The sequence below is a fragment of the Taudactylus pleione genome, unplaced genomic scaffold (assembly GCF_031769625.1).
Source record: "Taudactylus pleione unplaced genomic scaffold, aTauple2 ptg001078l, whole genome shotgun sequence".
Taxonomy (NCBI): Eukaryota; Metazoa; Chordata; class Amphibia; order Anura; family Myobatrachidae; genus Taudactylus; species Taudactylus pleione.
In genome coordinates this window covers 568,284-640,372 of record NW_028285479.1, presented here as the reverse complement: position 1 = coordinate 640,372, position 72,089 = coordinate 568,284, and the positions used below count along the sequence as shown (strand labels likewise).

Below are 72,089 nucleotides of genomic sequence, written 5' to 3'. Positions count from 1 at the left end.
TCACATATTACAGCACCGTGCCTACGCCCCTTACATGTTACATATTACAGCACCATGCCTGCGCCCCTTAAATGTTACATATTACAGCACCGTGCCTGCGCCCCTTACATGTTACAACACTGTGTCTGTGCCCCTTACATGTTACATATTACAGCACTGTTCCTGTGCCCCTTACATGTTACATATTACAGCACTGTGTCTGTGCCCCTTACATGTTAAATATTACAGCACTGTGTCTGTGCCCCTTACATGTTACATATTACAGCACTGTGCCTGTGCCCCGTACATGTTACAGCACTGTGCCTGTGCCCCTTACATGTTACAGCACTGTGCCCCTTACATGTTACATGTTACAGCACTGTCTCTGTGCCCCTTACATGTTACAGCACTGTGTCTGTGCCCCTTACATGTTACATATTACAGCACTGTGTCTGTACACCTTACATGTTACATATTACAGCACTGTATCTGTGCCCCTTACATGTAACATATTACAGCACTGTGCCTGTGCCTATTACATGTTACATATTACAGCACTGTGTCTGTGCCCCTTACATGTTACATATTACAGCACTGTCTCTGTGCCCCTTACATGTTACATATTACAGCACTGTGCCTGTGCCCCTTACATGTTACAGCACTGTGCCTGTGCCCCTTACATGTTACAGCACTGTGCCTGTGCCCCTTACATGTTACATGTAACAGCACTGTGCCTGTGCCCCTTACATGTTACAGCACTGTGCCTGTGCCCCTTACATGTTACAGCACTGTGTCTGTGCCCCTTACATGTTACAGCACTGTGCCTGTGCCCCTTACATGTTACATGTTACAGCACAGTGCCTGTGCCCCTTACATGTTACAATACTGTGTCTGTGCCCCTTACATGTTACAATACTGTGTCTGTGCCCCTTACATGTTACAGCACTGTGTCTGCACCCCTTACATGTTACAGCACTGTGTCTGTACACCTTACATGTTACATATTACAGCACTGTGTATGTGCCCCTTACATGTTACATATTACAGCACTGTGCCTGTGCCCCTTACATGTTACATATTACAGCACTGTGCCTGTGCCCCTTACATGTTACATATTACAGCACTGTGCCTGTGCCCCTTACATGTTACATATTACAGCACTTTGTCTGTGCCCCTTACATGTTACATATTACAGCACTGTGCCATTGCCCCTTACATGTTACAGCACTGTGCCTGTGCCCCTTACATGTTACATGTTACAGCACTGTGCCCCTTACATGTTACATGTTACAGCACTGTCTCTGTGCCCCTTACATGTTACAGCACTGTGTCTGTGCCCCTTACATGATACATGTTACAGCACTGTGTCTGTACCCCTTACATGTTACATGTTACAGCACTGTGTCTGTGCCCCTTACATGTTACATATTACAGCACTGTGCCTGTGCCCATTACATGTTACATATTACAGCACTGTCTCTGTGCCCCTTACATGTTACATATTACAGCACTGTGCCTGTGCCCCTTACATTGTACATATTAAAGCACTGTGCCTGTGCCCCTTACATGTTACAGCACTGTGCCTGTGCCCCTTACTTGTTACAGCACTGTGCCTGTGCCCTTACATGTTACAGCACTGTGCCTGTGCCCCTTACATGTTACTTGTTACAGCACTGTGCCTGTGCCCCTTAGATGTTATAGCACTGTGCCTGTGCCCCTTACATGTTACAGCACTGTGTCTGTGCCCCTTACATGTTACAGCACTGTGCCTGTGCCCCTTACATGTTACATGTTACAGCACTGTGCCTGTGCCCCTTACATGTTACAATACTGTGTCTGTGCCCCTTACATGTTACAGCACTGTGTCTGTGCCCCTTACATGTTACAGCACTGTGTCTGTACACCTTACATGTTACATATTACAGCACTATGTATGTGCCCCTTACATGTTACATATTACAGCACTGTGCCTGTGCCCCTTACATGTTACATATTACAGCACTGTGCCTGTGCCCCTTACATGTTACATATTACAGCACTGTGCCTGTGCCCCTTACATGTTACATATTACAGCACTGTGCCTGTGCCCCTTACATGTTACATATTACAGCACTGTGTCTGTGCCCCTTACATGTTACATATTACAACACTGTGTCTGTTCACCTTACATGTTACATATTACAGCACTGTGCCTGTGCCCCTTACATGTTACATATTACAGCACTGTGTCTGTTCACCTTACATGTTACATATTACAGCACCGTGCCTGTGCCCCTTACATGTTACATGTTACAGCACTGTGCCCCTTACATGTTACATGTTACAGCACTGTCTCTGTGCCCCTTACATGTTATAGCACTGTGTCTGTGCCCCTTACATGTTACATGTTACAGCACTGTGTCTGTACACCTTACATTTTACATGTTACAGCACTGTGTCTGAGCCCCTTACATGTTACATATTACAGCACTGTGCCTGTGCCCCTTACATGTTATAGCACTGTGTCTGTACACCTTACATGTTACAGCACTGTGTCTGTGCCCCTTACATGTTACATATTACAGCACTGTGCCTGTGCACCTTACATGTTACATATTACAGCACTGTGTCTGTGCCCCCTACATGTTGCATATTACAGCACTGTCTCTGTGCCTTTAAAATGTTACATATTACAGCACTGTGCCTGTGCCCCTTACATTGTACATATTACAGCACTGTGCCTGTGCCCCTTACATGTTACAGCACTGTGCCTGTGTCCCTTACATGTTACAGCACTGTGCCTGTGCCCCTTACATGTTACATGTAACAGCACTGTGCCTGTGCCCCTTACATGTTACAGCACTGTGCCTGTGCCCCTTACATGTTACTGCACTGTGTCTGTGCCCCTTACATGTTACAGCACTGTGTCTGTGCCCCTTACATGTTACAGCACTGTGTCTGTACACCTTACATGTTACATATAACAGCACTGTGTCTGTGCCCCTTACATGTTACATATTACAGCACTGTGCCTGTGCCCCTTACATGTTACATATTACAGCATTGTGCCTGTGCCCCTTACATGTTACATATTACAGCACTGTGTCTGTGCCCCTTACATGTTACAGCACTGTGTCTGTACCCCTTACATGTTACAGGACTGTGTCTGTACACCTTACATGTTACATATTACAGCACTGTGCATGTGCCCCTTACATGTTACATATTACAGCACTGTGCCTGTGCCCCTTACATGTTACATATTACAGCATTGTGCCTGTGCCCCTTACATGTTACATATTACTGCACTGTGCCTGTGCCCCTTACATGTTACATATTACAGCACTGTGCCTGTGCCCCTTACATGTTACATATTACAGCACTGTGTCTGTGCCCCTTACATGTTACATATTACAGCACTGTGCCTTTGCCCCTTACATGTTACAGCACTGTGCCTGTGCCCCTTACATGTTACAGCACTGTGCCTGTGCCCCTTACATGTTACAGCACTGTGCCCCTTACATGTTGCATGTTACAGCACTGTCTCTGTGCCCCTTACATGTTACAGCACTGTGTCTGTGCCCCTTACATGTTACATGTTACAGCACTGTGTCTGTACACCTTACATGTTACATGTTACAGCACTATGTCTTTTCACCTTACATGTTACATATTACAGCACCGTGCCTGTGCCCCTTACATGTTACATATTACAGCACCGTGCCTGTGCCCCTTACATGTTACATATTACAGCACCGTACCTGTGCCCCTTACATGTTACATATTACAGCACCGTGCCTGTGCCCCTTACATGTTACATGTTACAGCACCGTGCCTGTTCACCTTACATGTTACATGTTACAGCACCGTGCCTGTGCCCCTTACATGTTACAGCACCGTGCCTGTGCCCCTTACATGTTACATGTTACAGCACGGTGCCTGCGCCCCTTACATGTTACATGTTACAGCACCGTGCCTGCGCCCCTTACATGTTACATATTACAGCACCGTGCCTGCGCCCCTTGCATGTTACATATTACAGCACCGTGCCTGCTCCCCTTACATGTTACATATTACAGCACCGTACCTGCACCCCATGCATGTTACATATTACAGCACCGTAACTGCGCCCCTTACATGTTACATATTACAGCACCGTGTCTGCGCCCCTTACATGTCACATATTACAGCACCGTGCCTACGCCCCTTACATGTTACATATTACAGCACCATGCCTGCGCCCCTTAAATGTTACATATTACAGCACCGTGCCTGCGCCCCTTACATGTTACAACACTGTGTCTGTGCCCCTTACATGTTACATATTACAGCACTGTTCCTGTGCCCCTTACATGTTACATATTACAGCACTGTGTCTGTGCCCCTTACATGTTAAATATTACAGCACTGTGTCTGTGCCCCTTACATGTTACATATTACAGCACTGTGCCTGTGCCCCGTACATGTTACAGCACTGTGCCTGTGCCCCTTACATGTTACAGCACTGTGCCCCTTACATGTTACATGTTACAGCACTGTCTCTGTGCCCCTTACATGTTACAGCACTGTGTCTGTGCCCCTTACATGTTACATATTACAGCACTGTGTCTGTACACCTTACATGTTACATATAACAGCACTGTATCTGTGCCCCTTACATGTAACATATTACAGCACTGTGCCTGTGCCTATTACATGTTACATATTACAGCACTGTGTCTGTGCCCCTTACATGTTACATATTACAGCACTGTCTCTGTGCCCCTTACATGTTACATATTACAGCACTGTGCCTGTGCCCCTTACATGTTACAGCACTGTGCCTGTGCCCCTTACATGTTACAGCACTGTGCCTGTGCCCCTTACATGTTACATGTAACAGCACTGTGCCTGTGCCCCTTACATGTTACAGCACTGTGCCTGTGCCCCTTACATGTTACAGCACTGTGTCTGTGCCCCTTACATGTTACAGCACTGTGCCTGTGCCCCTTACATGTTACATGTTACAGCACAGTGCCTGTGCCCCTTACATGTTACAATACTGTGTCTGTGCCCCTTACATGTTACAATACTGTGTCTGTGCCCCTTACATGTTACAGCACTGTGTCTGCACCCCTTACATGTTACAGCACTGTGTCTGTACACCTTACATGTTACATATTACAGCACTGTGTATGTGCCCCTTACATGTTACATATTACAGCACTGTGCCTGTGCCCCTTACATGTTACATATTACAGCACTGTGCCTGTGCCCCTTACATGTTACATATTACAGCACTGTGCCTGTGCCCCTTACATGTTACATATTACAGCACTTTGTCTGTGCCCCTTACATGTTACATATTACAGCACTGTGCCATTGCCCCTTACATGTTACAGCACTGTGCCTGTGCCCCTTACATGTTACATGTTACAGCACTGTGCCCCTTACATGTTACATGTTACAGCACTGTCTCTGTGCCCCTTACATGTTACAGCACTGTGTCTGTGCCCCTTACATGATACATGTTACAGCACTGTGTCTGTACCCCTTACATGTTACATGTTACAGCACTGTGTCTGTGCCCCTTACATGTTACATATTACAGCACTGTGCCTGTGCCCATTACATGTTACATATTACAGCACTGTGTCTGTGCCCCTTACATGTTACATATTACAGCACTGTCTCTGTGCCCCTTACATGTTACATATTACAGCACTGTGCCTGTGCCCCTTACATTGTACATATTAAAGCACTGTGCCTGTGCCCCTTACATGTTACAGCACTGTGCCTGTGCCCCTTACTTGTTACAGCACTGTGCCTGTGCCCCTTACATGTTACAGCACTGTGCCTGTGCCCCTTACATGTTACTTGTTACAGCACTGTGCCTGTGCCCCTTAGATGTTATAGCACTGTGCCTGTGCCCCTTACATGTTACAGCACTGTGTCTGTGCCCCTTACATGTTACAGCACTGTGCCTGTGCCCCTTACATGTTACATGTTACAGCACTGTGCCTGTGCCCCTTACATGTTACAATACTGTGTCTGTGCCCCTTACATGTTACAGCACTGTGTCTGTGCCCCTTACATGTTACAGCACTGTGTCTGTACACCTTACATGTTACATATTACAGCACTATGTATGTGCCCCTTACATGTTACATATTACAGCACTGTGCCTGTGCCCCTTACATGTTACATATTACAGCACTGTGCCTGTGCCCCTTACATGTTACATATTACAGCACTGTGCCTGTGCCCCTTACATGTTACATATTACAGCACTGTGCCTGTGCCCCTTACATGTTACATATTACAGCACTGTGCCTGTGCCCCTTACATGTTACATATTACAGCACTGTGTCTGTGCCCCTTACATGTTACATATTACAACACTGTGTCTGTTCACCTTACATGTTACATATTACAGCACTGTGCCTGTGCCCCTTACATGTTACATATTACAGCACTGTGTCTGTTCACCTTACATGTTACATATTACAGCACCGTGCCTGTGCCCCTTACATGTTACATGTTACAGCACTGTGCCCCTTACATGTTACATGTTACAGCACTGTCTCTGTGCCCCTTACATGTTATAGCACTGTGTCTGTGCCCCTTACATGTTACATGTTACAGCACTGTGTCTGTACACCTTACATTTTACATGTTACAGCACTGTGTCTGAGCCCCTTACATGTTACATATTACAGCACTGTGCCTGTGCCCCTTACATGTTATAGCACTGTGTCTGTACACCTTACATGTTACATGTTACAGCACTGTGTCTGTGCCCCTTACATGTTACATATTACAGCACTGTGCCTGTGCACCTTACATGTTACATATTACAGCACTGTGTCTGTGCCCCCTACATGTTGCATATTACAGCACTGTCTCTGTGCCTTTTACATGTTACATATTACAGCACTGTGCCTGTGCCCCTTACATTGTACATATTACAGCACTGTGCCTGTGCCCCTTACATGTTACAGCACTGTGCCTGTGTCCCTTACATGTTACAGCACTGTGCCTGTGCCCCTTACATGTTACATGTAACAGCACTGTGCCTGTGCCCCTTACATGTTACAGCACTGTGCCTGTGCCCCTTACATGTTACTGCACTGTGTCTGTGCCCCTTACATGTTACAGCACTGTGTCTGTGCCCCTTACATGTTACAGCACTGTGTCTGTACACCTTACATGTTACATATAACAGCACTGTGTCTGTGCCCCTTACATGTTACATATTACAGCACTGTGCCTGTGCCCCTTACATGTTACATATTACAGCATTGTGCCTGTGCCCCTTACATGTTACATATTACAGCACTGTGTCTGTGCCCCTTACATGTTACAGCACTGTGTCTGTACCCCTTACATGTTACAGCACTGTGTCTGTACACCTTACATGTTACATATTACAGCACTGTGCCTGTGCCCCTTACATGTTACATATTACAGCACTGTGCCTGTGCCCCTTACATGTTACATATTACAGCATTGTGCCTGTGCCCCTTACATGTTACATATTACTGCACTGTGCCTGTGCCCCTTACATGTTACATATTACAGCACTGTGCCTGTGCCCCTTACATGTTACATATTACAGCACTGTGTCTGTGCCCCTTACATGTTACATATTACAGCACTGTGCCTTTGCCCCTTACATGTTACAGCACTGTGCCTGTGCCCCTTACATGTTACAGCACTGTGCCTGTGCCCCTTACATGTTACAGCACTGTGCCCCTTACATGTTGCATGTTACAGCACTGTCTCTGTGCCCCTTACATGTTACAGCACTGTGTCTGTGCCCCTTACATGTTACATGTTACAGCACTGTGTCTGTACACCTTACATGTTACATGTTACAGCACTGTGTCTGTGCCCCTTACATGTTACATATTACAGCACAGTGCCTGTGCCCATTACATGTTACATATTACAGCACTGTGTCTGTGCCCCTTACATGTTACATATTACAGCACTGTCTCTGTGCCCCTTACATGTTACATATTACAGCACTGTGCCTGTGCCCCTTACATTGTACATATTAAAGCACTGTGCCTGTGCCCCTTACATGTTACAGCACTGTGCCTGTGTCCCTTACATGTTACAGCACTGTGACTGTGCCCCTTACATGTTACAGCACTGTGCCTGTGCCCCTTACATGTTACATGTAACAGCACTGTGCCTGTGCCCCTTACATGTTACAGCACTGTGCCTGTGCCCCTTACATGTTACAGCACTGTGTCTGTGCCCCTTACATGTTACAGCACTGTGCCTGTGCCCCTTACATGTTACATGTTACAGCACTGTGCCTGTGCCCCTTACAAGTTACAATACTGTGTCTGTGCCCCTTACATGTTACAGCACTGTGTCTGTGCCCCTTACATGTTACAGCACTGTGTCTGTACACCTTACATGTTACATATTACAGCACTGTGCCTCTGCCCCTTACATGTTACATATTACAGCACTCTGCCTCTGCCCCTTACATGTTACATATTACAGCACTGTGCCTGTGCCCCTTACATGTTACATATTACAGCACTGTGCCTGTGCCCCTTACATGTTACATATTACAGCACTGTGTCTGTGCCCCTTACATGTTACATATTACAGCACTGTGTCTGTTCACCTTACATGTTACATATTACAGCACCGTGTCTGTGCCCCTTACATGTTACATATTACAGCACCGTGTCTGTTCACCTTACATGTTACATATTACAGCACCGTGCCTGTGCCCCTTACATGTTAAATGTTACAGCACTGTGCCCCTTACATGTTACATGTGACAGCACTGTCTCTGTGCCCCTTACATGTTACAGCACTGTGTCTGTGCCCCTTACATGTTACATGTTACAGCACTGTGTCTGTACGCCTTACATGTTACATGTTACAGCACTGTGTCTGAGCCCCTTACATGTTACATATTACAGCACTGTGCCTGTGCCCCTTACATGTTATAGCACTGTGTCTGTACACCTTACATGTTACATGTTACAGCACAGTGCCTGTGCCCCTTACATGTTACATATTACAGCACTGTGCCTGTGCCCCTTACATGTTACATATTACAGCACTGTGTCTGTGCCCCCTACATGTTGCATATTACAACACTGTCTCTGTGCCCCTTACATGTTACATATTACAGCACTGTGCCTGTGCCCCTTACATTGTACATATTACAGCACTGTGCCTGTGCCCCTTACATGTTACAGCACGGTGCCTGTGCCCCTTACATGTTACAGCACTGTGCCTGTGTCCCTTACATGTTACAGCACTGTGCCTGTGCCCCTTACATGTTACATGTGACAGCACTGTGCCCCTTACATGTTACATGTTACAGCACTGTCTCTGTGCCCCTTACATGTTACAGCACTGTGTCTGTGCCCCTTACATGTTACATATTACAGCACTGTGTCTGTACACCTTACATGTTACATATTACAGCACTGTATCTGTGCCCCTTACATGTAACATATTACAGCACTGTGCCTGTGCCTATTACATGTTACATATTACAGCACTGTGTCTGTGCCCCTTACATGTTACATATTACAGCACTGTCTCTGTGCCCCTTACATGTTACATATTACAGCACTGTGCCTGTGCCCCTTACATGATACAGCACTGTGCCTGTGCCCCTTACATATTACAGCACTGTGCCTGTGCCCCTTACATGTTACATGTAACAGCACTGTGCCTGTGCCCCTTACATGTTACAGCACTGTGCCTGTGCCCCTTACATGTTACAGCACTGTGTCTGTGCCCCTTACATGTTACAGCACTGTGCCTGTGCCCCTTACATGTTACATGTTACAGCACAGTGCCTGTGCCCCTTACATGTTACAATACTGTGTCTGTGCCCCTTACATGTTACAATACTGTGTCTGTGCCCCTTACATGTTACAGCACTGTGTCTGCACCCCTTACATGTTATAGCACTGTGTCTGTACACCTTACATGTTACATATTACAGCACTGTGCCTGTGCCCCTTACATGTTACATATTACAGCACTGTGCCTGTGCCCCTTACATGTTACATATTACAGCACTGTGCCTGTGCCCCTTACATGTTATATATTACAGCACTGTGCCTGTGCCCCTTACATGTTACATATTACAGCACTTTGTCTGTGCCCCTTACATGTTACATATTAAAGCACTGTGCCATTGCCCCTTACATGTTACAGCACTGTGCCTGTGCCCCTTACATGTTACATGTTACAGCACTGTTCCCCTTACATGTTACATGTTACAGCACTGTCTCTGTGCCCCTTACATGTTACAGCACTGTGTCTGTGCCCCTTACATGATACATGTTACAGCACTGTGTCTGTACCCCTTACATGTTACATGTTACAGCACTGTGTCTGTGCCTCTTACATGTTACATATTACAGCACTGTGCCTGTGCCCATTACATGTTACATATTACAGCACTGTGTCTGTGCCCCTTACATGTTACATATTACAGCACTGTCTCTGTGCCCCTTACATGTTACATATTACAGCACTGTGCCTGTGCCCCTTACATTGTACATATTAAAGCACTGTGCCTGTGCCCCTTACATGTTACAGCACTGTGCCTGTGCCCCTTACTTGTTACAGCACTGTGCCTGTGCCCCTTACATGTTACAGCACTGTGCCTGTGCCCCTTACATGTTACTTGTTACAGCACTGTGCCTGTGCCCCTTAGATGTTATAGCACTGTGCCTGTGCCCTTTACATGTTACAGCACTGTGTCTGTGCCCCTTACATGTTACAGCACTGTGCCTGTGCCCCTTACATGTTACATGTTACAGCACTGTGCCTGTGCCCCTTACATGTTACAATACTGTGTCTGTGCCCCTTACATGTTACAGCACTGTGTCTGTGCCCCTTACATGTTACAGCACTGTGTCTGTACACCTTACATGTTACATATTACAGCACTATGTATGTGCCCCTTACATGTTACATATTACAGCACTGTGCCTGTGCCCCTTACATGTTACATATTACAGCACTGTGCCTGTGCCCCTTACATGTTACATATTACAGCACTGTGCCTGTGCCCCTTACATGTTACATATTACAGCACTGTGCCTGTGCCCCTTACATGTTACATATTACAGCACTGTGCCTGTGCCCCTTACATGTTACATATTACAGCACTGTGTCTGTGCCCCTTACATGTTACATATTACAACACTGTGTCTGTTCACCTTACATGTTACATATTACAGCACTGTGCCTGTGCCCCTTACATGTTACATATTACAGCACTGTGTCTGTTCACCTTACATGTTACATATTACAGCACCGTGCCTGTGCCCCTTACATGTTACATGTTACAGCACTGTGCCCCTTACATGTTACAGCACTGTCTCTGTGCCCCTTACATGTTATAGAACTGTGTCTGTGCCCCTTACATGTTACATGTTACAGCACTGTGTCTGTACACCTTACATGTTACATGTTACAGCACTGTGTCTGAGCCCCTTACATGTTACATATTACAGCACTGTGCCTGTGCCCCTTACATGTTATAGCACTGTGTCTGTACACCTTACATGTAACATGTTACAGCACTGTGTCTGTGCCCCTTACATGTTACATATTACAGCACTGTGCCTGTGCACCTTACATGTTACATATTACAGCACTGTGTCTGTGCCCCCTACATGTTGCATATTACAGCACTGTCTCTGTGCCTTTTACATGTTACATATTACAGCACTGTGCCTGTGCCCCTTACATTGTACATATTACAGCACTGTGCCTGTGCCCCTTACATGTTACAGCACTGTGCCTGTGTCCCTTACATGTTACAGCACTGTGCCTGTGCCCCTTACATGTTACATGTAACAGCACTGTGCCTGTGCCCCTTACATGTTACAGCACTGTGCCTGTGCCCCTTACATGTTACTGCACTGTGTCTGTGCCCCTTACATGTTACAGCACTGTGTCTGTGCCCCTTACATGTTGCAGCACTGTGTCTGTACACCTTACATGTTACCTATAACAGCACTGTGTCTGTGCCCCTTACATGTTACATATTACAGCACTGTGCCTGTGCCCCTTACATGTTACATATTACAGCATTGTGCCTGTGCCCCTTACATGTTACATATTACAGCACTGTGTCTGTGCCCCTTACATGTTACAGCACTGTGTCTGTACCCCTTACATGTTACAGCACTGTGTCTGTACACCTTACATGTTACATATTACAGCACTGTGCATGTGCCCCTTACATGTTACATATTACAGCACTGTGCCTGTGCCCCTTACATGTTACATATTACAGCATTGTGCCTGTGCCCCTTACATGTTACATATTACTGCACTGTGCCTGTGCCCCTTACATGTTACATATTACAGCACTGTGCCTGTGCCCCTTACATGTTACATATTACAGCACTGTGTCTGTGCCCCTTACATGTTACATATTACAGCACTGTGCCTTTGCCCCTTACATGTTACAGCACTGTGCCTGTGCCCCTTACATGTTACAGCACTGTGCCTGTGCCTGTGCCCCTTACATGTTACAGCACTGTGCCCATTACATGTTACATATTATAGCACTGTGTCTGTGCCCCTTACATGTTACATATTACAGCACTGTCTCTGTGCCCCTTACATGTTACATATTACAGCACTGTGCCTGTGCCCCTTACATTGTACATATTAAAGCACTGTGCCTGTGCCCCTTACATGTTACAGCACTGTGCCTGTGTCCCTTACATGTTACAGCACTGTGACTGTGCCCCTTACATGTTACAGCACTGTGCCTGTGCCCCTTACATGTTACATGTAACAGCACTGTGCCTGTGCCCCTTACATGTTACAGCACTGTGCCTGTGCCCCTTACATGTTACAGCACTGTGTCTGTGCCCCTTACATGTTACAGCACTGTGCCTGTGCCCCTTACATGTTACATGTTACAGCACTGTGCCTGTGCCCCTTACAAGTTACAATACTGTGTCTGTGCCCCTTACATGTTACAGCACTGTGTCTGTGCCCCTTACATGTTACAGCACTGTGTCTGTACACCTTACATGTTACATATTACAGCACTGTGCCTCTGCCCCTTACATGTTACATATTACAGCACTGTGCCTCTGCCCCTTACATGTTACATATTACAGCACTGTGCCTGTGCCCCTTACATGTTACATATTACAGCACTGTGCCTGTGCCCCTTACATGTTACATATTACAGCACCGTGTCTGTGCCCCTTACATGTTACATATTACAGCACCGTGTCTGTTCACCTTACATGTTACATATTACAGCACCGTGTCTGTGCCCCTTACATGTTACATATTACAGCACCGTGTCTGTTCACCTTACATGTTACATATTACAGCACCGTGCCTGTGCCCCTTACATGTTACATGTTACAGCACTGTGCCCCTTACATGTTACATGTGACAGCACTGTCTCTGTGCCCCTTACATGTTACAGCACTGTGTCTGTGCCCCTTACATGTTACATGTTACAGCACTGTGTCTGTACACCTTACATGTTACATGTTACAGCACTGTGTCTGAGCCCCTTACATGTTACATATTACAGCACTGTGCCTGTGCCCCTTACATGTTATAGCACTGTGTCTGTACACCTTACATGTTACATGTTACAGCACTGTGTCTGTGCCCCTTACATGTTACATATTACAGCACTGTGCCTGTGCCCCCTACATGTTGCATATTACAGCACTGTCTCTGTGCCTTTTACATGTTACATATTACAGCACTGTGCCTGTGCCCCTTACATTGTACATATTACAGCACTGTGCCTGTGCCCCTTACATGTTACAGCACTGTGCCTGTGTCCCTTACATGTTACAGCACTGTGCCTGTGCCCCTTACATGTTACATGTAACAGCACTGTGCCTGTGCCCCTTACATGTTACAGCACTGTGCCTGTGCCCCTTACATGTTACTGCACTGTGTCTGTGCCCCTTACATGTTACAGCACTGTGTCTGTGCCCCTTACATGTTGCAGCACTGTGTCTGTACACCTTACATGTTACCTATAACAGCACTGTGTCTGTGCCCCTTACATGTTACATATTACAGCACTGTGCCTGTGCCCCTTACATGTTACATATTACAGCATTGTGCCTGTGCCCCTTACATGTTACATATTACAGCACTGTGTCTGTGCCCCTTACATGTTACAGCACTGTGTCTGTACCCCTTACATGTTACAGCACTGTGTCTGTACACCTTACATGTTACATATTACAGCACTGTGCCTGTGCCCCTTACATGTTACATATTACAGCATTGTGCCTGTGCCCCTTACATGTTACATATTACTGCACTGTGCCTGTGCCCCTTACATGTTACATATTACAGCACTGTGCCTGTGCCCCTTACATGTTACATATTACAGCACTGTGCCTTTGCCCCTTACATGTTACAGCACTGTGTCTGTGCCCCTTACATGTTACAGCACTGTGCCTGTGCCCCTTACATGTTACAGCACTGTGCCCCTTACATGTTGCATATTACAGCACTGTCTCTGTGCCCCTTACATGTTACAGCACTGTGTCTGTGCCCCTTACATGTTACAGCACTGTGTCTGTACACCTTACATGTTACATGTTACAGCACTGTGTCTGTGCCCCTTACATGTTACATATTACAGCACAGTGCCTGTGCCCATTACATGTTACATATTATAGCACTGTGTCTGTGCCCCTTACATGTTACATATTACAGCACTGTCTCTGTGCCCCTTACATGTTACATATTACAGCACTGTGCCTTTGCCCCTTACATTGTACATATTAAAGCACTGTGCCTGTGCCCCTTACATGTTACAGCACTGTGCCTGTGTCCCTTACATGTTACAGCACTGTGACTGTGCCCCTTACATGTTACAGCACTGTGCCTGTGCCCCTTACATGTTACATGTAACAGCACTGTGCCTGTGCCCCTTACATGTTACAGCACTGTGCCTGTGCCCCTTACATGTTACAGCACTGTGTCTGTGCCCCTTACATGTTACAGCACTGTGCCTGTGCCCCTTACATGTTACATGTTACAGCACTGTGCCTGTGCCCCTTACAAGTTACAATACTGTGTCTGTGCCCCTTACATGTTACAGCACTGTGTCTGTGCCCCTTACATGTTACAGCACTGTGTCTGTACACCTTACATGTTACATATTACAGCACTGTGCCTCTGCCCCTTACATGTTACATATTACAGCACTGTGCCTCTGCCCCTTACATGTTACATATTACAGCACTGTGCCTGTGCCCCTTACATGTTACATATTACAGCACTGTGCCCCTTACATGTTACATATTACAGCACCGTGTCTGTGCCCCTTACATGTTACATATTACAGCACCGTGTCTGTTCACCTTACATGTTACATATTACAGCACCGTGTCTGTGCCCCTTACATGTTACATATTACAGCACCGTGTCTGTTCACCTTACATGTTACATATTACAGCACCGTGCCTGTGCCCCTTACATGTTACATGTTACAGCACTGTGCCCCTTACATGTTACATGTGACAGCACTGTCTCTGTGCCCCTTACATGTTACAGCACTGTGTCTGTGCCCCTTACATGTTACATGTTACAGCACTGTGTCTGTACGCCTTAAATGTTACATGTTACAGCACTGTGTCTGAGCCCCTTACATGTTACATATTACAGGACTGTGCCTGTGCCCCTTACATGTTATAGCACTGTGTCTGTACACCTTACATGTTACATGTTACAGCACAGTGCCTGTGCCCCTTACATGTTACATATTACAGCACTGTGCCTGTGCCCCTTACATGTTACATATTACAGCACTGTGTCTGTGCCCCTTACATGTTGCATATTACAACACTGTCTCTGTGCCCCTTACATGTTACATATTACAGCACTGTGCCTGTGCCCCTTACATTGTACATATTACAGCACTGTGCCTGTGCCCCTTACATGTTACAGCACGGTGCCTGTGCCCCTTACGTGTTACAGCACTGTGCCTGTGTCCCTTACATGTTACAGCACTGTGCCTGTGCCCCTTATATGTTACATGTAACAGCACTGTGCCTGTGCCCCTTACATGTTACAGCACTGTGCCTGTGCCCCTTACATGTTACAGCACTGTGTCTGTGCCCCTTACATGTTACAGCACTGTGCCTGTGCCCCTTACATGTTACATGTTACAGCACTGTGCCTGTGCCCCTTACATGTTACAATACTGTGTCTGTGCCCCTTACATGTTACAGCACTGTGTCTGTGCCCCTTACATGTTACAGCACTGTGTCTGTACCCCTTACATGTTACATATAACAGCAGTGTCTGTGCCCCTTACATGTTACATATTACAGCACTGTGCCTGTGCCCCTTACATGTTACATATTACAGCATTGTGCCTTTGCCCCTTACATGTTACAGCACTGTGCCTGTGCCCCTTACATGTTACAGCACTGTGCCTGTGCCCCTTACATGTTACAGCACTGTGCCCCTTACATGTTACAGCACTGTCTCTGTGCCCCTTACATGTTACAGCACTGTGTCTGTGCCCCTTGCATGTTACATGTTACAGCACTGTGTCTGTACACCTTACATGTTACATGTTACAGCACTGTGTCTGTGCCCCTTACATGTTACATATTACAGCACAGTGCCTGTGCCCATTACATGTTACATATTATAGCACTGTGTCTGTGCCCCTTACATGTTACATATTACAGCACTGTGCCTGTGCCCCTTACATTGTACATATTAAAGCACTGTGCCTGTGCCCCTTACATGTTACAGCACTGTGCCTGTGTCCCTTACATGTTACAGCACTGTGACTGTGCCCCTTACATGTTACAGCACTGTGCCTGTGCCCCTTACATGTTACATGTAGCAGCACTGTGCCTGTGCCCCTTACATGTTACAGCACTGTGCCTGTGCCCCTTACATGTTACAGCACTGTGTCTGTGGACCTTACATGTTACAGCACTGTGCCTGTGCCCCTTACATGTTACATGTTACAGCACTGTGCCTGTGCCCCTTACATGTTACAGCACTGTGTCTGTGCCCCTTACATGTTACAGCACTGTGTCTGTACACCTTACATGTTACATATTACAGCACTGTGCCTCTGCCCCTTACATGTTACATATTACAGCACTGTGCCTCTGCCCCTTACATGTTACATATTACAGCACTGTGCCTGTGCCCCTTACATGTTACATATTACAGCACTGTGCCTGTGCCCCTTACATGTTACATATTACAGCACTGTGTCTGTGCCCCTTACATGTTACATATTACAGCACTGTGTCTGTTCACCTTACATGTTACATATTACAGCACCGTGTCTGTGCCCCTTACATGTTACATATTACAGCACCGTGTCTGTTCACCTTACATGTTACATATTACAGCACCGTGCCTGTGCCCCTTACATGTTACATGTTACAGCACTGTGCCCCTTACATGTTACATGTTACAGCACTGTCTCTGTGCCCCTTACATGTTACAGCACTGTGTCTGTGCCCCGTACATGTTACATGTTACAGCACTGTGTCTGTACGCCTTACATGTTACATGTTACAGCACTGTGTCTGAGCCCCTTACATGTTACATATTACAGCACTGTGCCTGTGCCCCTTACATGTTATAGCACTGTGTCTGTACACCTTACATGTTACATGTTACAGCACAGTGCCTGTGCCCCTTACATGTTACATATTACAGCACTGTGCCTGTGCCCCTTACATGTTGCATATTACAGCACTGTGTCTGTGCCCCCTACATGTTGCATATTACATAACTGTCTCTGTGCCCCTTACATGTTACATATTACAGCACTGTGCCTGTGCCCCTTACATTGTACATATTACAGCACTGTGCCTGTGCCCCTTACATGTTACAGCACTGTGCCTGTGCCCCTTACATGTTACAGCACTGTGCCTGTGTCCCTTACATGTTAAAGCACTGTGCCTGTGCCCCTTACATGTTACATGTAACAGCACTGTGCCTGTGCCCCTTACATGTTACATCACTGTGCCTGTGCCCCTTACATGTTACAGCACTGTGTCTGTGCCCCTTACATGTTACAGCACTGTGCCTTTGCCCCTTACATGTTACATGTTACAGCACTGTGCCTGTGCCCCTTACATGTTACAATACTGTGTCTGTGCCCCTTACATGTTACAGCACTGTGTCTGTGCCCCTTACATGTTACAGCACTGTGTCTGTACCCCTTACATGTTACATATAACAGCAGTGTCTGTGCCCCTTACATGTTACATATTACAGCACTGTGCCTGTGCCCCTTACATGTTACATATTACAGCATTGTGCCTGTGCCCCTTACATGTTACATATTACAGCACTGTGTCTGTGCCCCATACATGTTAGATATTACAGCACCGTGTCTGTTTACCTTACATGTTACATATTACAGCACCGTGCTTGTGCCCCTTACATGTTACTTATTACAGCACCGTATCTGTTCACCTTACATGTTACATATTACAGCACCGTGCCTGTGCCCCTTACATGTTACATATTACAGCACCGTGCCTGTGCCCCTTACATGTTACATATTTCAGCACCGTGCCTCTGCCCCTTACATGTTACATATTACAGCACCGTGCCTGTGACCCTTACATGTTACATATTACAGCACCGTGCCTGTGCCCCTTACATGTTACATATTACAGCACCGTGCCTGTGCCCCTTACATGTTACATATTACAGCACCGTGCCTGTGCCCCTTACATGTTACATATTACAGCACCGTGCCTGTGCCCCTTACATGTTACATGTTACAGGACCCTGCATGTGCGCCTTACATGTTACAGCACCGTGCCTGTGCCCCTTACATGTTACATGTTACAGCACCGTGCCTACGCCCCTTACATGTTACATGTTACAGCACCGTGCCTGCGCCCCTTACATGTTACAGCACCGAGCCTGCGCCCCTTACATGTTACATATTACAGCACCGTGCCAGTGCCCCATACATGTTACATATTACAGCACCGTGCCTGCGCCCCTTACATGTTACATATTACAGCACCGTGTCTGCGCCCCTTACATGTTACATATTACAGCACCGTGTCTGCGCCCCTTACATGTTACATATTACAGCATCGTGTCTGTGCCCCTTACATGTTACATATTACAGCACTGTCTCTGTGCACCTTACATGTTACATATTACAGCGCTGTGCCTGTGCCCCTTACATTATACATATTAAAGCACTGTGCCTGTGCCCCTTACATGTTACAGCACTGTGCCTGTGCCCCTTACATGTTACAGCACTGTGCCTGTGCCCCTTACATGTTACATGTAACAGCACTGTGCCTGTGCCCCTTACATGTTACAGCACTGTGCCTGTGCCCCTTACATGTTACAGCACTGTGTCTGTGCCCCTTACATGTTACAGCACTGTGCCTGTGCCCCTTACATGTTACATGTTACAGCACTGTGCCTGTGCCCCTTACATGTTACAATACTGTGTCTGTGCCCCTTACATGTTACAGCACTGTGTCTGTGCCCCTTACATGTTACAGCACTGTGTCTGTACACCTTACATGTTACATATTACAGCACTGTGTATGTGCCCCTTACATGTTACATACTACAGCACTGTGCCTGTGCCCCTTACATGTTACATATTACAGCACTGTCTCTGTGCCCCTTACATGTTACATATTACAGTACTGTGCCTGTGCCCCTTACATTGTACATATTAAAGCACTGTGCCTGTGCCCCTTACATGTTACAGCACTGTGCCTGTGCCCCTTACATGTTACAGCACTGTGCCTGTGCCCCTTACATGTTACAGCACTGTGCCTGTGCCCCTTACATGTTACATGTAACAGCACTGTGCCTGTGCCCCTTACATGTTACAGCACTGTGCCTGTGCCCCTTATATGTTACAGCACTGTGTCTGTGCCCCTTACATGTTACAGCACTGTGCCTGTGCCCCTTACATGTTACATGTTACAGCACTGTGCCTGTGCCCCTTACATGTTACATGTTACAGCACTGTGTCTGTACCCCTTACTTGTTACATGTTACAGCACTGTGTCTGTGCCCCTTTCATGTTACATGTTACAGCACTGTGTCTGTACCCCTTACATGTTACATATTACAGCACTGTGCCTGTGCCCCTTACATGTTACAGCACTGTGTCTGTACACCTTACATGTTACATGTTACAGCACTGTGTCTGTGCCCCTTACATGTTACATATTACAGCATTGTGCCTGTGCCCCTTACATGTTACATATTACAGCACTGTGCCTGGGCCCCTTACATTTTACATATTACAGCACTGTGCCTGGGCCCCTTACATGTTACATATTACAGCACTGTGCCTGTGCCCCTTACATGTTACATATTACAGCACTGTGTCTGTGCCCCTTACATGTTACATATTACAGCACTGTGTCTGTTCACCTTACATGTTACATATTACAGCACTGTGCCTGTGCCCCTTACATGTTACATATTACAGCACCGTGTCTGTTCACCTTACATGTTACATATTACAGCACCGTGCCTGTGCCCCTTACATGTTACAGCACTGTGCCCCTTACATGTTACATGTTACAGCACTGTCTCTGTGCCCCTTACATGTTACAGCACTGTGTCTGTGCCCCTTACATGTTACATGTTACAGCACTGTGTCTGTACCCCTTACATGTTACATGTTACAGCACTGTGTCTGTGCCCCTTACATGTTACATATTACAACACTGTCTCTGTGCCCCTTACATGTTACATATTACAACACTGTCTCTGTGCCCCTTACATGTTACATATTACAGCACTGTGCCTGTGCCCCTTACATTGTACATATTACAGCACTGTGCCTGTGCCCCTTACATGTTACAGCACGGTGCCTGTGCCCCTTACGTGTTACAGCACTGTGCCTGTGTCCCTTACATGTTACAGCACTGTGCCTGTGCCCCTTACATGTTACATGTAACAGCACTGTGCCTGTGGCCCTTACATGTTACAGCACTGTGCCTGTGCCCCTTACATGTTACAGCACTGTGTCTGTGCCCCTTACATGTTACAGCACTGTGCCTGTGCCCCTTACATGTTACATGTTACAGCACTGTGCCTGTGCCCCTTACATGTTACAATACTGTGTCTGTGCCCCTTACATGTTACAGCACTGTGTCTGTGCCCCTTACATGTTACAGCACTGTGTCTGTACCCCTTACATGTTACATATACCAGCAGTGTCTGTGCCCCTTACATGTTACATATTACAGCACTGTGCCTGTGCCCCTTACATGTTACATATTACAGCATTGTGCCTTTGCCCCTTACATGTTACAGCACTGTGCCTGTGCCCCTTACATGTTACAGCACTGTGCCCCTTACATGTTACATGTTACAGCACTGTCTCTGTGCCCCTTACATGTTACAGCACTGTGTCTGTGCCCCTTGCATGTTACATGTTACAGCACTGTGTCTGTACACCTTACATGTTACATGTTACAGCACTGTGTCTGTGCCCCTTACATGTTACATATTACAGCACAGTGCCTGTGCCCATTACATGTTACATATTATAGCACTGTGTCTGTGCCCCTTACATGTTACATATTACAGCACTGTCTCTGTGCCCCTTACATGTTACATATTACAGCACTGTGCCTGTGCCCCTTACATTGTACATATTAAAGCACTGTGCCTGTGCCCCTTACATGTTACAGCACTGTGCCTGTGTCCCTTACATGTTACAGCACTGTGACTGTGCCCCTTACATGTTACAGCACTGTGCCTGTGCCCCTTACATGTTACATGTAGCAGCACTGTGCCTGTGCCACTTACATGTTACAGCACTGTGCCTGTGCCCCTTACATGTTACAGCACTGTGTCTGTGCCCCTTACATGTTACAGCACTGTGCCTGTGCCCCTTACATGTTACATGTTACAGCACTGTGCCTGTGCCCCTTACATGTTACAGCACTGTGTCTGTGCCCCTTACATGTTACAGCACTGTGTCTGTACACCTTACATGTTACATATTACAGCACTGTGCCTCTGCCCCTTACATGTTACATATTACAGCACTGTGCCTCTGCCCCTTACATGTTACATATTACAGCACTGTGCCTGTGCCCCTTACATGTTACATATTACAGCACTGTGCCTGTGCCCCTTACATGTTACATATTACAGCACTGTGTCTGTGCCCCTTACATGTTACCTATTACAGCACTGTGCCTGTGCCCCTTACATTGTACATATTACAGCACTGTGCCTGTGCCCCTTACATGTTACAGCACTGTGCCTGTGCCCCTTACATGTTACAGCACTGTGCCTGTGTCCCTTACATGTTACAGCACTGTGCCTGTGCCCCTTACATGTTACATGTAACAGCACTGTGCCTGTGCCCCTTACATGTTACAGCACTGTGCCTGTGCCCCTTACATGTTACAGCACTGTGTCTGTGCCCCTTACATGTTACAGCACTGTGCCTGTGCCCCTTACATGTTACATGTTACAGCACTGTGCCTGTGCCCCTTACATGTTACAATACTGTGTCTGTGCCCCTTACATGTTACAGCACTGTGTCTGTGCCCCTTACATGTTACAGCACTGTGTCTGTACCCCTTACATGTTACATATAACAGCAGTGTCTGTGCCCCTTACATGTTACATATTACAGCACTGTGCCTGTGCCCCTTACATGTTACATATTACAGCATTGTGCCTGTGCCCCTTACATGTTACATATTACAGCACTGTGTCTGTGCCCCATACATGTTAGATATTACAGCACCGTGTCTGTTTACCTTACATGTTACATATTACAGCACCGTGCTTGTGCCCCTTACATGTTACTTATTACAGCACCGTATCTGTTCACCTTACATGTTACATATTACAGCACCGTGCCTGTGCCCCTTACATGTTACATATTACAGCACCGTGCCTACGCCCCTTACATGTTACATGTTACAGCACCGTGCCTGCGCCCCTTACATGTTACAGCACCGAGCCTGCGCCCCTTACATGTTACATATTACAGCACCGTGCCAGTGCCCCATACATGTAACATATTACAGCACCGTGCCTGCGCCCCTTACATGTTACATATTACAGCACTGTGTCTGCGCCCCTTACATGTTACATATTACAGCACCGTGTCTGCGCCCCTTACATGTTACATATTACAGCATCGTGTCTGTGCCCCTTACATGTTACATATTACAGCACTGTCTCTGTGCACCTTACATGTTACATATTACAGCGCTGTGCCTGTGCCCCTTACATTATACATATTAAAGCACTGTGCCTGTGCCCCTTACATGTTACAGCACTGTGCCTGTGCCCCTTACATGTTACAGCACTGTGCCTGTGCCCCTTACATGTTACATGTAACAGCACTGTGCCTGTGCCCCTTACATGTTACAGCACTGTGCCTGTGCCCCTTACATGTTACAGCACTGTGTCTGTGCCCCTTACATGTTACAGCACTGTGCCTGTGCCCCTTACATGTTACATGTTACAGCACTGTGCCTGTGCCCCTTACATGTTACAATACTGTGTCTGTGCCCCTTACATGTTACAGCACTGTGTCTGTGCCCCTTACATGTTACAGCACTGTGTCTGTACATCTTACATGTTACATATTACAGCACTGTGTATGTGCCCCTTACATGTTACATACTACAGCACTGTGCCTGTGCCCCTTACATGTTACATATTACAGCACTGTCTCTGTGCCCCTTACATGTTACATATTACAGTACTGTGCCTGTGCCCCTTACATTGTACATATTAAAGCACTGTGCCTGTGCCCCTTACATGTTACAGCACTGTGCCTGTGCCCCTTACATGTTACAGCACTGTGCCTGTGCCCCTTACATGTTACAGCACTGTGCCTGTGCCCCTTACATGTTACATGTAACAGCACTGTGCCTGTGCCCCTTACATGTTACAGCACTGTGCCTGTGCCCCTTATATGTTACAGCACTGTGTCTGTGCCCCTTACATGTTACAGCACTGTGCCTGTGCCCCTTACATGTTACAGCACTGTGCCTGTGCCCCTTACATGTTACATGTTACAGCACTGTGTTTGTACCCCTTACTTGTTACATGTTACAGCACTGTGTCTGTGCCCCTTTCATGTTACATGTTACAGCACTGTGTCTGTACCCCTTACATGTTACATATTACAGCACTGTGCCTGTGCCCCTTACATGTTACAGCACTGTGTCTGTACACCTTACATGTTACAGCACTGTGTCTGTGCCCCTTACATGTTACATGTTACAGCATTGTGCCTGTGCCCCTTACATGTTACATATTACAGCACTGTGCCTGGGCCCCTTACATTTTACATATTACAGCACTGTGCCTGGGCCCCTTACATGTTACATATTACAGCACTGTGCCTGTGCCCCTTACATGTTACATATTACAGCACTGTGTCTGTGCCCCTTACATGTTACATATTACAGCACTGTGTCTGTTCACCTTACATGTTACATATTACAGCACCGTGCCTGTGCCCCTTACATGTTACATATTACAGCACCGTGTCTGTTCACCTTACATGTTACATATTACAGCACCGTGCCTGTGCCCCTTACATGTTACATGTTACAGCACTGTGCCCCTTACATGTTACATGTTACAGCACTGTCTCTGTGCCCCTTACATGTTACAGCACTGTGTCTGTGCCCCTTACATGTTACATGTTACAGCACTGTGTCTGTACCCCTTACATGTTACATGTTACAGCACTGTGTCTGTGCCCCTTACATGTTACATATTACAACACTGTGCCTGTACCCCTTACATGTTACATATTACAGCACTGTGTCTGTGCCCATTACATGTTACAGGACTGTGTCTGTACACCTTACATGTTACATATTACAGCACTGTGCCTGTGCCCCTTACATGTTACATATTACAGCACTGTGTCTGTGCCCCTTACATGTTACATATTACAGCACTGTGCCTGTGCCCCTTACATGTTACATATTACAGCACTGTGTCTGTGCCCCATACATGTTACATATTACAGCACTGTGTCTGTGCCCCTTACATGTTACATATTACAGCACCGTGTCTGTTCACTTTACATGTTACATATTACAGCACCGTGCCTGTGCCCCTTACATGTTACATATTACAGCACTGTGTCTTTTCACCTTACATGTTACATATTACAGCACCGTGCCTGTGCCCCTTACATGTTACATATTACAGCACCGTGCCTGTGCCCCTTACATGTTACATATTACAGCACCGTGCCTGTGCCCCTCACATGTTACATATTACAGCACCGTGCCTGTGCCCCTTACATGTTACATATTACAGCACCGTACCTGTGCCCCTTACATGTTACATATTACAGCACCGTGCCTGTGCCCATTACATGTTACATGTTACAGCACCGTGCCTGTTCACCTTACATGTTACATGTTACAGCACCGTGCCTGTGCCCCTTACATGTTACAGCACCGTGCCTGTGCCCCTTACATGTTACATGTTACAGCACGGTGCCTGCACCCCTTACATGTTACATGTTACAGCACCGTGCCTGCGCCCCTTACATGTTACATATTACAGCACCGTGCCTGCGCCCCTTACATGTTACATATCACAGCACCGTGCCTGCTCCCCTTACATGTTACATATTACAGCACCGTGCCTGCACCCCATGCATGTTACATATTACAGCACCGTGCCTGCGCCCCTTACATGTTACATATTACAGCACCGTGTCTGCGCCCCTTACATGTCACATATTACAGCACCGTGCCTGCGCCCCTTACATGTTACATATTACAGCACCGTGCCTGCGCCCCTTACATGTTACATATTACAGCACCATGCCTGCGCCCCTTAAATGTTACATATTACAGCACCGTGCCTGCGCCCCTTACATGTTACATATTACAGCACTGTTCCTGTGCCCCTTACATGTTACATATTACAGCACTGTGTCTGTGCCCCTTACATGTTACATATTACAGCACTGTGTCTGTGCCCCTTACATGTTAAATATTACAGCACTGTGTCTGTGCGCCTTACATGTTACATATTACAGCACTGTGCCTGTGCCCCGTACATGTTACAGCACTGTGCCTGTGCCCCTTACATGTTACATGTTACAGCACTGTGCCCCTTACATGTTACATGTTACAGCACTGTCTCTGTGCCCCTTACATGTTACAGCACTGTGTCTGTGCCCCTTACATGTAACATATTACAGCACTGTGCCTGTGCCCATTACATGTTACATATTACAGCACTGTGTCTGTGCCCCTTACATGTTACATATTACAGCACTGTCTCTGTGCCCCTTACATGTTACATATTACAGCACTGTGCCTGTGCCCCTTACATGTTACAGCACTGTGCCTGTGCCCCTTACATGTTACATGTAACAGCACTGTGCCTGTGCCCCTTACATGTTACAGCACTGTGCCTGTGCCCCTTACATGTTACAGCACTGTGTCTGTGCCCCTTACATGTTACAGCACTGTGCCTGTGCCCCTTACATGTTACATGTTACAGCACAGTGCCTGTGCCCCTTACATGTTACAATACTGTGTCTGTGCCCCTTACATGTTACAATACTGTGTCTGCGCCCCTTACATGTTACAGCACTGTGTCTGTACCCCTTACATGTTACAGCACTGTGTCTGTACACCTTACATGTTACATATTACAGCACTGTGTATGTGCCCCTTACATGTTACATATTACAGCACTGTGCCTGTGCCCCTTACATGTTACATATTACAGCACTGTGCCTGTGCCCCTTACATGTTACATATTACAGCACTGTGCCTGTGCCCCTTACATGTTACATATTACAGCACTTTGTCTGTGCCCCTTACATGTTACATATTACAGCACTGTGCCATTGCCCCTTACATGTTACAGCACTGTGCCTGTGCCCCTTACATGTTACATGTTACAGCACTGTGCCCCTTACATGTTACAGCACTGTCTCTGTGCCCCTTACATGTTACAGCACTGTGTCTGTGCCCCTTACATGATACATGTTACAGCACTGTGTCTGTACCCCTTACATGTTACATGTTACAGCACTGTGTCTGTGCCCCTTACATGTTACATATTACAGCACTGTGCCTGTGCCCATTACATGTTACATATTACAGCACTGTGTCTGTGCCCCTTACATGTTACATATTACAGCACTGTCTCTGTGCCCCTTACATGTTACATATTACAGCACTGTGCCTGTGCCCCTTACATTGTACATATTAAAGCACTGTGCCTGTGCCCCTTACATGTTACAGCACTGTGCCTGTGCCCCTTACTTGTTACAGCACTGTGCCTGTGCCCCTTACATGTTACAGCACTGTGCCTGTGCCCCTTACATGTTACTTGTTACAGCACTGTGCCTGTGCCCCTTACATGTTATAGCACTGTGCCTGTGCCCCTTACATGTTACAGCACTGTGTCTGTGCCCCTTACATGTTACAGCACTGTGCCTGTGCCCATTACATGTTACATGTTACAGCACTGTGCCTGTGCCCCTTACATGTTACAATACTGTGTCTGTGCCCCTTACATGTTACAGCACTGTGTCTGTGCCCCTTACATGTTACAGCACTGTGTCTGTACACCTTACATGTTACATATTACAGCACTATGTATGTGCCCCTTACATGTTACATATTACAGCACTGTGCCTGTGCCCCTTACATGTTACATATTACAGCATTGTGCCTGTGCCCCTTACATGTTACATATTACAGCACTGTGCCTGTGCCCCTTACATGTTACATATTACAGCACTGTGCCTGTGCCCCTTGCATGTTACATATTACAGCACTGTGCCTGTGCCCCTTACATGTTACATATTACAGCACTGTGTCTGTGCCCCTTACATGTTACATATTACAACACTGTGTCTGTTCACCTTACATGTTACATATTACAGCACTGTGCCTGTGCCCCTTACATGTTACATATTACAGCACTGTGTCTGTTCACCTTACATGTTACATATTACAGCACCGTGCCTGTGCCCCTTACATGTTACATGTTACAGCACTGTGCCCCTTACATGTTACAAGTTACAGCACTGTCTCTGTGCCCCTTACATGTTACAGCACTGTGTCTGTGCCCCTTACATGTTACATGTTACAGCACTGTGTCTGTACACCTTACATGTTACATGTTACAGCACTGTGTCTGAGCCCCTTACATGTTACATATTACAGCACTGTGCCTGTGCCCCTTACATGTTACAGCACTGTGCCTGTGTCCCTTACATGTTACAGCACTGTGCCTGTGCCCCTTACATGTTACATGTAACAGCACTGTGCCTGTGCCCCTTACATGTTACAGCACTGTGCCTGTGCCCCTTACATGTTACTGCACTGTGTCTGTGCCCCTTACATGTTACAGCACTGTGTCTGTGCCCCTTACATGTTACAGCACTGTGTCTGTACACCTTACATGTTACATATAACAGCACTGTGTCTGTGCCCCTTACATGTTACATATTACAGCACTGTGCCTGTGCCCCTTACATGTTACATATTACAGCATTGTGCCTGTGCCCCTTACATGTTACATATTACAGCACTGTGTCTGTGCCCCTTACATGTTACAGCACTGTGTCTGTACCCCTTACATGTTACAGCACTGTGTCTGTACACCTTACATGTTACATATTACAGCACTGTGCATGTGCCCCTTACATGTTACATATTACAGCACTGTGCCTGTGCCCCTTACATGTTACATATTACAGCATTGTGCCTGTGCCCCTTACATGTTACATATTACTGCACTGTGCCTGTGCCCCTTACATGTTACATATTACAGCACTGTGCCTGTGCCCCTTACATGTTACATATTACAGCACTGTGTCTGTGCCCATTACATGTTACAGCACTGTGCCCCTTACATGTTACATGTTACAGCACTGTCTCTGTACACCTTACATGTTACATGTTACAGCACTGTGTCTGTGCCCCTTACATGTTACATATTACAGCACAGTGCCTGTGCCCATTACATGTTACATATTATAGCACTGTGTCTGTGCCCCTTACATGTTACATATTACAGCACTGTCTCTGTGCCCCTTACATGTTACAGCACTGTGCCTGTGCCCCTTACATGTTACAGCACTGTGCCCCTTACATGTTACATGTTACAGCACTGTCTCTGTGCCCCTTACATGTTACAGCACTGTGTCTGTGCCCCTTACATGTTACATGTTACAGCACTGTGTCTGTACACCTTACATGTTACATGTTACAGCACTGTGTCTGTGCCCCTTACATGTTACATATTACAGCACAGTGCCTGTGCCCATTACATGTTACATATTATAGCACTGTGTCTGTGCCCCTTACATGTTACATATTACAGCACTGTCTCTGTGCCCCTTACATGTTACATATTACAGCACTGTGCCTGTGCCCCTTACATTGTACATATTAAAGCACTGTGCCTGTGCCCCTTACATGTTACAGCACTGTGCCTGTGTCCCTTACATGTTACAGCACTGTGACTGTGCCCCTTACATGTTACAGCACTGTGCCTGTGCCCCTTACATGTTACATGTAACAGCACTGTGCCTGTGCCCCTTACATGTTACAGCACTGTGCCTGTGCCCCTTACATGTTACAGCACTGTGTCTGTGCCCCTTACATGTTACAGCACTGTGCCTGTGCCCCTTACATGTTACATGTTACAGCACTGTGCCTGTGCCCCTTACAAGTTACAATACTGTGTCTGTGCCCCTTACATGTTACAGCACTGTGTCTGTGCCCCTTACATGTTACAGCACTGTGTCTGTACACCTTACATGTTACATATTACAGCACTGTGCCTCTGCCCCTTACATGTTACATATTACAGCACTGTGCCTCTGCCCCTTACATGTTACATATTACAGCACTGTGCCTGTGCCCCTTACATGTTACATATTACAGCACTGTGCCTGTGCCCCTTACATGTTACATATTACAGCACTGTGTCTGTGCCCCTTACATGTTACATATTACAGCACTGTGTCTGTTCACCTTACATGTTACATATTACAGCACCGTGTCTGTGCCCCTTACATGTTACATATTACAGCACCGTGTCTGTTCACCTTACATGTTACATATTACAGCACCGTGCCTGTGCCCCTTACATGTTACATGTTACAGCACTGTGCCCCTTACATGTTACATGTTACAGCACTGTCTCTGTGCCCCTTACATGTTACAGCACTGTGTCTGTGCCCCTTACATGTTACATGTTACAGCACTGTGTCTGTACACCTTACATGTTACATGTTACAGCACTGTGTCTGAGCCCCTTACATGTTACATATTACAGCACTGTGCCTGTGCCCCTTACATGTTATAGCACTGTGTCTGTACACCTTACATGTTACAGCACAGTGCCTGTGCCCCTTACATGTTACATATTACAGCACTGTGCCTGTGCCCCTTACATGTTACATATTACAGCACTGTGTCTGTGCCCCCTACATGTTGCATATTACAACACTGTCTCTGTGCCCCTTACATGTTACATATTACAGCACTGTGCCTGTGCCCCTTACATTGTACATATTACAGCACTGTGCCTGTGCCCCTTACATGTTACAGCACTGTGCCTGTGCCCCTTACATGTTACAGCACTGTGCCTATGTCCCTTACATGTTACAGCACTGTGCCTGTGCCCCTTACATGTTACATGTAACAGCACCGTGCCTGTGCCCCTTACATGTTACATATTACAGCACCGTGCCTGTGCCCCTTACATGTGTCGAAGCTGAATAATTGAGTGAGACAAGTTCAGTTTAAAATTTAATCGCGGCGACGCCATCTTGCGAATGGCCGCAAGACTCCATTTTGGAAATGAGATCGCAAGACACCATTTTTGTGGTCAGCCAATTCAAGTTATAACTCAGGAGCTAAGAACAGATGGCAATGTTTTTGTTAACCTACCAAGGGCAACTGAAAAAAACAAGCTTTCTGAGTAAAAGTAAATAAGAAGAGACAATGGGTATTTTTACATACAAATTGGGAATCCCTGGATGCAGATAAAGTATAGTTGTGGCAATTGTAATATAATATCTACACAATTGGATTTGTCTGAATCCTAGACAGAATGGCCCCAAATTCCACAGCTTGAGGTGATAATACATTTGCACTTCACACAAGAGTCTGTGAGAACAAAAGAGGTTTTGTTTTCCTTTGAACACACAACAGGTGGGGGCCTGCTGACAGAGGGCATGTAGAACTACAACCCTTACCCATCCACACTGCTGGATGTTCACTTCGTGTATGAGAAATTATGCACTTAAATCTCACCCATTAATAACTAGCGTCCTTATATCAAACCCCGAATACTCACACACTACATATTCGCACATAAGGTTCCATAAGCATCAAAATGTATGATTCAAGAAGGTTCAGTTAGTTTAAATGCTAAGAAATAAAGATATTTGTTAACTAAGGAATTATACAAGATAAACATGTCATTCTTGGAGTTGTTCTGATGCATACTCTTTCCACAGTTTCCCGGTGCTATCGGTGAGGAGATCGCATTATGCATTCTCGAGTTATGGACCGCAGAACCTACAAGCAACCAAAATGTATATTTTAGATTCAACTGTTAGGATGCTAAAGGAGGCGTTACCGGAAAGACTCCGGCTGTTAGAGGCAGGGAAAGTCTATTTGAAACAACCTGTTATATGTGTCGTTACATATGCTTCTCCTCAAACCAAGGAGATCAGCAGGAAGTTCTCCCTTTGTCCTGTTTCAGTCTGGGTGGGAATAAATACATGTGTCCGAACACTGGTTTGCCAGTTCATGCTGAATTTTGAGGATATCTAGTCAGAAGTCTATCTCTGGGTCCAGAGGCGCAGCGTATGTATAACCGTACTTGGGTCTGTATTATTTCCTTTTTACGCCTAAATTATGTATGTATAGATTGCGTGTAACTGACTGTACTTTTACCTGAATAATACTTGTGCGTTGGAACCACAGATTCCACTCCTGTCTTTATTTGCGGTCATACTGCGTACGCAATTAGCGTTGTGTTTAGAGGTTTATAGGCAGGTTTAGTCTTAGAGGTTCTAGGCAGGTGAATCTTAGAGGTTTATAGGCAGGAACGTATTAAAAGGTTTATTTACAAATTCAACACGTTACATAATACAGCACCGTGCCTGCGCCCCTTACATGTTACATGTTACAGCACTGTGCCCCTTACATGTTACAGCACCGTGCCTCTTACATGTTACATGTTACAGCACCGTGCCCCTTACATGTTACATATTACAGCACCGTGCCCCTTACATGTTACATATTACAGCACCGTGCCCCTTACATGTTACATATTACAGCACCGTGCCCCTTACATGTTACATATTACAGCACCGTGCCCCTTACATGTTACATGTTACAGCACCGTGCCCCTTACATGTTACATGTTACAGCACCGTGCCCCTTACATGTTACATGTTACAGCACCGTGCCCCTTACATGTTACATATTACAGCACCGTGCCCCTTACATGTTACATGTTACAGCACCGTGCCCCTTACATGTTACATGTTACAGCACCGTGCCCCTTACATGTTACATATTACAGCACCGTGCCCCTTACATGTTACATATTACAGCACCGTGCCCCTTACATGTTACAGCACCGTGCCCCTTACATGTTACAGCACCGTGCCCCTTACATGTTACATATTACAGCACCGTGCCCCTTACATGTTACATATTACAGCACCGTGCCCCTTACATGTTACATATTACAGCACCGTGCCCCTTACATGTTACATATTACAGCACCGTGCCCCTTACATGTTACATATTACAGCACCGTGCCCCTTACATATTACAGCACCGTGCCCCTTACATGTTCCATATTACAGCACCGTGCCCCTTACATGTTCCATATTACAGCACCGTGCCCCTTACATGTTCCATATTACAGCACCGTGCCCCTTACATGTTCCATATTACAGCACCGTGCCCCTTACATGTTCCATATTACAGCACCGTGCCCCTTACATGTTCCATATTACAGCACCGTGCCCCTTACATGTTCCATATTACAGCACCGTGCCCCTTACATGTTCCATATTACAGCACCGTGCCCCTTACATGTTCCATATTACAGCACCGTGCCCCTTACATGTTCCATATTACAGCACCGTGCCCCTTACATGTTCCATATTACAGCACCGTGCCCCTTACATGTTCCATATTACAGCACCGTGCCCCTTACATGTTCCATATTACAGCACCGTGCCCCTTACATGTTCCATATTACAGCACCGTGCCCCTTACATGTTCCATATTACAGCACCGTGCCCTTACATGTTCCATATTACAGCACCGTGCCCCTTACATGTTCCATATTACAGCACCGTGCCCCTTACATGTTCCATATTACAGCACCGTGCCCCTTACATGTTCCATATTACAGCACCGTGCCCCTTACATGTTACATATTACAGCACTGTGCCTGTGCCCCTTACATGTTACATATTACAGCACCGTGCCCCTTACATGTTACATATTACAGCACTGTGCCTGTGCCCCTTACATGTTACATATTACAGCACCGTGCCCCTTACATGTTACATATTACAGCACTGTGCCTGTGCCCCTTACATGTTACATATTACAGCACCGTGCCCCTTACATGTTACATATTACAGCACCGTGCCCCTTACATGTTACATATTACAGCACCGTGCCCCTTACATGTTACATATTACAGCACTGTGCCTGTGCCCCTTACATGTTACATATTACAGCACCGTGCCCCTTACATGTTACATATTACAGCACCGTGCCCCTTACATGTTACATATTACAGCACCGTGCCCCTTACATGTTACATATTACAGCACTGTGCCTGTGCCCCTTACATGTTACATATTACAGCACCGTGCCCCTTACATGTTACATATTACAGCACCGTGCCCCTTACATGTTACATATTACAGCACTGTGCCTGTGCCCCTTACATGTTCCATATTACAGCACCGTGCCCCTTACATGTTCCATATTACAGCACCGTGCCCCTTACATGTTACATATTACAGCACCGTGCCCCTTACATGTTACATATTACAGCACCGTGCCCCTTACATGTTACATATTACAGCACCGTGCCCCTTACATGTTACATATTACAGCACTGTGCCTGTGCCCCTTACATGTTCCATATTACAGCACCGTGCCCCTTACATGTTCCATATTACAGCACCGTTCCCCTTACATGTTCCATATTACAGCACCGTGCCTGTGCCCCTTACATGTTACATATTACAGCACCGTGCCCCTTACATGTTACATATTACAGCACTGTGCCTGTGCCCCTTACATGTTCCATATTACAGCACCGTGCCCCTTACATGTTCCATATTACAGCACCGTGCCCCTTACATGTTACATATTACAGCACCGTGCCCCTTACATGTTACATATTACAGCACCGTGCCCCTTACATGTTACATATTACAGCACCGTGCCCCTTACATGTTACATATTACAGCACCGTGCCCCTTACATGTTACATATTACAGCACTGTGCCTGTGCCCCTTACATGTTACATATTACAGCACCGTGCCCCTTACATGTTACATATTACAGCACCGTGCCCCTTACATGTTACATATTACAGCACTGTGCCTGTGCCCCTTACATGTTCCATATTACAGCACCGTGCCCCTTACATGTTCCATATTACAGCACCGTGCCCCTTACATGTTACATATTACAGCACCGTGCCCCTTACATGTTCCATATTACAGCACCGTGCCCCTTACATGTTACATATTACAGCACCGTGCCCCTTACATGTTACATATTACAGCACTGTGCCTGTGCCCCTTACATGTTCCATATTACAGCACCGTGCCCCTTACATGTTCCATATTACAGCACCGTGCCCCTTACATGTTCCATATTACAGCACCGTGCCCCTTACATGTTACATATTACAGCACCGTGCCCCTTACATGTTACATATTACAGCACCGTGCCCCTTACATGTTACATATTACAGCACTGTGCCTGTGCCCCTTACATGTTACATATTACAGCACCGTGCCCCTTACATGTTACATATTACAGCACTGTGCCTGTGCCCCTTACATGTTACATATTACAGCACCGTGCCCCTTACATGTTACATATTACAGCACTGTGCCTGTGCCCCTTACATGTTACATATTACAGCACCGTGCCCCTTACATGTTACATATTACAGCACCGTGCCCCTTACATGTTACATATTACAGCACCGTGCCCCTTACATGTTACATATTACAGCACTGTGCCTGTGCCCCTTACATGTTACATATTACAGCACCGTGCCCCTTACATGTTACATATTACAGCACCGTGCCCCTTACATGTTACATATTACAGCACCGTGCCCCTTACATGTTACATATTACAACACTGTGCCTGTGCCCCTTACATGTTACATATTACAGCACCGTGCCCCTTACATGATACATATTACAGCACCGTGCCCCTTACATGTTACATATTACAGCACTGTGCCTGTGCCCCTTACATGTTCCATATTACAGCACCGTGCCCCTTACATGTTCCATATTACAGCACCGTGCCCCTTACATGTTACATATTACAGCACCGTGCCCCTTACATGTTACATATTACAGCACCGTGCCCCTTACATGTTCCATATTACAGCACCGTGCCCCTTACATGTTCCATATTACAGCACCGTGCCCCTTACATGTTACATATTACAGCACCGTGCCCCTTACATGTTACATATTACAGCACCGTGCCCCTTACATGTTACATATTACAGCACCGTGCCCCTTACATGTTCCATATTACAGCACCGTGCCCCTTACATGTTCCATATTACAGCACCGTGCCTGTGCCCCTTACATGTTCCATATTACAGCACCGTGCCCCTTACATGTTCCATATTACAGCACCGTGCCCCTTACATGTTCCATATTACAGCACCGTGCCCCTTACATGTTCCATATTACAGCACCGTGCCCCTTACATGTTACATATTACAGCACCGTGCCCCTTACATGTTACATATTACAGCACCGTGCCCCTTACATGTTCCATATTACAGCACCGTGCCCCTTACATGTTCCATATTACAGCACCGTGCCTGTGCCCCTTACATGTTACATATTACAGCACCGTGCCCCTTACATGTTACATATTACAGCACCGTGCCCCTTACATGTTACATATTACAGCACTGTGCCTGTGCCCCTTACATGTTCCATATTACAGCACCGTGCCCCTTACATGTTCCATATTACAGCACCGTGCCCCTTACATGTTACATATTACAGCACCGTGCCCCTTACATGTTACATATTACAGCACCGTGCCCCTTACATGTTCCATATTACAGCACCGTGCCCCTTACATGTTCCATATTACAGCACCGTGCCCCTTACATGTTACATATTACAGCACCGTGCCCCTTACATGTTACATATTACAGCACCGTGCCCCTTACATGTTACATATTACAGCACCGTGCCCCTTACATGTTCCATATTACAGCACCGTGCCCCTTACATGTTCCATATTACAGCACCGTGCCTGTGCCCCTTACATGTTACATATTACAGCACCGTGCCCCTTACATGTTCCATATTACAGCACCGTGCCCCTTACATGTTACATATTACAGCACTGTGCCTGTGCCCCTTACATGTTCCATATTACAGCACCGTGCCCCTTACATGTTCCATATTACAGCACCGTGCCCCTTACATGTTCCATATTACAGCACCGTGCCCCTTACATGTTACATATTACAGCACCGTGCCCCTTACATGTTACATATTACAGCACCGTGCCCCTTACATGTTACATATTACAGCACCGTGCCCCTTACATGTTCCATATTACAGCACCGTGCCCCTTACATGTTCCATATTACAGCACCGTGCCTGTGCCCCTTACATGTTCCATATTACAGCACCGTGCCCCTTACATGTTCCATATTACAGCACCGTGCCCCTTACATGTTCCATATTACAGCACCGTGCCCCTTACATGTTCCATATTACAGCACCGTGCCCCTTACATGTTACATATTACAGCACCGTGCCCCTTACATGTTACATATTACAGCACCGTGCCCCTTACATGTTCCATATTACAGCACCGTGCCCCTTACATGTTCCATATTACAGCACCGTGCCTGTGCCCCTTACATGTTACATATTACAGCACCGTGCCCCTTACATGTTACATATTACAGCACCGTGCCCCTTACATGTTACATATTACAGCACTGTGCCTGTGCCCCTTACATGTTCCATATTACAGCACCGTGCCCCTTACATGTTCCATATTACAGCACCGTGCCCCTTACATGTTACATATTACAGCACCGTGCCCCTTACATGTTACATATTACAGCACCGTGCCCCTTACATGTTCCATATTACAGCACCGTGCCCCTTACATGTTCCATATTACAGCACCGTGCCCCTTACATGTTACATATTACAGCACCGTGCCCCTTACATGTTACATATTACAGCACCGTGCCCCTTACATGTTACATATTACAGCACCGTGCCCCTTACATGTTCCATATTACAGCACCGTTCCCTTACATGTTCCATATTACAGCACCGTGCCTGTGCCCCTTACATGTTACATATTACAGCACCGTGCCCCTTACATGTTACATATTACAGCACTGTGCCTGTGCCCCTTACATGTTCCATATTACAGCACCGTGCCCCTTACATGTTCCATATTACAGCACCGTGCCCCTTACATGTTACATATTACAGCACCGTGCCCCTTACATGTTACATATTACAGCACCGTGCCCCTTACATGTTACATATTACAGCACCGTGCCCCTTACATGTTACATATTACAGCACCGTGCCCCTTACATGTTACATATTACAGCACTGTGCCTGTGCCCCTTACATGTTACATATTACAGCACCGTGCCCCTTACATGTTACATATTACAGCACCGTGCCCCTTACATGTTACATATTACAGCACTGTGCCTGTGCCCCTTACATGTTCCATATTACAGCACCGTGCCCCTTACATGTTCCATATTACAGCACCGTGCCCCTTACATGTTACATATTACAGCACCGTGCCCCTTACATGTTACATATTACAGCACCGTGCCCCTTACATGTTACATATTACAGCACCGTGCCCCTTACATGTTACATATTACAGCACTGTGCCTGTGCCCCTTACATGTTCCATATTACAGCACCGTGCCCCTTACATGTTCCATATTACAGCACCGTGCCCCTTACATGTTCCATATTACAGCACCGTGCCCTTACATGTTACATATTACAGCACCGTGCCCCTTACATGTTACATATTACAGCACCGTGCCCCTTACATGTTACATATTACAGCACTGTGCCTGTGCCCCTTACATGTTACATATTACAGCACCGTGCCCCTTACATGTTACATATTACAGCACTGTGCCTGTGCCCCTTACATGTTACATATTACAGCACCGTGCCCCTTACATGTTACATATTACAGCACCGTGCCCCTTACATGTTACATATTACAGCACCGTGCCCCTTACATGTTACATATTACAGCACCGTGCCCCTTACATGTTACATATTACAGCACTGTGCCTGTGCCCCTTACATGTTACATATTACAGCACCGTGCCCCTTACATGTTACATATTACAGCACCGTGCCCCTTACATGTTACATATTACAGCACCGTGCCCCTTACATGTTACATATTACAACACTGTGCCTGTGCCCCTTACATGTTACATATTACAGCACCGTGCCCCTTACATGATACATATTACAGCACCGTGCCCCTTACATGTTACATATTACAGCACTGTGCCTCCCTTACATGTTCATATTACAGCACCGTGCCCCTTACATGTTCCATATTACAGCACCGTGCCCCTTACATGTTACATATTACAGCACCGTGCCCCTTACATGTTACATATTACAGCACCGTGCCCCTTACATGTTCCATATTACAGCACCGTGCCCCTTACATGTTCCATATTACAGCACCGTGCCCCTTACATGTTACATATTACAGCACCGTGCCCCTTACATGTTACATATTACAGCACCGTGCCCCTTACATGTTACATATACAGCACCGTGCCCCTTACATGTTCCATATTACAGCACCGTTGCCCCTTACATGTTCCATATTACAGCACCGTGCCTGTGCCCCTTACATGTTCCATATTACAGCACCGTGCCCCTTACATGTTCCATATTACAGCACCGTGCCCCTTACATGTTCCATATTACAGCACCGTGCCCCTTACATGTTCCATATTACAGCACCGTGCCCCTTACATGTTACATATTACAGCACCGTGCCCCTTACATGTTACATATTACAGCACCGTGCCCCTTACATGTTCCATATTACAGCACCGTGCCCCTTACATGTTCCATATTACAGCACCGTGCCTGTGCCCCTTACATGTTACATATTACAGCACCGTGCCCCTTACATGTTACATATTACAGCACCGTGCCCCTTACATGTTACATATTACAGCACTGTGCCTGTGCCCCTTACATGTTCCATATTACAGCACCGTGCCCTTACATGTTCCATATTACAGCACCGTGCCCTTACATGTTACATATTACAGCACCGTGCCCCTTACATGTTACATATTACAGCACCGTGCCCCTTACATGTTCCATATTACAGCACCGTGCCCCTTACATGTTCCATATTACAGCACCGTGCCCCTTACATGTTACATATTACAGCACCGTGCCCTTACATGTTACATATTACAGCACCGTGCCCCTTACATGTTACATATTACAGCACCGTGCCCCTTACATGTTCCATATTACAGCACCGTGCCCCTTACATGTTCCATATTACAGCACCGTGCCGGCCTTACATGTTCATATTACAGCACCGTGCCCCTTACATGTTCCATATTACAGCACCGTGCCCCTTACATGTTCCATATTACAGCACCGTGCCCTTACATGTTCCATATTACAGCACCGTGCCCCTTACATGTTACATATTACAGCACCGTGCCCCTTACATGTTCCATATTACAGCACCGTGCCCCTTACATGTTCCATATTACAGCACCGTGCCCCTTACATGTTACATATTACAGCACCGTGCCCCTTACATGTTACATATTACAGCACCGTGCCCCTTACATGTTACATATTACAGCACCGTGCCCCTTACATGTTCCATATTACAGCACCGTGCCCCTTACATGTTCCATATTACAGCACCGTGCCCCTTACATGTTACATATTACAGCACCGTGCCCCTTACATGTTACATATTACAGCACCGTGCCCCTTACATGTTACATATTACAGCACCGTGCCCCTTACATGTTACATATTACAGCACCGTGCCCCTTACATGTTCCATATTACAGCACCGTGCCCTTACATGTTACATATTACAGCACCGTGCCCCTTACATGTTCCATATTACAGCACCGTGCCCCTTACATGTTCCATATTACAGCACCGTGCCCCTTACATGTTACATATTACAGCACCGTGCCCCTTACATGTTCCATATTACAGCACCGTGCCCCTTACATGTTACATATTACAGCACCGTGCCCCTTACATGTTCCATATTACAGCACCGTGCCCCTTACATGTTCCATATTACAGCACCGTGCCTCCTTACATGTTACATATTACAGCACCGTGCCCCTTACATGTTCCATATTACAGCACCGTGCCCCTTACATGTTCATATTACAGCACCGTGCCCCTTACATGTTCCATATTACAGCACCGTGCCCCTTACATGTTCATATTACAGCACCGTGCCCCTTACATGTTCATATTACAGCACCGTGCCCCTTACATGTTCCATATTACAGCACCGTGCCCCTTACATGTTACATATTACAGCACCGTGCCCCTTACATGTTCCATATTACAGCACCGTGCCCCTTACATGTTCCATATTACAGCACCGTGCCCTTACATGTTACATATTACAGCACCGTGCCCCTTACATGTTCCATATTACAGCACCGTGCCTGTGCCCCTTACATGTTACATATTACAGCACCGTGCCCCTTACATGTTACATATTACAGCACCGTGCCCCTTACATGTTACATATTACAGCACTGTGCCTGTGCCCCTTACATGTTCCATATTACAGCACCGTGCCCCTTACATGTTCCATATTACAGCACCGTGCCCCTTACATGTTACATATTACAGCACCGTGCCCCTTACATGTTACATATTACAGCACCGTGCCCCTTACATGTTCCATATTACAGCACCGTGCCCCTTACATGTTCCATATTACAGCACCGTGCCCCTTACATGTTACATATTACAGCACCGTGCCCCTTACATGTTCCATATTACAGCACCGTGCCCCTTACATGTTCCATATTACAGCACCGTGCCCCTTACATGTTACATATTACAGCACCGTGCCCCTTACATGTTCCATATTACAGCACCGTGCCCCTTACATGTTCCATATTACAGCACCGTGCCCCTTACATGTTCCATATTACAGCACCGTGCCCCTTACATGTTCCATATTACAGCACCGTGCCCCTTACATGTTCCATATTACAGCACCGTGCCCCTTACATGTTCCATATTACAGCACCGTGCCCCTTACATGTTACATATTACAGCACCGTGCCCCTTACATGTTCCATATTACAGCACCGTGCCCCTTACATGTTCCATATTACAGCACCGTGCCCCTTACATGTTACATATTACAGCACCGTGCCCCTTACATGTTCCATATTACAGCACCGTGCCCCTTACATGTTACATATTACAGCACCGTGCCCCTTACATGTTACATATTACAGCACCGTGCCCCTTACATGTTCCATATTACAGCACCGTGCCCCTTACATGTTACATATTACAGCACCGTGCCCCTTACATGTTCCATATTACAGCACCGTGCCCCTTACATGTTCCATATTACAGCACCGTGCCCCTTACATGTTCCATATTACAGCACCGTGCCCCTTACATGTTACATATTACAGCACCGTGCCCCTTACATGTTCCATATTACAGCACCGTGCCCCTTACATGTTCCATATTACAGCACCGTGCCCCTTACATGTTACATATTACAGCACCGTGCCCCTTACATGTTCCATATTACAGCACCGTGCCTGTGCCCCTTACATGTTACATATTACAGCACCGTGCCCCTTACATGTTACATATTACAGCACCGTGCCCCTTACATGTTACATATTACAGCACTGTGCCTGTGCCCCTTACATGTTCCATATTACAGCACCGTGCCCCTTACATGTTCCATATTACAGCACCGTGCCCCTTACATGTTACATATTACAGCACCGTGCCCCTTACATGTTACATATTACAGCACCGTGCCCCTTACATGTTACATATTACAGCACCGTGCCCCTTACATGTTCCATATTACAGCACCGTGCCCCTTACATGTTACATATTACAGCACCGTGCCCCTTACATGTTCCATATTACAGCACCGTGCCCCTTACATGTTACATATTACAGCACCGTGCCCCTTACATGTTCCATATTACAGCACCGTGCCCCTTACATGTTACATATTACAGCACCGTGCCCCTTACATGTTCCATATTACAGCACCGTGCCCCTTACATGTTACATATTACAGCACCGTGCCCCTTACATGTTCCATTTTACAGCACCGTGCCCCTTACATGTTCCATATTACAGCACCGTGCCCCTTACATGTTACATATTACAGCACCGTGCCCCTTACATGTTCCATATTACAGCACCGTGCCCCTTACATGTTCCATATTACAGCACCGTGCCCCTTACATGTTACATATTACAGCACCGTGCCCCTTACATGTTACATATTACAGCACCGTGCCCCTTACATGTTACATATTACAGCACCGTGCCCCTTACATGTTCCATATTACAGCACCGTGCCCCTTACATGTTCCATATTACAGCACCGTGCCCCTTACATGTTCCATATTACAGCACCGTGCCCCTTACATGTTCCATATTACAGCACCGTGCCCCTTACATGTTCCATATTACAGCACCGTGCCCCTTACATGTTACATATTACAGCACCGTGCCCCTTACATGTTCCATATTACAGCACCGTGCCCCTTACATGTTCCATATTACAGCACCGTGCCCCTTACATGTTACATATTACAGCACCGTGCCCCTTACATGTTCCATATTACAGCACCGTGCCTGTGCCCCTTACATGTTACATATTACAGCACCGTGCCCCTTACATGTTACGTATTACAGCACCGTGCCCCTTACATGTTACATATTACAGCACTGTGCCTGTGCCCCTTACATGTTCCATATTACAGCACCGTGCCCCTTACATGTTCCATATTACAGCACCGTGCCCCTTACATGTTACATATTACAGCACCGTGCCCCTTACATGTTACATATTACAGCACCGTGCCCCTTACATGTTACATATTACAGCACCGTGCCCCTTACATGTTCCATATTACAGCACCGTGCCCCTTACATGTTACATATTACAGCACCGTGCCCCTTACATGTTCCATATTACAGCACCGTGCCCCTTACATGTTACATATTACAGCACCGTGCCCCTTACATGTTCCATATTACAGCACCGTGCCCCTTACATGTTCCATATTACAGCACCGTGCCCCTTACATGTTCCATATTACAGCACCGTGCCCCTTACATGTTACATATTACAGCACCGTGCCCCTTACATGTTCCATATTACAGCACCGTGCCCCTTACATGTTCCATATTACAGCACCGTGCCCCTTACATGTTACATATTACAGCACCGTGCCCCTTACATGTTCCATATTACAGCACCGTGCCCCTTACATGTTCCATATTACAGCACCGTGCCCCTTACATGTTCCATATTACAGCACCGTGCCCCTTACATGTTACATATTACAGCACCGTGCCCCTTACATGTTCCATATTACAGCACCGTGCCCCTTACATGTTACATATTACAGCACCGTGCCCCTTACATGTTCCATATTACAGCACCGTGCCCCTTACATGTTACATATTACAGCACCGTGCCCCTTACATGTTCCATATTACAGCACCGTGCCCCTTACATGTTACATATTACAGCACCGTGCCCCTTACATGTTCCATATTACAGCACCGTGCCCCTTACATGTTCCATATTACAGCACCGTGCCCCTTACATGTTACATATTACAGCACCGTGCCCCTTACATGTTCCATATTACAGCACCGTGCCCCTTACATGTTACATATTACAGCACCGTGCCCCTTACATGTTCCATATTACAGCACCGTGCCCCTTACATGTTACATATTACAGCACCGTGCCCCTTACATGTTCCATATTACAGCACCGTGCCCCTTACATGTTACATATTACAGCACCGTGCCCCTTACATGTTACATATTACAGCACCGTGCCCCTTACATGTTACATATTACAGCACCGTGTCTGTGTAACAGACTAATAACAAACAATAAAGTTATTGAAGATAACATCCTGGTACAGACTGAGTCGGGGGCGGGGCCGGTGATGACGTCAGATCCTGTGGTCCCGGAAGTGTCAGAGTGAGGATGGCGGAGGTGCGGGAGCTGCAGAGCCGGGTGCGGGAGGTGGAGAGGCGGCTGTACGGGGAGAGCGGGGTCCCGGCCCGGAAGGTGAGATACCGCACAGCCCGCTCCCCATGTGCTGTGACAGGTGGGGAGGGGGCTCCCTGTGCTGGGTGACAGGTGGGGAGGGGGCTCTCTGTGCTGGGTGACAGGTGGGGAGGGGGCTCTCTGTGCAGGGGACTGGTGGGGAGGGGGGCTGTCTGTCCTGGGTGACAGGTGGGGAGGGGGGCTGTCTGTGACAGTTGGGGAGGGGCGCTCCCTGTGCCGGGTGACAGGTTCGGAGGGGGGCTCCCTGTGCTGGGTGACAGGTGGGGAGGGGGGCTCCCTGTGCCGGGAGACAGGTGGGGAGGGGGGCTCCATGTGCAGGGCGACAGGTGGGGAGGGGGGCTCCCTGTGCTGGGTGACAGGTGGGGAGGGGGGCTCCCTGTGCTGGGTGACAGGTGGGGAGGGGGGCTCCCTGTGCTGGGTGACAGGTGGGGAAGGGGCTCCCTGTGCTGGGTGACAGGTGGGGAGGGGGCTCTCTGTGCTGGGTGACAGGTGGGGAGGGGGCTCTCTGTGCAGGGGACTGGTGGGGAGGGGGGCTGTCTGTCCTGGGTGACAGGTGGGGAGGGGGGCTGTCTGTGACAGTTGGGGAGGGGGGCTCCCTGTGCCGGGTGACAGGTTCGGAGGGGGGCTCCCTGTGCTGGGTGACAGGTGGGGAGGGGGGCTCCCTGTGCCGGGAGACAGGTGGGGAGGGGGGCTCCATGTGCAGGGCGACAGGTGGGGAGGGGGGCTCCCTGTGCTGGGTGACAGGTGGGGAGGGGGGCTCCCTGTGCTGGGTGACAGGTGGGGAGGGGGGCTCCCTGTGCTGGGTGACAGGTGGGGAAGGGGCTCCCTGTGCTGGGTGACAGGTGGGGAGGGGGCTCTCTGTGCTGGGTGACAGGTGGGGAGGGGGCTCTCTGTGCAGGGGACTGGTGGGGAGGGGGGCTGTCTGTCCTGGGTGACAGGTGGGGATGGGGGCTGTCTGTCCTGGGTGACAGGTGGGGATGGGGGCTGTCTGTCCTGGGTGACAGGTGGGGAGGGGGGCTGTCTGTGACAGTTGGGGAGGGGGGCTCCCTGTGCCGGGTGACAGGTTCGGAGGGGGGCTCCCTGTGCTGGGTGACAGGTGGGGAGGGGGGCTCCCTGTGCCGGGTGACAGGTTCGGAGGGGGGCTCCCTGTGCCGGGAGACAGGTGGGGAGGGGGGCTCCATGTGCAGGGCGACAGGTGGGGAGGGGGGCTCCCTGTGCTGGGTGACAGGTGGGGAGGGGGGCTCCCTGTGCTGGGTGACAGGTGGGGAGGGGGGCTCCCTGTGCTGGGTGACAGGTGGGGAGGGGGCTCCCTGTGCTGGGTGACAAGTGGGGAGGGGGCTCTCTGTGCTGGGTGACAGGTGGGGAGGGGGCTCCCTGTGCCGGGAGACAGGTGGGGAGGGGGGCTCCATGCGCAGGGCGACAGGTGGGGAGGGGGGCTCCCTGTGCCGGGAGACAGGTGGGGAGGGGGGCTCCCTGTGCCGGGAGACAGGTGGGGAGGGGGGCTCCCTGTGCCGGGAGACAGGTGGGGAGGGGGGCTCCCTGTGCCGGGTGACAGGTGGGGAGGGGGGCTCCCTGTGCCGGGTGACAGGTGGGGAGGGGGGCTCCCTGTGCCGAGAGACAGGTGGGGAGGGGGGCTCCCTGTGCCGGGTGACAGGTGGGGAGGGGGGCTCCCTGTGCCGGGTGACAGGTTCGGAGGGGGGCTCCCTGTGCCGAGAGACAGGTGGGGAGGGGGGCTCCCTGTGCTGGGTGACAGGTGGGGAGGGGGGCTCCCTGTGCCGGGTGACAGGTGGGGGACTGGGGATGGCGTGCCTGCTCCCGGGGTATGAGGACTGGGGATGGCGTGCCTGCTCCTAGGGTGGGGGGATTGGGGATGGCGTGTTTCTCCCGTGGGTGTGTGGGGATTGGGGATGGTGTGCCTGCTCCCAGGGGGCAGTTTCCTATAATGGGGGTCTCCCCTGTCACATTATTGCTCAGTAATAACCATCTCAGGAACAGGCTCTGACCAGATGTCCTCTATGTTCCAGGTTGCAGACGGATTGATAAGGGTGCAGGGTGCGCTGGGGAACGTCGCCAGCAAGCGGGAGCGAGTGAAGACGCTGTATAAGAAGAGTAAGTGTTCCTGTATGTCGGGGTAAGTCCCCCAATGTGCCAGTCACCCGCCCCAGGAACGCTGGACAGGCCTCCGATGCTCAGCCATAGACCCCGCTGCGTCCCTGATCTGACCTCTATTTATACAGGTCACCCCTTTGTCCTGGCAGCACCTTCTCCATAGGGAAGCCTGTGGCCCCCTCAGTCAGCCATGGCTTGCTGTTACTTATAGTACCCCAGGTTCCTTGTCTATGACCTTTGTGCTATGGACACATTATGGTTGCAGTCATAGGTCTGACGATCTGAGGGAAGCACGGAGCCTTCTATGTGACTGACATTATATTACCAGTAATGTGCTCAGTTCTGGGATTATGTAGAAATTACATGAATGTATATTGTGCATTGTGATATTATCCCGGTGAGTGTAACTGATCTATATGTACAATCAGACAGATTAATCATCATTTCCAACCCTACAGCCCGTATCCTCCTAACAAGCCCCCGAAGTCTGACCCTGGTAACATCGCTGCCTGTGTGTTTTTATCATTTAAACTTTCTGTGTCACTTCATTTTTGTGGAAACTAATATTGTGTCTTCCGCCATACAGTACAGTAGCGCTACTCCAGTGCTCCCATTACAGTTGTTGTGCTGGTCCATTAGCCAGAAGATATGAATTATAGCCGCTGCCCTTTCGGCTGGAGAGATATTAGGTGCTCTGTGCTGACTTGTTATATACTCTGCTGTTTTGTGTATCACATTTTCTCTGAGTTCATTATTTTCCTCACATTTATCACTGTAATCGGTGCCGTTCCGGCTCACACAGCTGCCTCTCTGTCTTTCTCCCGTTATAGTTGAGGACCTGATAAAATATCTTGACCCACATTACATCGACAGAATTGCTGTTCCTGACTCCATAAAACTAGAAATAATTTTGGCAGGTGAGTTTTGTGTCATGGCTGATGGACTTAGTATAAGGGTCATTGTAAGGTACCGTCACACATGGGTGTTATATATGGTGCTGTGAGTGTGGCTGTATAGCTGCTATATAGAGCACAGTAACTTAGTATAAGGGTCAGTGTCAGGTTCCGGCACACATGGGTGTTATATATGCTGCTGTGAGCGTGGCTGTATAGCTGCTATATAGAATGCAGTAACTTAGTATAAGGGTCAGTGCCAGGTTCCGGCACACATGAGTGTTATATATGGTGCTGTGAGCGTGGCTGTATAGCTGCTATATAGAGCACAGTAACTTAGTATAAGGGTCAGTGTCAGGTTCCGGCACACATGGGTGTTATATATGGTGCTGTGAGTGTGGCTGTATAGCTGCTATATAGAATGCAGTAACATAGTATAAGGGTCAGTGTCAGGTTCCAGCACACATGGGTGTTATATATGGTGCTGTGAGCGTGGCTGTATAGCTGCTATATAGAGCACAGTAACTTAGTATAAGGGTCAGTGTCAGGTTCCGGCACACATGGGTGTTATATATGCTGCTGTGAGCGTGGCTGTATAGCTGCTATATAGAATGCAGTAACTTAGTATAAGGGTCAGTGCCAGGTTCCGGCACACATGAGTGTTATATATGGTGCTGTGAGCGTGGCTGTATAGCTGCTATATAGAGCACAGTAACTTAGTATAAGGGTCAGTGTCAGGTTCCGGCACACATGGGTGTTATATATGGTGCTGTGAGTGTGGCTGTATAGCTGCTATATAGAATGCAGTAACATAGTATAAGGGTCAGTGTCAGGTTCCAGCACACATGGGTGTTATATATGGTGCTGTGAGTGTGGCTGTATAGCTGCTATATAGAATGCAGTAACTTAGTATAAGGGTCAGTGTCAGGTTCCGGCACACATGGGTGTTATATATGGTGCTGTGAGCGTGGCTGTATAGCTGCTATATAGAATGCAGTAACTTAGTATAAGGGTCAGTGTCAGGTTCCGGCACACATGGGTGTTATATATGGTGCTGTGAGCGTGGCTGTATAGCTGCTATATAGAATGCAGTAACTTAGTATAAGGGTCAGTGTCAGGTTCCGGCACACATGGGTGTTATATATGGTGCTGTGAGTGTGGCTGTATAGCTGCTATATAGAATGCAGTAGCTTAGTGTAAGGGTCAGTGTCAGGTTCCGGCACACATGGGTGTTATATATGGTGCTGTGAGCGTGGCTGTATAGCTGCTATATAGAATGCAGTAACTTAGTATAAGGGTCAGTGTCAGGTTCCAGCACACATGGGTGTTATATATGGTGCTGTGAGTGTGGCTGTATAGCTGCTATATAGAGCGCAGTAACTTAGTATAATGGTCAGTGTCAGGTTCCGGCACACATGGGTGTTATATATGCTGCTGTGAGTGTGGCTGTATAGCTGCTATATAGAATGCAGTAACTTAATATAAGGGTCAGTGTCAGGTTCCGGCACACATGGGTGTTATATATGGTGCTGTGAGTGTGGCTGTATAGCGGCTATATAGAGCGCAGTAACTTAGTATAAGGGTCAGTGTCGGGTTCCGGCACACATGGGTGTCATATATGCTGCTGTGAGCGTGGCTGTATAGCTGCTATATAGAATGCAGTAACTTAGTATAAGGGTCAGTGTCAGGTTCCGGCACACATGGGTGTTATATATGCTGCTGTGAGCGTGGCTGTATAGCTGCTATATAGAATGCAGTAACTTAGTATAAGGGTCAGTGTCAGGTTCCGGCACACATGGGTGTTATATATGCTGCTGTGAGTGTGGCTGTATAGCTGCTATATAGAATGCAGTAACTTAGTATAAGGGTCAGTGTCAGGTTCCGGCACACATGGGTGTTATATATGGTGCTGTGAGTGTGGCTGTATAGCTGCTATATAGAATGCAGTAACTTAGTATAAGGGTCAGTGTCAGGTTCCGGCACACATGGGTGTTATATATGCTGCTGTGAGCGTGGCTGTATAGCTGCTATGTAGAATGCAGTAACTTAGTATAAGGGTCAGTGTCAGGTTCCGGCACACATGGGTGTTATATATGGTGCTGTGAGTGTGGCTGTATAGCTGCTATATAGAATGCAGTAACTTAGTATAAGGGTCAGTGTCAGGTTCCGGCACACATGGGTGTTATATATGCTGCTGTGAGTGTGGCTGTATAGCTGCTATATAGAGCACAGTAACTTAGTATAAGGGTCAGTGTCAGGTTCCGGCACACATGGGTGTTATATATGCTGCTGTGAGCGTGGCTGTATAGCTGCTATATAGAATGCAGTAACTTAGTATAAGGGTCAGTGTCAGGTTCCGGCACACATGGGTGTTATATATGGTGCTGTGAGTGTGGCTGTATAGCTGCTATATAGAATTCAGTAACTTAGTATAAGGGTCAGTGTCAGGTTCCGGCACACATGGGTGTTATATATGCTGCTGTGAGTGTGGCTGTATAGCTGCTATATAGAGCACAGTAACTTAGTATAAGGGTCAGTGTCAGGTTCCGGCACACATGGGTGTTATATATGGTGCTGTGAGCGTGGCTGTATAGCTGCTATATAGAATGCAGTAACTTAGTATAAGGGTCAGTGTCAGGTTCCAGCACACATGGGTGTTATATATGGTGCTGTGAGCGTGGCTGTATAGCTGCTATATAGAATGCAGTAACTTAGTATAAGGGTCAGTGTCAGGTTCCGGCACACATGGGTGTTATATATGGTGCTGTGAGTGTGGCTGTATAGCTGCTATATAGAATGCAGTAACTTAGTATAAGGGTCAGTGTCAGGTTCCGGCACACATGGGTGTTATATATGCTGCTGTGAGTGTGGCTGTATAGCTGCTATATAGAGCACAGTAACTTAGTATAAGGGTCAGTGTCAGGTTCCGGCACACATGGGTGTTATATATGCTGCTGTGAGCGTGGCTGTATAGCTGCTATATAGAATGCAGTAACTTAGTATAAGGGTCAGTGTCAGGTTCCGGCACACATGGGTGTTATATATGGTGCTGTGAGTGTGGCTGTATAGCTGCTATATAGAATTCAGTAACTTAGTATAAGGGTCAGTGTCAGGTTCCGGCACACATGGGTGTTATATATGCTGCTGTGAGTGTGGCTGTATAGCTGCTATATAGAGCACAGTAACTTAGTATAAGGGTCAGTGTCAGGTTCCGGCACACATGGGTGTTATATATGGTGCTGTGAGCGTGGCTGTATAGCTGCTATATAGAATGCAGTAACTTAGTATAAGGGTCAGTGTCAGGTTCCGGCACACATGGGTGTTATATATGCTGCTGTGAGTGTGGCTGTATAGCTGCTATATAGAATGCAGTAACTTAGTATAAGGGTCAGTGTCAGGTTCCGGCACACATGGGTGTTATATATGGTGCTGTGAGCGTGGCTGTATAGCTGCTATATAGAGCACAGTAACTTAGTATAAGGGTCAGTGTCAGGTTCCGGCACACATGGGTGTTATATATGGTGCTGTGAGTGTGGCTGTATAGCTGCTATATAGAATGCAGTAACATAGTATAAGGGTCAGTGTCAGGTTCCGGCACACATGGGTGTTATATATGGTGCTGTGAGTGTGGCTGTATAGCTGCTATATAGGATGCAGTAACTTAGTATAAGGGTCAGTGTCAGGTTCCAGCACACATGGGTGTTATATATGGTGCTGTGAGCGTGGCTGTATAGCTGCTATATAGAATGCAGTAACTTAGTATAAGGGTCAGTGTCAGGTTCCGGCACACATGGATGTTATATATGGTGCTGTGAGTGTGGCTGTATAGCTGCTATATAGAATGCAGTAAGTTAGTATAAGGGTCAGTGTCAGGTTCCAGCACACATGGGTGTTATATATGGTGCTGTGAGTGTGGCTGTATAGCGGCTATATAGAGCGCAGTAACTTAGTATAAGGGTCAGTGTCGGGTTCCGGCACACATGGGTGTCATATATGCTGCTGTGAGCGTGGCTGTATAGCTGCTATATAGAATGCAGTAACTTAGTATAAGGGTCAGTGTCAGGTTCCGGCACACATGGGTGTTATATATGCTGCTGTGAGCGTGGCTGTATAGCTGCTATATAGAATGCAGTAACTTAGTATAAGGGTCAGTGTCAGGTTCCGGCACACATGGGTGTTATATATGCTGCTGTGAGTGTGGCTGTATAGCTGCTATATAGAATGCAGTAACTTAGTATAAGGGTCAGTGTCAGGTTCCGGCACACATGGGTGTTATATATGGTGCTGTGAGTGTGGCTGTATAGCTGCTATATAGAATGCAGTAACTTAGTATAAGGGTCAGTGTCAGGTTCCGGCACACATGGGTGTTATATATGCTGCTGTGAGCGTGGCTGTATAGCTGCTATGTAGAATGCAGTAACTTAGTATAAGGGTCAGTGTCAGGTTCCGGCACACATGGGTGTTATATATGGTGCTGTGAGTGTGGCTGTATAGCTGCTATATAGAATGCAGTAACTTAGTATAAGGGTCAGTGTCAGGTTCCGGCACACATGGGTGTTATATATGCTGCTGTGAGTGTGGCTGTATAGCTGCTATATAGAGCACAGTAACTTAGTATAAGGGTCAGTGTCAGGTTCCGGCACACATGGGTGTTATATATGCTGCTGTGAGCGTGGCTGTATAGCTGCTATATAGAATGCAGTAACTTAGTATAAGGGTCAGTGTCAGGTTCCGGCACACATGGGTGTTATATATGGTGCTGTGAGTGTGGCTGTATAGCTGCTATATAGAATTCAGTAACTTAGTATAAGGGTCAGTGTCAGGTTCCGGCACACATGGGTGTTATATATGCTGCTGTGAGTGTGGCTGTATAGCTGCTATATAGAGCACAGTAACTTAGTATAAGGGTCAGTGTCAGGTTCCGGCACACATGGGTGTTATATATGGTGCTGTGAGCATGGCTGTATAGCTGCTATATAGAATGCAGTAACTTAGTATAAGGGTCAGTGTCAGGTTCCAGCACACATGGGTGTTATATATGCTGCTGTGAGCGTGGCTTTATACCTGCTATATAGAATGCAGTAACTTAGTATAAGGGTCAGTGTCTGGTTGCGGCACACATGGGTGTTATATATGGTGCTGTGAGTGTGGCTGTATAGCTGCTATATAGAATGCAGTAACTTAGTATAAGGGTCAGTGTCAGGTTCCGGCACACATGGGTGTTATATATGCTGCTGTGAGTGTGGCTGTATAGCTGCTATATAGAATGCAGTAACTTAGTATAAGGGTCAGTGTCAGGTTCCGGCACACATGGGTGTTATATATGCTGCTGTGAGTGTGGCTGTATAGCTGCTATATAGAATGCAGTAACTTAGTATAAGGGTCAGTGTCAGGTTCCGGCACACATGGGTGTTATATATGGTGCTGTGAGTGTGGCTGTATAGCTGCTATATAGAGCACAGTAACTTAGTATAAGGGTCAGTGTCAGGTTCCGGCACACATGGGTGTTATATATGCTGCTGTGAGTGTGGCTGTATAGCTGCTATATAGATTACAGTAACTTAGTATAAGGGTCAGTGTCAGGTTCCGGCACACATGGGTGTTATATATGCTGCTGTGAGTGTGGCTGTATAGCTGCTATATAGAATGCAGTAACTTAGTATAAGGGTCAGTGTCAGGTTCCGGCACACATGGGTGTTAAATATGCTGCTGTGAGTGTGGCTGTATAGCTGCTATATAGAATGCAGTAACTTAGTATAAGGGTCAGTGTCAGGTTCCGGCACACATGAGTGTTATATATGGTGCTGTGAGCGTGGCTGTATAGCTGCTATATAGAATGCAGTAACTTAGTATAAGGGTCAGTGTCAGGTTCCGGCACACATGGGTGTTATATATGCTGCTGTGAGTGTGGCTGTATAGCTGCTATATAGAATGCAGTAACTTAGTATAAGGGTCAGTGTCAGGTTCCGGCACACATGGGTGTTATATATGGTGCTGTGAGTGTGGCTGTATAGCTGCTATATAGAGCACAGTAACTTAGTATAAGGGTCAGTGTCAGGTTCAGAACCTGTAATTAACGCTTTTCCGTATATAATTGAGGATAACCAAAACTCTGTTTTAGAAGAAAAAGTTAATTGTTTTGATCAATGCTGGGTGCAATCTTCTAGTCGAATTTACAGTTCCACAAAAGTAGGGACAGACAGATTTATTTGGGGTAGTTTGCAGACCAGGGAAATAGGGGAATTGTCACATAAAATGATCAGTTGTGTGAATGATGTTTCCTGTGTCCCCCTCTCCCTGCAGAAGAGCAGTATATCCTGACCCAGGCTGCGCTGCTGGAAGAACTACACACTCTGCAGCCGCTACTGGACAGCGAGCACATCAAAGGTATTCACAAACCCGGGTCTGTACCGCTACCCACTGCTTCTCATCCCACCAGCCTGGTACTGTACCATTACCCACTGCTTCTCATCCCACCAGTCCTGTACTGTACCATTACCCACTGCTTCTCATCCCACCAGTCCTGTACTGTACCATTACCCACTGCTTCTCATCCCACCAGTCCTCTACTGTACCATTACCCACTGCTTCTCTTCCCACCAGTCCTGTACTGTACCGCTACCCACTGCTTCTCATCCCACCAGTCCTGTACTGTACCATTACCTACTGCTTCTCTTCCCACCAGCCCAGTACTGTACCACTACCCACTGCTTCTCTTCCCACCAGCCCAGTACTGTACCATTACCCACTGCTTCTCTTCCCACCAGCCCAGTACTGTACCATTACCCACTGCTTCTCTTCCCACCAGCCCAGTACTGTACCATTACCCACTGCTTCTCTTCCCACCAGTCCTGTACTGTACCATTACCCACTGCTTCTCTTCCCACCAGCCCAGTACTGTACCATTACCCACTGCTTCTCTTCCCACCACTCCTGTACTGTACCTTTACCCACTGCTTCTCATCCCACCAGCCTGGTACTGTACCATTACCCACTGCTTCTCATCCCACCAGCCTGGTACTGTACCATTACCCACTGCTTCTCATCCCACCAGCCTGGTACTGTACCATTACCCACTGCTTCTCATCCCACCAGCCCGGTACTGTACCATTACCCACTGCTTCTGTTCCCACCAGCCCAGTACTGTACCATTACCCACTGCTTCTCTTCCCACCAGCCCGGTACTGTACCATTACCCACTGCTTCTCATCCCACCAGCCTGGTACTGTACCATTACCCACTGCTTCTCATCCCACCAGCCTGGTACTGTACCATTACCCACTGCTTCTCATCCCACCAGCCTGGTACTGTACCATTACCCACTGCTTCTCATCCCACCAGCCTGGTACTGTACCATTACCCACTGCTTCTCATCCCACCAGCCTGGTACTGTACCATTACCCACTGCTTCTCATCCCACCAGCCTGGTACTGTACCATTACCCACTGCTTCTATTCCCACCAGCCTGGTACTGTACCATTACCCACTGCTTCTATTCCCACCAGCCCGGTACTGTACCATTACCCACTGCTTCTATTCCCACCAGCCCAGTACTGTACCATTACCCACTGCTTCTCTTCCCACCAGCCTGGTACTGTACCATTACCCACTGCTTCTCATCCCACCAGCCTGGTACTGTACCATTACCCACTGCTTCTCATCCCACCAGCCTGGTACTGTACCATTACCCACTGCTTCTATTCCCACCAGCCCGGTACTGTACCATTACCCACTGCTTCTCTTCCCACCAGCCCAGTACTGTACCATTACCCACTGCTTCTCTTCCCACCAGCCCAGTACTGTACCATTACCCACTGCTTCTCATCCCACCAGCCTGGTACTGTACCATACCCACTGCTTCTCTTCCCACCAGCCCGGTACTGTACCATTACCCACTGCTTCTCATCCCACCAGCCCAGTACTGTACCATTACCCACTGCTTCTCATCCCACCAGCCCAGTACTGTACCATTACCCACTGCTTCTCTTCCCACCAGCCCAGTACTGTACCATTACCCACTGCTTCTCATCCCACCAGCCTGGTACTGTACCATACCCACTGCTTCTCTTCCCACCAGCCCGGTACTGTACCATTACCCACTGCTTCTTTTCCCACCAGCCCAGTACTGTACCATTACCCACTGCTTCTTTTCCCACCAGCCCAGTACTGTACCATTACCCACTGCTTCTTTTCCCACCAGCCCGGTACTGTACCATTACCCACTGCTTCTCATCCCACCAGCCTGGTACTGTACCATTACCCACTGCTTCTCATCCCACCAGCCTGGTACTGTACCATTACCCACTGCTTCTCATCCCACCAGCCTGGTACTGTACCATTACCCACTGCTTCTCATCCCACCAGCCCGGTACTGTACCATTACCCACTGCTTCTGTTCCCACCAGCCCAGTACTGTACCATTACCCACTGCTTCTCTTCCCACCAGCCCGGTACTGTACCATTACCCACTGCTTCTCATCCCACCAGCCTGGTACTGTACCATTACCCACTGCTTCTCATCCCACCAGCCTGGTACTGTACCATTACCCACTGCTTCTCATCCCACCAGCCTGGTACTGTACCATTACCCACTGCTTCTCATCCCACCAGCCTGGTACTGTACCATTACCCACTGCTTCTCATCCCACCAGCCTGGTACTGTACCATTACCCACTGCTTCTCATCCCACCAGCCTGGTACTGTACCATTACCCACTGCTTCTATTCCCACCAGCCTGGTACTGTACCATTACCCACTGCTTCTATTCCCACCAGCCCGGTACTGTACCATTACCCACTGCTTCTATTCCCACCAGCCCAGTACTGTACCATTACCCACTGCTTCTCTTCCCACCAGCCTGGTACTGTACCATTACCCACTGCTTCTCATCCCACCAGCCTGGTACTGTACCATTACCCACTGCTTCTCATCCCACCAGCCTGGTACTGTACCATTACCCACTGCTTCTATTCCCACCAGCCCGGTACTGTACCATTACCCACTGCTTCTCTTCCCACCAGCCCAGTACTGTACCATTACCCACTGCTTCTCTTCCCACCAGCCCAGTACTGTACCATTACCCACTGCTTCTCATCCCACCAGCCTGGTACTGTACCATACCCACTGCTTCTCTTCCCACCAGCCCGGTACTGTACCATTACCCACTGCTTCTCATCCCACCAGCCCAGTACTGTACCATTACCCACTGCTTCTCATCCCACCAGCCCAGTACTGTACCATTACCCACTGCTTCTCTTCCCACCAGCCCAGTACTGTACCATTACCCACTGCTTCTCATCCCACCAGCCTGGTACTGTACCATACCCACTGCTTCTCTTCCCACCAGCCCGGTACTGTACCATTACCCACTGCTTCTTTTCCCACCAGCCCAGTACTGTACCATTACCCACTGCTTCTTTTCCCACCAGCCCAGTACTGTACCATTACCCACTGCTTCTTTTCCCACCAGCCCGGTACTGTACCATTACCCACTGCTTCTCATCCCACCAGCCTGGTACTGTACCATTACCCACTGCTTCTCATCCCACCAGCCCAGTACTGTACCATTACCCACTGCTTCTCATCCCACCAGCCCAGTACTGTACCATTACCCACTGCTTCTCATCCCACCAGCCTGGTACTGTACCATACCCACTGCTTCTCTTCCCACCAGCCCGGTACTGTACCATTACCCACTGCTTCTTTTCCCACCAGCCCAGTACTGTACCATTACCCACTGCTTCTTTTCCCACCAGCCCAGTACTGTACCATTACCCACTGCTTCTTTTCCCACCAGCCCGGTACTGTACCATTACCCACTGCTTCTCATCCCACCAGCCTGGTACTGTACCATTACCCGCTGTAAACAGGATGGTTATGAGAATGGATTGGAAAGATCTTTGCCTATCAGATTCTACGTTTCATTCTTCAGGGCTTACGGTTGCTATGGGTTATTCCACTTCTTCCCCAATGTTTCCAGTATACCAGTGTTCATACATCTCCTCTTGGAATCATGTTACATAAATATACTTAGGGCTGTTACTACATTCTCATGCAGGTTTACTGTAAATGGAGGAGAATCTGTGCTGAGATTAATAATCCAGAGATGTCCAGAGAAATATTCTGTAGTCACTATGTATAAAGCTGTATTTACTACGTACTGTCCTGGGGAAGGGGTCTGGGGGTAGGGAGGTGCTGTACAGGATGCATGTGAAGTTAGAGCACGTGAATGTCATTATGGGGACAGCCCTGTGACGTGGTGGCAGTATATTGGAGTGTAATACAGTCATTATAAAGGCGTTATTACAGGAGATGGTCAGTAACTGGCTGATGAGCGCATTGTGCCATGTCTATATATCACATTGCTCTTTGTCTCTATCCTCAGCGGTCCCAGCACAGGCCTCCAAGCTACAGGCTCTGTCCCAGATCCACATCAAACAACAGGTTTGTTTCCAGCAATGACTGAGGGTTCCTGTAAAATGTGGTAATGGTCACCATGGACAATCTCTACTAGTTGTGGGGGTCCCAGAAAGCTGCTTCCCTCAGTACTCTGGGACCTCTTACAGTCTCAGTGGTGTAGGGTATGTGGGGAGTAATAGGACTCTGTAGGGATCACCTGCAGGGGATGTGGGGAGTAATAGGACTCTGTAGGGATCACTTGCAGGGGATGTGGGGAGTAATAGGACTCTGTAGGGATCACCTGCAGGGGATGTGGGGAGTAATAGGACTCTGTAGGGATCACTTGCAGGGGATGTGGGGGAGTAATAAGACACTGTAGGGATCACCTGCAGGGATAGTGTGGGGGGGGGGGGGCAATATGACATTGTTGGGATCACGTACAGGGGAGTAATATGACACTAGGGATTATCTGCTGTGGGTGTGGGGAGTAATATGACACTGTAGGGATTATCTGCTCTGGGTGTGGGGAGTAATATGACACTAGGGATTATCTTCTGTGGGTGTGGGGAGTAATATGGCACTGTAGGGATTATCTGCTCTGGGTGTGGGGAGTAATATGACACTGTAGGGATTATCTGATGTGGGTTTGGGGAGTAATATGGCACTGTAGGGATTATCTGCTCTGGGTGTGGGGAGTAATATGACACTGTAGGGATTATCTTCTGTGGGTGTGGGGAGTAATATGACACTGTAGGGATTATCTGCTCTGGGTGTGGGGAGTAATATGACACTGTAGGGATTATCTTCTGTGGGTGTGGGGAGTAATATGACACTAGGAATTATCTGCTCTGGGTGTGGGGAGTAATATGACACTGTAGGGATTATCTGCTGTGGGTGTGGGGAGTAATATGACACTGTAGGGATTATCTGCTCTGGGTGTGAGGAGTAATATGACACTAGGGATTATCTGCTCTGGGTGTGGGGAGTAATATGACACTAGGGATTATCTGATGTGGGTTTGGGGAGTAATATGACATTGTAGGGATTATCTGCTCTGGGTGTGGGGAGTAATATGGCACTGTAGGGATTATCTGCTCTGGGTGTGGGGAGTAATATGACACTGTAGGGATTATCTGCTGTGGGTGTGGGGAGTAATATGACACTGTAGGGATTATCTGCTGTGGGTGTGGGGAGTAATATGACACTGTAGGGATTATCTGCTGTGGGTGTGGGGAGTAATATGACACTAGGGATTATCTGCTCTGGGTGTGAGGAGTAATATGACACTGTAGGGATTATCTGCTCTGGGTGTGGGGAGTAATAGGACACTGTAGGGATTATATGCTCTGGGTGTGGGGAGTAATATGACACTGTAGGGATTATCTTCTGTGGGTGTGGGGAGTAATATGGCACTGTAGGGATTATCTGCTCTGGGTGTGGGGAGTAATATGACACTGTAGGGATTATCTGCTGTGCGTTTGGGGAGTAATATGACACTGTAGGGATTATCTGCTCTGGGTGTGGGGAGTAATATGACACTGTAGGGATTATCTGCTGTGGGTGTGTGGAGTAATATGACAGTAGGGATTATCTGATGGGGGTGTAGGGAGTAATATCACTGTAGGGATCACATGCAGGGGATGTAGGGAACTAATATGACACTGTAGGGATCACATGCAGGGGATGTAGGGAACTAATATGACACTGTAGGGATCACAGGCAGGGGTATATAGGTACTAAGTCTATATTTCCATGTATATGTGATTGTCTATAATTAGGCTTGCCATATCATCCCTTTAATTTCGGGACATATGAATTACACAGGTTATGTGGCTGATTATAACCAGGTGAGATGAGACCACAGCTTGCCGGAGACTCTGTGTAATTCGGAATGAAAGGGATGTTACGGCAAGCCTATGTATCATGCTTTATATACGGAAGGGATCAGCTGGTGGCTGGGTCACATGAGAGGCGCCCACTGACCACCCAGACAGACATGTTCTAACCATTGGCTGCTTATTGCCAGGACCAGTGTGAGGAGGTTTCAGCCGAAACGAAGAAGCTCTTTGAGGATTACAACAAAATGGTATCCTTTGTATGTATAGACCCGGTGTGAGGGCGGATTACACAGTGGACAGAGGTCCCTGCCAGGATCTCTATGTTATAGGTAATAGCAGCCTCACACCCACCCTGGCTCTCCTCCGCGTTTGTGGCACAGAAAATGGTGAGCTCCGTTACTGGTGCCGGTAGGGTGCCTTTATTTATTTGAAATTGTTCAGAGGTGTCACTATATAGATGATAGAGCTGTAACTACATATAGTCCTTTTCTGTATATACATTTGAGAAACTGGGTCACTCCTTACAGGGAACGTCATTTATTTATGGCGAGCGGCAGTAAGTATATTCTATGGTTACACGACATAGCCGCAGACTGCTTATTGCTCATGTGAAGGGTTTTGTTGCGTCCGTTCCTCTATTATTCCTTTACTGATGAGTATTGGGGCTCATGGTTATGCGCAATGCTCTGTGGGCTGTATGGGGGGGATACAAGAGTGACTGTCTCTATTCTGTATGTCCTTAACCAGCGCACCCAGACCGTGCTCCTGTCCAAGCAGTTTGTTATGTGGGATGAGACCCTGTCCCAACTGGAGGCAGCGAAACAAGTGAAACCGCTTTCTGAGTGATATCGCCCTTCGCCGCCAGCGTCCGTCACCGTCTATTATTTATAAGACTCCGCATGTGTGTCGCCTGTACCGGACGCAGTCTCCTCTATGTTATGGGTCCTGGAAATGCTTTGTCTGTCCCCAGAAATGCAGAGATATTTATGGTCTCTCCGCGGCAGATTCTCATAGGGTTTAAGCTGCAGTGTGACCGGGCTATGGGGCGGGGATGAGACTCTCCAGTGCGTTGTCCGGTTGTAGCGCAGGTCATTTTATTACTTGTGTCTAACCTCTGCGCTAATACAAGGATTACTGATTGTCCAGCTCAGCCCTACGAGACGTTACATTACGTGGTATCCTGTACCCTTATTAGTGGCAGAGCCTAGAGTCAGCATCTCACTTATTACTACACGCCGGGCAGGTCACGTTACAGGTTATTCAACGGTGGGGGCCATTAACGCTTTCATCTCCCTGCACCGAGGGGCTGTCATCTGACCCCAGACATAATTCAGTAATAGTCTCTTTACACTACTATATTTGTGGAGGTAATGTACAGTGATACGCATGGGAGCTGTGCATTTAAGCAATTCAAACCTTCAAGAGAAAAGTTTTTTAAATACCAGAATTATTTGCCCCTATCGTATGTGTTAAATATTTACGTATATCTATGTCCCAGTACAGTATCTGTCTCCCATCATTCCCGAGTGTATGTCCGTTACCAAACACGCCGCGCTCCACATTCTCTCGTTGCTTAGTTTTGTATAATCTCCTCTGTGCTGAGTCTGCTCTGTAATAAAGTTGACACATGAAATACTTGTCTGGCTCCTGACTGCCCCTATGCCCATCTCTCTGCAGGTACATGCCCAATATCTGGGGTTCTATAGTCACCTTCAACTTATTATTATATAATGTTTTGTAGTCATTTTAATAGTAGCTTGGAGGAAGCTGATTTTGATCCTATTGCACAGTTATGGCACATCTGGGAAAAGAAATACTATAATATAAATAAATAGATATAATATTAGTGTGTGCGTGCGTGGCGGGGAAAATTACAGATATGCCGTTACTGCGCAGTCTTCCGTGCATGTTTACCATAACGCAGCGTAGCATCTCCAAAACAGATCCTGCAGTTTCCTGTGGGTGGGGCAGGGATTGGGGCAATTTTGAAATTCAGCAGAACCAGTTTATTCAAAATGACACCCCCATGTTTAATGGCGTGAGCAGACGTTGCAGGATCATGATGCTGAAGATTAAAGTGAACATGAAATTAATGTCAAGCAGCCACGAGTCAATCGTTTTTGTAATATGCCTTGACGGCGAAAGTACATTGTGCACTACTCCGATGCAGGGGTGTCACTGTGCTTTGTGGCACTTGGTGCAAAAGGGGCTGTGGCCTAGCGGCGTGGGGCGTGGCCTCACAGCCTGACCCTTGTTTTCATCACTCAGTATTTCCCGAGATGCTGGGCTGCCTCCAGAGACTGTCTGCAATGCCAACTCTTATACCGGCTTTTTGGTGTCACCCCTCATTGGGTGACAACCGGGAGCGGCCTACACCCTCTTAGTGACTCTGCTGCTAAATGGAAGGATGTGGACAAGAGGGTGTAAGGTAATGTATCCCCCCCCCCCCCCCCCCACCATACCCCTGCGCAGAAAATCTGTAAAATTGCTGCCCTACCCTGTGTGTATGTATGTGTGTGTGTGTGTGTGTGTGTATATATATATATATATATATATATAATATAATGCACACATGCAGCGGGTAAAATAAGAATTGAGTACATCAACAATTCTCAGTAACTATATATGTGTGATGGGGCTATTGTAATGAAATTTTCACCAAATGTCAGCAACAACCCATATAATCCACACATGCAGAGAAATCAAACCATAGATGTCCATAAATTAGATTATGTGTAATAATATGAAATGACACGGGAAAAAGTATTGAACACATGAAGAAAGGGAGGTGCAAAAAGGCATGGAAAGCCAAGACACCAGCTGACATCTATCAGTAATTAGAAAGCAATCCTGCCCCTTGTTAGTGCAAATTAATATAAGCTGGTTCAGTCCCAAATGATGGCCTATAAAAAGGTGTCTTATTACCAAGGTGTCACACAAGATACATCTCATGATGGGTAAAAGCAAAGAGCTCTCTCAAGACCTTCACAACCTTATTGTTGCAAAACATACTGATGGCATTGGTTATAGAAGGATTTCTAAACTTCTGAATGTTCCAGTCAGCACTGTTGGGGCCATAATCCAGAAGTGGAAAGAACTAAATTTCACCATAAACCGGCCACGACTAGGTGCTCCTCGCAAGATTTCTGACAGAGGAGTAAAAAGAATTATCAGAAGAGTTGTCCAAGAGCCAAGGAACACTTGTGGAGAGCTTCAGAAAAACCTGGAATTAGCAGGTACAAATGTTTCACGCTCACCATGCAAGACTCCATTGCTGAAGAAAGAGCATGTTGAAGCTCGTTTAAAGTTTGCTGCACAACATTTGGACAAGCCTGTGAAATGCTGGTAGAATAAAGTTTGGTCAGATGAGACCATAATTGAACTCTTTGGATGCCATAATACACACAATGTTTGGAGGAGAAATGGCGCTTCTCATTACCCCAAAAACACCATACCAGCAGTGACGTTTGGAGGTGGGAACATCATGGTGTGGGGCTGTTTTCCAGCATACGGTGCTGGCATACTTCATATAGTTGAAGGAAGGATGAATGGAAAAATGTACTAAGACATTCTTGATAAAAATCTGCTGAAGATGAAACGAGGGAGGACATTACAGCAAGACAATGATCCCAAACACACAGCCAAGGACACTCTCAATTGGTTTCATAGAGAGAAAATAAAGCTGCTAGAATGACCCAGCCAATCACCTGACTTGTATCCAATTGAAAATCTATGGAAAGACTAAAGATCAGAGTTTATAGAAGAGACCTCGGGACCTTACGGATTTGAAGACTGTTTGTGTGGAAGAATGGGCCAAAGTCCCACCTGAGCAATGTGTGCGACTAGTTTCTCCATACAGGAGGCGTCTTATAGCTGTCATTACCAACAAGGGCTTTTTTACAAACTAGTAAATAATTGTCAGTAAGTGTGTTCAATACATTGTCCATGTGTCATTTCACATTATTACACATAACAACTTAATTTATGGACATTTATGGTTTGATGTCTTTGCATGTGTCCATATGGGTTGTTGCTGACATTCGGTGAAAATGTCATTACAATATCCCCATTACATATATATGTACTGAGAAAAATGTTGATGTGTTCAATACTTATTTTACCCGCTGTATGTATGTATGTATATGCCTAGAAGAATTCATGCTGTTTTGAAGGCAAAGGGTGGTCACACCAAACATTGATTTGATTTAGATTTGAGTCTGTATATGGGAGACTGCGCTGAGTAATGTGATATGTGACACATGTATATCTGTGTGCTCCTGAGTCTGTATATGGGAGACTGCGCTGAGTAATGTGATATGTGACACATGTATATCTGTGTGCTCCTGAGTCTGTATATGGGAGACTGCGCTGAGTAATGTGATATGTGACACCTGTATATCTGTGTGCTCCTGAGTCTGTATACGGGAGACTGCGCTGAGTAATGTGATTTGTGACACTTGTATATCTGTGTGCTCCTGAGTCTGTATACGGGAGACTGCGCTGAGTAATGTGATTTGTGACACATGTATATATGTGTGCTCCTGAGTCTGTATATAGGAGACTGCGCTGAGTAATGTGATATGTGACACCTGTATATCTGTGTGCTCCTGAGTCTGTATATGGGAGACTGCGCTGAGTAATGTGATAGGTGACACCTGTATATCTGTGTGCTCCTGAGTCTGTATATAGGAGACTGTGCTGAGTAATGTGATATGTGACACCTGTATATCTGTGTGCTCCTGAGTCTGTATATGGGAGACTGCGCTGAGTAATGTGATATGTGACACCTGTATATCTGTGTGCTCCTGAGTCTGTATATAGGAGACTGCGCTGAGTAATGTGGTATGTGACACATGTATATCTGTGTGCTCCTGAGTATGTATATAGGAGACTGCGCTGAGTAATGTGATATGTGACACCTGTATATCTGTGTGCTCCTGAGTCTGTATATGGGAGACTGCGCTGAGTAATGTGATAGGTGACACCTGTATATCTGTGTGCTCCTGAGTCTGTTTTTCGGAGACTGTGCTGAGTAATGTGATAGGTGACTCATGTATATCTGTGTGCTCCTGAGTCTGTATATGGGAGACTGCGCTGAGTAATGTGATAGGTGACACCTGTATATCTGTGTGCTCCTGAGTCTGTATATAGGAGACTGCGCTGAGTAATGTGATAGGTGATACCTGTATATCTGTGTGCTCCTCAGTCTGTATATAGGAGACTGCGCTGAGTAATGTGATATGTGACACCTGTATATCTGTGTGCTCCTGAGTCTGTATATGGGAGACTGCGCTGAGTAATATGATAGGTGACACCTGTATATCTGTGTGCTCCTGAGTCTGTATATAGGAGACTGCGCTGAGTAATGTGATATGTGACACCTGTATATCTGTGTGCTCCTGAGTCTGTATATGGGAGACTGCGCTGAGTAATGTGATATGTGACACCTGTATATCTGTGTGCTCCTGAGTCTGTATATAGGAGACTGCGCTGAGTAATGTGATATGTGACACCTGTATATCTGTGTGCTCCTGAGTCTGTATATGGAGACTGCGCTGAGTAATGTGATATGTGACACCTGTATATCTGTGTGCTCCTGAGTCTGTATATGGGAGACTGCGCTGAGTAATGTGATATGTGACACCTGTATATCTGTGTGCTCCTGAGTCTGTATATGGGAGACTGCGCTGAGTAATGTGATATGTGACACCTGTATATCTGTGTGCTCCTGAGTCTGTATATAGGAGACTGCGCTGAGTAATGTGATATGTGACACCTGTATATCTGTGTGCTCCTGAGTCTGTATATAGGAGACTGTGCTGAGTAATGTGATAGGTGACACCTGTATATCTGTGTGCTCCTGAGTCTGTATATGGGAGACTGCGCTGAGTAATGTGATATGTGACACCTGTATATCTGTGTGCTCCTGAGTCTGTATATGGGAGACTGCGCTGAGTAATGTAATATGTGACACCTGTATATCTGTGTGCACCTGAGTCTGTATATGGGAGACTGCGCTGAGTAATGTGATATGTGACACCTGTATATCTGTGTGCTCCTGAGTCTGTATATGGGAGACTGCGCTGAGTAATGTGATATGTGACACCTGTATATCTGTGTGCTCCTGAGTCTGTATATAGGAGACTGCGCTGAGTAATGTGATATGTGACACCTGTATATCTGTGTGCTCCTGAGTCTGTATATGGGAGACTGCGCTGAGTAATGTGATATGTGACACCTGTATATCTGTGTGCTCCTGAGTCTGTATATAGGAGACTGTGCTGAGTAATGTGATAGGTGACACCTGTATATCTGTGTGCTCCTGAGTCTGTATATGGGAGACTGCGCTGAGTAATGTGATATGTGACACCTGTATATCTGTGTGCTCCTGAGTCTGTATATGGGAGACTGCGCTGAGTAATGTAATATGTGACACCTGTATATCTGTATGCACCTGAGTCTGTATATGGGAGACTGCGCTGAGTAATGTAATATGTGACTCCTGTATATCTGTGTGCTCCTGAGTCTGTATATGGGAGACTGCGCTGAGTAATGTGATATGTGACACCTGTATATCTGTGTGCTCCTGAGTCTGTATATGGGAGACTGCGCTGAGTAATGTAATATGTGACACCTGTATATCTGTATGCACCTGAGTCTGTATATGGGAGACTGCGCTGAGTAATGTAATATGTGACTCCTGTATATCTGTGTGCTCCTGAGTCTGTATATGGGAGACTGCGCTGAGTAATGTGATATGTGACACCTGTATATCTGTGTGCTCCTGAGTCTGTATATGGGAGACTGCGCTGAGTAATGTGATATGTGACATCTGTATATCTGTGTGCTCCTGAGTCTGTATATGGGAGACTGCGCTGAGTAATGTAATATGTGACTCCTGTATATCTGTGTGCACCTGAGTCTGTATATGGGAGACTGCGCTGAGTAATGTGATATGTGACACCTGTATATCTGTGTGCTCCTGAGTCTGTATATGGGAGACTGCGCTGAGTAATGTGATATGTGACACCTGTATATCTGTGTGCTCCTCAGTCTGTATATGGGAGACTGCGCTGAGTAATGTGATATGTGACACCTGTATATCTGTGTGCTCCTGAGTCTGTATATAGGAGACTGCGCTGAGTAATGTGATATGTGACACCTGTATATATCTGTGCTCCTGAGTCTGTATATGGGAGACTGCGCTGAGTAATGTGATATGTGACACCTGTATATCTGTGTGCTCCTGAGTCTGTATATGGGAGACTGCGCTGAGTAATGTGATATGTGACACCTGTATATCTGTGTGCTCCTGAGTCTGTATATAGGAGACTGCGCTGAGTAATGTGATATGTGACACCTGTATATCTGTGTGCTCCTGAGTCTGTATATGGGAGACTGCGCTGAGTAATGTGATATGTGACACCTGTATATCTGTGTGCTCCTGAGTCTATATATAGGAGACTGTGCTGAGTAATGTGATATGTGACACCTGTATATCTGTGTGCTCCTGAGTCTGTATATGGGAGACTGCGCTGAGTAATGTGATATGTGACACCTGTATATCTGTGTGCACCTGAGTCTGTATATGGGAGACTGTGCTGAGTAATGTGATATGTGACACCTGTATATCTGTGTGCTCCTGAGTCTGTATATAGGAGACTGCGCTGAGTAATGTGATAGGTGACACCTGTATATCTGTGTGCTCCTGAGTCTGTATATAGGAGACTGCGCTGAGTAATGTGATATGTGACACCTGTATATCTGTGTGCTCCTGAGTCTGTATATGGGAGACTGCGCTGAGTAATGTGATATGTGACACCTGTATATCTGTGTGCTCCTGAGTCTGTATATAGGAGACTGCGCTGAGTAATGTGATATGTGACACCTGTATATATCTGTGCTCCTGAGTCTGTATATGGGAGACTGTGCTGAGTAATGTGATATGTGACACCTGTATATCTGTGTGCTCCTGAGTCTGTATATGGGAGACTGCGCTGAGTAATGTGATATGTGACACCTGTATATCTGTGTGCTCCTGAGTCTGTATATAGGAGACTGCGCTGAGTAATGTGATATGTGACACCTGTATATCTGTGTGCTCCTGAGTCTGTATATGGGAGACTGCGCTGAGTAATGTGATATGTGACACCTGTATATCTGTGTGCTCCTGAGTCTATATATAGGAGACTGTGCTGAGTAATGTGATATGTGACACCTGTATATCTGTGTGCTCCTGAGTCTGTATATGGGAGACTGCGCTGAGTAATGTGATATGTGACACCTGTATATCTGTGTGCACCTAAGTCTGTATATGGAGACTGCGCTGAGTAATGTGATATGTGACACCTGTATATCTGTGTGCTCCTGAGTCTGTATATGGGAGACTGCGCTGAGTAATGTGATAGGTGACACCTGTATATCTGTGTGCTCCTGAGTCTGTATATGGGAGACTGCACTGAGTAATGTGATATGTGACACCTGTATATCTGTGTGCACCTGAGTCTGTATATGGGAGACTGTGCTGAGTAATGTGATAGGTGACACCTGTATATCTGTGTGCTCCTGAGTCTGTATATGGGAGACTGCACTGAGTAATGTGATATGTGACACCTGTATATCTGTGTGCACCTGAGTCTGTATATGGGAGACTGTGCTGAGTAATGTGATAGGTGACACCTGTATATCTGTGTGCTCCTGAGTCTGTATATGGAGACTGCGCTGAGTAATGTGATAGGTGACACCTGTATATCTGTGTGCTCCTCAGTCTGTATATGGGAGACTGCGCTGAGTAATGTGATATGTGACACCTGTATATCTGTGTGCTCCTGAGTCTGTATATGGGAGACTGCGCTGAGTAATGTAATATGTGACACCTGTATATCTGTCTGCTCCTGAGTCTGTATATGGAGACTGCGCTGAGTAATGTGATAGGTGACACCTGTATATCTGTGTGCTCCTCAGTCTGTATATGGGAGACTGCGCTGAGTAATGTGATATGTGACACCTGTATATCTGTGTGCTCCTGAGTCTGTATATGGGAGACTGCGCTGAGTAATGTGATATGTGACACCTGTATATCTGTGTGCTCCTGAGTCTGTATATGGGAGACTGCGCTGAGTAATGTAATATGTGACACCTGTATATCTGTGTGCTCCTGAGTCTGTATATGGGAGACTGCGCTGAGTAATGTGATATGTGACACCTGTATATCTGTGTGCTCCTCAGTCTGTATATGGGAGACTGCGCTGAGTAATGTGATATGTGACACCTGTATATCTGTGTGCTCCTGAGTCTGTATATGGGAGACTGCGCTGAGTAATGTGATAGGTGACACCTGTATATCTGTGTGCTCCTGAGTCTGTATATAGGAGACTGCGCTGAGTAATGTGATATGTGACACCTGTATATCTGTGTGCTCCTCAGTCTGTATATAGGAGACTGCGCTGAGTAATGTGATATGTGACACCTGTATATCTGTGTGCTCCTCAGTCTGTATATAGGAGACTGCGCTGAGTAATGTGATAGGTGACACCTGTATATCTGTGTGCTCCTGAGTCTGTATATGGGAGACTGCGCTGAGTAATGTGATATGTGACACCTGTATATCTGTGTGCTCCTGAGTCTGTATATAGGAGACTGCGCTGAGTAATGTGATATGTGACACCTGTATATATCTGTGCTCCTGAGTCTGTATATGGGAGACTGTGCTGAGTAATGTGATATGTGACACCTGTATATCTGTGTGCTCCTGAGTCTGTATATGGGAGACTGCGCTGAGTAATGTGATATGTGACACCTGTATATCTGTGTGCTCCTGAGTCTGTATATAGGAGACTGCGCTGAGTAATGTGATATGTGACACCTGTATATCTGTGTGCTCCTGAGTCTGTATATGGGAGACTGCGCTGAGTAATGTGATATGTGACACCTGTATATCTGTGTGCTCCTGAGTCTATATATAGGAGACTGTGCTGAGTAATGTGATATGTGACACCTGTATATCTGTGTGCTCCTGAGTCTGTATATGGGAGACTGCGCTGAGTAATGTGATATGTGACACCTGTATATCTGTGTGCACCTAAGTCTGTATATGGAGACTGCGCTGAGTAATGTGATATGTGACACCTGTATATCTGTGTGCTCCTGAGTCTGTATATGGGAGACTGCGCTGAGTAATGTGATAGGTGACACCTGTATATCTGTGTGCTCCTGAGTCTGTATATGGGAGACTGCACTGAGTAATGTGATATGTGACACCTGTATATCTGTGTGCACCTGAGTCTGTATATGGGAGACTGTGCTGAGTAATGTGATAGGTGACACCTGTATATCTGTGTGCTCCTGAGTCTGTATATGGGAGACTGCACTGAGTAATGTGATATGTGACACCTGTATATCTGTGTGCACCTGAGTCTGTATATGGGAGACTGTGCTGAGTAATGTGATAGGTGACACCTGTATATCTGTGTGCTCCTGAGTCTGTATATGGAGACTGCGCTGAGTAATGTGATAGGTGACACCTGTATATCTGTGTGCTCCTCAGTCTGTATATGGGAGACTGCGCTGAGTAATGTGATATGTGACACCTGTATATCTGTGTGCTCCTGAGTCTGTATATGGGAGACTGCGCTGAGTAATGTAATATGTGACACCTGTATATCTGTCTGCTCCTGAGTCTGTATATGGAGACTGCGCTGAGTAATGTGATAGGTGACACCTGTATATCTGTGTGCTCCTCAGTCTGTATATGGGAGACTGCGCTGAGTAATGTGATATGTGACACCTGTATATCTGTGTGCTCCTGAGTCTGTATATGGGAGACTGCGCTGAGTAATGTGATATGTGACACCTGTATATCTGTGTGCTCCTGAGTCTGTATATGGGAGACTGCGCTGAGTAATGTAATATGTGACACCTGTATATCTGTGTGCTCCTGAGTCTGTATATGGGAGACTGCGCTGAGTAATGTGATATGTGACACCTGTATATCTGTGTGCTCCTCAGTCTGTATATGGGAGACTGCGCTGAGTAATGTGATATGTGACACCTGTATATCTGTGTGCTCCTGAGTCTGTATATGGGAGACTGCGCTGAGTAATGTGATAGGTGACACCTGTATATCTGTGTGCTCCTGAGTCTGTATATGGGAGACTGTGCTGAGTAATGTGATAGGTGACACCTGTATATCTGTGTGCTCCTGAGTCTGTATATAGGAGACTGCGCTGAGTAATGTGATATGTGACACCTGTATATCTGTGTGCTCCTGAGTCTGTATATAGGAGGCTGTGCTGAGTAATGTGATATGTGACACCTGTATATCTGTGTGCTCCTGAGTCTGTATATAGGAGACTGCGCTGAGTAATGTGATATGTGACACCTGTATATCTGTGTGCTCCTGAGTCTGTATATGGGAGACTGCGCTGAGTAATGTGATATGTGACACCTGTATATCTGTGTGCTCCTGAGTCTGTATATAGGAGACTGCGCTGAGTAATGTGATATGTGACACCTGTATATCTGTGTGCTCCTGAGTCTGTATATAGGAGACTGCGCTGTGTAATGTGATATGTGACACCTGTATATCTGTGTGCTCCTGAGTCTGTATATAGGAGACTGCGCTGAGTAATGTGATAGGTGACACCTGTATATCTGTGTGCTCCTGAGTCTGTATATAGGAGACTGCGCTGAGTAATGTGATATGTGACACCTGTATATCTGTGTGCTCCTGAGTCTGTATATGGGAGACTGCGCTGAGTAATGTGATATGTGACACCTGTATATCTGTGTGCTCCTGAGTCTGTATATAGGAGACTGCGCTGAGTAATGTGATATGTGACACCTGTATATCTGTGTGCTCCTGAGTCTGTATATGGAGACTGCGCTGAGTAATGTGATATGTGACACCTGTATATCTGTGTGCTCCTGAGTCTGTATATAGGAGACTGCGCTGTGTAATGTGATATGTGACACCTGTATATCTGTGTGCTCCTGAGTCTGTATATAGGAGACTGCGCTGAGTAATGTGATAGGTGACACCTGTATATCTGTGTGCTCCTGAGTCTGTATATAGGAGACTGCGCTGAGTAATGTGATATGTGACACCTGTATATCTGTGTGCTCCTGAGTCTGTATATGGGAGACTGCGCTGAGTAATGTGATATGTGACACCTGTATATCTGTGTGCTCCTGAGTCTGTATATGGG

General features: G+C 46.9%; 1 protein-coding gene across 1 annotated transcript; it reads left to right on the top strand.

The window, feature by feature from the left end:
- The first annotated feature begins 44,508 nt into the window (after window positions 1-44,508).
- Window positions 44,509-61,516, top strand: DCTN3 (dynactin subunit 3). The gene is made up of 7 exons (XM_088461606.1): window positions 44,509-44,645; window positions 46,670-46,754; window positions 47,585-47,671; window positions 53,951-54,034; window positions 58,032-58,090; window positions 60,072-60,131; window positions 60,640-61,516. The coding sequence occupies exons 1-7, from the start codon at window positions 44,562-44,564 to the stop codon at window positions 60,727-60,729; spliced, it is 549 nt and encodes a 182-aa protein (XP_088317732.1). The 5' UTR covers window positions 44,509-44,561; the 3' UTR covers window positions 60,730-61,516.
- The last annotated feature ends 10,573 nt before the right edge of the window (window positions 61,517-72,089 follow it).

What these genes read in the sequence shown, in the direction of transcription:
- DCTN3 (XM_088461606.1), top strand. Translation starts at nt 44,562, where the DNA reads ATGGCGGAGGTGCGGGAGCTGCAGAGCCGGGTGCGGGAGGTGGAGAGG. An exon ending in AGATCCACATCAAACAACAG is followed by an intron (nt 58,091 to 60,071) that starts GTTTGTTTCCAG and finishes GCTTATTGCCAG; the next exon opens with GACCAGTGTGAGGAGGTTTC. An exon ending in TTGAGGATTACAACAAAATG is followed by an intron (nt 60,132 to 60,639) that starts GTATCCTTTGTA and finishes CAGCGCACCCAG; the next exon opens with ACCGTGCTCCTGTCCAAGCA.